This window comes from Motacilla alba, chromosome 25 (genome assembly GCF_015832195.1).
Source record: "Motacilla alba alba isolate MOTALB_02 chromosome 25, Motacilla_alba_V1.0_pri, whole genome shotgun sequence".
Lineage (NCBI taxonomy): Eukaryota > Metazoa > Chordata > Aves > Passeriformes > Motacillidae > Motacilla > Motacilla alba.
This window is the reverse complement of record NC_052040.1, coordinates 1,295,612-1,364,965: the sequence shown is the minus strand read 5'-3', so window position 1 is coordinate 1,364,965 and position 69,354 is coordinate 1,295,612. Positions and strand designations below refer to the sequence as shown.

Sequence of the window (69,354 nt, the reverse complement as noted above, 5' to 3'; positions counted from 1 at the left end):
TAGGAAGCGTTGCAGAAAAGCAGAGTGCTCCTGGGTGAGGTGGAGCAGCAGCTCAACCTGCAGCTCAGGGCAGCTCCAGCTGCTCCCCTGAAGGAGAATTGGGGTGAGCTTCTCCTTGAAGGAGGACGCCACGAGGTGTTGGAGCTCTGGGGTGAAGTCGTGCCCAGATGGGCGATCAGGAGCCGAGCTCAGGCTGCTGCATCCCCGGGGGCAGAGCCGGGGCTCCCTTCCACCAGAGTGCCACTGTCACCGCCTCCCCAGACAGTGGGGACAAGGAGGATGCTTGCTCCTTCCTCCTGACCACGCACTCAGCACCAGGACGAGCCACGCAACCGGAGAGACATCCCACCAGCACCAACCCTTCCATCCGATCCTGTTTTGGGACAACACTTCCAGCCACAGGGAGTAAAACAGGACAGAGCTGGAGGGATGGCCGAGGCCTGGCAGACACCCTGCTCCTCCTCTCAGCACCTGCCTCCCGCTTCCCCGGCAGATTTGTCACCACACAATGGCCCAGGCGCGGTGGCGGGGCGATGCCAGGCCCATCCCGGGCTGGAGCTGCCACCCCCTTTGTGCGGGGACGTGAAAGAGCCCAGCGAGGCCCGGGCCACCGGGGCCACCGGGGGCTGTCAGCGCGTGATGAGCCCGTCTGGCAGCGGTGCCCCTCGCCGCCGATGCCGTTGGCACGGCTCTGCACAAACAGCTTTTCAGGGCTGGCCTGGCTCTCCCGGCTGCCATAGAAACCCCCGTTCAGCTGGAAGTGCATTAAAGGGTGGCGCTGGCCCTCGCGCTGAATTCATCACATTGTGTTCCACCAGGGGAAAAAGAGAAGCGAGCCCAAGCCCTTTGTGCCTCTGCCTGCGCTCGCTCTGTCCCAGGGAGAGGGTCCCTCTGGGGTTCATTTGGCGTTCGCGGCGGCATCCCCTCACCCCCAGGCATGGCACAGCCCTGGGAAGCCCCACTTCACCCCAGCAGGCCTCCTCGCGCTGCATCTCCCCAAAAAACAGCGCCAAGGAAGCACCCAAAGGTTCTTCAGAATGATTTTAAAAAAAGCTGAGGAATGAGAAAATGTGGGAGTAAGTCCCTCCAGCCTGCTCTTCTCCGTCCTTCCTCCCCAGTGCTGCAGACAGCCCCAGCACAGAGAGGGACTGGCAGCCAGTGGGTCCCAACAGGGGTTTTTTGGGAAGCAGACACATATTTGGGCACACACATCCCTGTCCTTACAGAAGCAGGCCGAACGGGAAGTTTTCCAGCAGCAAAAACGCCACGGAGCTCACCTCGAACAGAGACGAAATCACACCATTTGTGATCACACCAATGGTGAGGCACCGTTTGAAGAGGAATAAACCGCGTTTCCCCCAGCTGCTGAGCCAGCTCACCCCCTCCACACGCACCAGGCCCTGGCTCCACAGCCCCTCCGAGCCGTGCAGAGCAGCTCTGCCCACCCTCTGCAGCCCAGGGCAGCCGTGGGGCAGCTCCGAGGTAATTCAGTCGTTTCAGGCACACACGGGCCGGGCGCGAGCTGGGAGGCACCGATTCAAGCAGATTTCATGCCCTGCCACTGCCCGTATCTCTCTATCAGGGAGGCCGGCAGAGATCCTGCGGTCCATGGGAGACCTCCAGCCTGCCCTGCACTTGTCAGAACCCAGGAGATTCCTCTGACTGCCCCGGATGGCTCCAGACCCTGGCAGGGGGATCAGAGACCTTGGCACGGAGTCAAAGACACCTGTGCCTTGGATTTTAACCCCTGGAAAAAAATCAGCAGCTTTGTGTGAGGATTTACAAGCCGCAAGAGTTTGAGTAGAATGACAGTTAACTTGTCACAGGGTGAAAAAGTAGAATTTGGGGGTTTTAGAACGGGGGAAGATGGAGGGATCTGGGCCTGTCCTGTCTTTCTTCTTCTTCTTTCTTGTCCTCGCTCTTCTGCTGTGATGGTGACACTTCTGGACTGGCTTAGAGCAGAGGCAGAGTGTCTAACATAGGTGATAGGTGTTGGAAAATTATTGCAAATGAAGCACACGAGGTTCTTAGTATAAAAAATGAACGCCACCTCAGGGGTGGTCAGTGTGCCACGGACCGAGCTGCCAGCCAGAGCTCAGCGGGTCAGAGAGAGGATGTATTAGATAAGAGAAAATAAACAACCTTGAGAACCAGAACAGAAGAGTCTCGGCTCCTTTTTCAGGTTCAGGGCCGGGAGATAAAAGGACTTTCTGGCATCTCGGGAGTCATCCCAGGCAAAATGTCCTGACACTGCAGCACCAAGCCCTCGTTCCACCACAGCCAAGAGCTGCTGAGCCCCGGGACGTTCCACGTTCACACCGCCTCAGAAGAGTCCAACTGTGCCAGCCCAGGCCCAGCGCTTTGGGGTTACAGCCTGAGCTTTCACTTCCAGAAAGGGAAAGCCTCCCTGTTTCTTGCAGAGTTTGCTCGTGTGTTTTAACAAATTCTCCTCCAGCGCCGTGGCGTCCCATTCCACCCCCACCCTCCCCACCACCCCGAGGATTTCATTTTGTTGGATAATTCCTCCCAAGGCTTTCCATTCCGGCAAAAAGGAATCAGTTTGGCTCAAATTGATTGGCCTTTGTTTTTAGCCAGAGCAGTCCTCAACCCTCAACTGACCTCGCTCCTCGTTGCTTACGCCAGCGCCCGCAGAGGTGCCTGAGCACAGTCCCTGCCTCAAATCTGCCGTGAAAGCGTTGCTTAAATTTAAAAAAAAAAAACCCCTCGCACCAATTTAATTTTTAAACCATTTATTTTACCTCCACTGACAATAAAAGCAGAAAGGATCAAAGCCAAGCCCCTTTGTGGCTCGGGGTGCCCCTTCCATCAGCGCGCTTTGTTCGAAACCCCCTCAAAGAAACTCTCATTTTGGTCAAGAGCCAATTATAAAAATTGGGTTGGGGGTTTGCTTAGCTTTAGAGGTGCAAAATTGTCATCACATCTGTAAAGCTATCAAATGGGCCTGCACAGGCGGAGCAGGAGGCAGAGGGAGGGGAGCCTGCGGATGGAGGGGATGCTCAAAGGCCGCTGCAGGAAGGCAGCTTCTCCTCTGTCCCCATCCCTCCTGCACGGCAGCACCTCCCCTTCCAGGGCCGTCTTTCTGGCCTCTGACAGCTCAGTTGATCCCCACAGACACCCCTGAGGGTCTCAAGGTGGAAAGAGGGCCCACGTCACCCCACGCAGCCCTGCAGATCCCAGCAGGAACCGCCTGGACCCAGCTGACACCCAAACCCTCCGAGCCCCGCGTGGGCAGGGGGTGCTGGGGGGCTGCCCAAGGGCCCATCCTCTGTCCAGACTGGCTGCCAGGACTCTCGTGCCCCAAATGTTTGTTAACTCACCCCCTCTTGTTGCCCACACCTGCAACCCCCACCCCACGAACCCGCGGAGGGCAGAGCCCCGGTGTCCCCCCCGTGTGCCAGGGGGGCACAGGAGCCCCACTCGGGGCCATGCCGGCACATCGCCCGGCTCCACGTCACCGTGGGGGGACCCTGCCACGCTCGTCTGGCCGCTCTCTGCCGATCTGCATCACAAAAGGCCCATTCTTGTGAACTTGGGCGACCTCCCGACCTCGCCAGCTCGGGGAGTGAATGGCTTTAGTCTGCCACGACCATCATGTCACTTTGATTAGTGCGTGAATAAACTCTCAATCCCGGCCTGGGGGAGGCAGGGCTGGCAGCAGCCGCTCTGCTCTCGGCACCCGCACCCCGGGGTGGCCCCAGGGTCCCCCACCCGCAGCCCCTTCGTCCCTCTGCCAGCCAGACCCCACCGCCCTGCCCTGCCTGCACCCATCCCCAACCCAGCCTCTGCCTCCCCTGCCACCTCCCCACGGCACCCTCACGGTGGGCAGAGTGGGCAGAACGAAATGTTTAAGGATGTTGAAATGTTTGAGGATGTTTATTTTAATCATTTCTTTAAAATAGCCCTGCCCTGCCCGCACCCATCCCCAACCCAGCCCAGCCTCTGCCTCCCCTGCCACCTGCCCACGGCACCCTCACGGTGGGCAGAGGGAAATGTTTAAGGATGTTGAAATGTTCAAGGATGTTTATTTTCATCATTTCTTTAAAATAGCCCTGCCCTGCCCTCACCCATCCCCAGCTCATCCCAACCTCTGCCCCCGCTGCCACCTGCCCACAGCACCCTCATGTTGGGCAGAGCGGGCAGAGTGAAATGTTTCAGGATGTTTATTTTAATCATTTCATTAAAACCTATTTATTTATTAAAAAATCGATTTATTTGCGAAAATCATTTATTTAATCAACTTGTTTTAAAATGCCAAATTTTAAGGGAAATGCTGTTGAGTCTTCCTCGTTGGCTCAGCGCTCGAAACTCGGGCAGCAGCTCCAAAAGCATGGAGGGGAGCTCCCTGGAGCAGACTGGGCTGGAGCCACCCAAATGTCCCATGAGGACCTGGAGGGGCTCGCAGAGGAGCCTCTGAAACATCCACCTCTTCCCAAATTGCACGGGGAGAGGGCAGCGAGGGCGTCACCTCTGCCCGTGCCAGGGCAGGATGAGGCCGGGTGAGGCTCAGGCACATTTCTGTGCCAGCAGGCAGCCAGTGGCACTCAGCCAGAGCAGGGATGGGTGCCGTGGGGACAGCTGGGCGCCCCAAGGACGCTTTCAGCTCCTCCACATCTAGCAGCCACGGGCATGGCCACACGATCCCACTCCAGCAGCTCCAAGCATCGTCCGGGGTGGGGTCAAAAATTCCCCAAGAGCTGCTAGCAAGCTTCTGGGCAGACAGACGTGCGTGCTTCTGGGGGAAAACCTGGGGAATCTCATCTGCCAGAAGTGCACCTCAGCTGAGAAGGCAAGCTGCAGGGTGTGAGCAGCCTGCTTTTGAGGAAAAGCCGAGCTGCCGCCCGTCCCTCCCACACGGGGCACGCACCGCGGCGTCCAATAAACCCCGACTTGCTCAACACCCGTCAAACCTGCCAAAATATCACCAGTTTCAGGCCTAAAAATGCGAGATGTGTGGAAAAGGGTGAGGAAGGCAGTAAATTAGGCCCTGCACGAAGGGCTCTACATGGGAAGCTAATGACCTTTTGTCTCTCCTGTCTGCAGACGGGCCTCATTTGCATGTATGCACTTGGAATAATCTCGTCCATATTTCAAGCGTGTGGCTGCATCCCTGCGTCCTCCTCCAGAGAGGTTCCCTCCCGCTGTGCGTGCCATTATCTGAGTGCAGCCACTTCAGGCTGCCTCTAAAGCCACCTAGACACCAGGCAGCCTCCTGCAGCCCCGCAGGAGCCTCTCCCTGTGCTGGAGAAAGAGAGGTTTGAGGCCCCATGATGGGGTGTGGCTGGGGGGGGACACCCCGAGCTGTGAGACCCAACAGCAGCGCCCACACTTCAGCCCTGGGGAGCATCCCTGGGCTTTGGGGGAGCTGCTGCAGCCACCAGCCACCCCTCTCCTGCTCTGGGGAACCGAGGCTTTGGGCTGAGCTCAGGTTTATGGACACCAAACACTTTACCAGCCCCCTCTGTTGCAAGCTGAAGTCCTGGCATGCCCTTTGTTTGGTGCTTTGAGGAGCATTTTGATGCATTCCCAAAAAAAACAGAAAATCCGGGTGTCACCTGAGGTCTCTCCTCACCCTTCCCTCCTCACATTGCTCCTCCTCACAGCCTGGAGGCCTCTCAGAGCTGGTTTAGCAGCCCAGGGGGAAGCTGTGACCCTGGCTGGGGGCACCTGCTGTTCACTGGGGCCAAAGCAGCTCCTTGCAGTGCCCACAAATCCAAGGTGAAGGGCGGCCAGGTGACTTTGGCAGGGCACACCTTGCCCAGCAAAGCCAGAGGCAGTTTTTGGCCTCCCCCACCTGGCACACCGTGCCCAGCAGAGCCAGAGGCAGTTTTTGGCCTCATCCACCTGGCACACCGTGCCCAGCAGAGCCAGAGGCAGTTTTTGCCCTCTCTCACCTGGCACACCTTGCCCAGCACAGCCAGAGGCAGTTTTTGGCCTGTCCCACCTGGCACACCTTGCCCAGCAGAGCCAGAGGCAGTTTTTGGCCTCTCTCACCTGGCACACCGTGCCCAGCAGAGCCAGAGGCAGTTTTTGCCCTCTCTCACCTGGCACACCATGCTCAGCAGAGCCAGAGGCAGTTTTTGCCCTCTCTCACCTGGCACACCTTGCCCAGCAGAGCCAGAGGCAGTTTTTGGCCTCTCTCACCTGGCACACCGTGCCCAGCACAGCCAGAGGCAGTTTTTGGCCTGTCCCACCTGGCACACCTTGCCCAGCAGAGCCAGAGGCAGTTTTTGGCCTCTCTCACCTGGCACACCTTGCCCAGCAGAGCCAGAGGCAGTTTTTGCCCTCTCTCACCTGGCACACCATGCCCAGCAGAGCCAGAGGCAGTTTTTGCCCTCTCTCACCTGGCACACCTTGCCCAGCACAGCCAGAGGCAGTTTTTGGCCTCATCCACCTGGCACACTGTGCCCAGCACAGCCAGAGGCAGTTTTTGGCCTCTCTCACCTGGCACACCGTGCCCAGCAGAGCCAGAGGCAGTTTTTGCCCTCTCTCACCTGGCACACCTTGCCCAGCAGAGCCAGAGGCAGTTTTTGGCCTCATCCACCTGGCACACCATGCCCAGCAGAGCTAGTGGCAGTTTTTGGCCTCCCCCACCTGGCACAAATTGCCCAGCACAGCCAGTGGCAGTTTTTGGCTTCCCCCACCTGGCACACCTTGCCCAGCAGAGCCAGAGGCAGTTTTTGCCCTCTCTCACCTGGCACACCTTGCCCAGCAGAGCCAGAGGCAGTTTTTGGCTTCCCCCACCTGGCACACCTTGCCCAGCACAGCCAGAGGCAGTTTTTGCCCTCTCTCACCTGGCACACCTTGCCCAGCAGAGCCAGAGGCAGTTTTTGGCCTCTCCAGCCTCACCCAGAGAAGGATCAGCCCCAGCTCAGAGCACCCTGGGCTGCAAGAGCCGGAGAAGTGCCACCGTCTGTGCCAGCACCCCAGACTGAGCCCTGGTGTCTGCCCAGTTCCTCCCCAGCCCTTTCTGAGGCTTGCAGCCACAAAGATAAAATCGCTGCCCTTTTGGGGGGCTCCAGGGAGCCCCGGGAGCCGGGCTGAGCCCGGGTACAGAGCACCCTCTAACAATGATCCTCCCGTGGCAAACACAAACCCTCGGACGGGCAGAGCTGTCAATCCGGCCCCCATCTCTCAAAAGATTGATTAAGGGGGAAAAAAAAATCACCAAAAAAAAAAAATCACACGCACAAAAAAAAACAAACAAAAGAGAAAAGAGAACTTATGGACATGAGCTGAGAGGCGGGGAAAGAGGGGAGGGGAAATGAGCCGGGCCAAGTTAAAATTCCGACAGAGAAGTTGCAGCTGAACTATAGAGTCTAGACAAGCATTCACAGCCCCGGCCCCGATTGTTATAGAGCCTCTATTGTCTTAATTAACCATTTTAGCTGCAATGGAAGCAGACAAACCTTTTCTTCTCCATCCCACCCCTCCTCTGCTGCACACTCATGCAGACAAACAGCACCAAGTCAAGTGCTTTGATTTAAAAACCCCTCGGCATCTCCACACACACCTTCTTTCGGGGCAGAGCTTTGCAGGGTTCGTTGAGAAAATCGCTCCGCAAACAAGCGAGGGGAGAGGGGCGAGCTGGAGGTGGGGGAAAAAAAAAAAAGAAATGCAAATCCTGACGCAACATGAATGGGAACAAATGGGTTGATTCTTTTAATCTCCTAATGTGCTTAATAAAGCATTATTGCAATGCAAATTTTATTTTAATGCTGTACATATTTTATTTGACATGCTGGTAATTTTAGTTGGCCGAACAATCCGTTGCTTTGTTTTACTGAGTTATTTCTGTTTGGGAGGGATATTTTTGAGGGTATCATGGGACCTCTGCCAGCCAATACCCCCTGGGAATCTCTGCAGCACTCTCTTCGGAGGCTTAAGCTAAAAATAAATAAATAAATAAATAAGAGGGCCAAATTCTCCTCTCGTGACCCTGATAGAAACACGGGAGCAATGCAGGAGCACATCTCGCCCCCCTCTGAACCCTCAGGAGCTTCTCACCCACTTCTCACTCATCCCATCTTGCCCTCCTGCCATCCCATCCCCATCCCATCCCATCCCACCCCATCCCATCCATTTGCCCTCACTGAATGGGTTTACTGGGAAAAGCCTGGCCAGCAGGAGGTTCCTCTTGCCAAGGGCACTAGCGTGAGGGTCTGCTCAAGGAAGAAACATCTCCACAGAGCCCTGCTGGTCCTGGGATGCTCCAGCCCAAACCAAAGGCAGGGAAGAGCCTTCCATTCCCAAATCCAGCCTTCTCTGGGCTGGGTTTGGGATTTGTCTGCTCATGGGGGTGACGGCCCCTGCAGAAGGGGTTTGCATGAGGCACTCCCAGTCCCTGCCCATGGTTTTATTAATATTTATTAATATTAATATCCCTCTCCCACCATCAGCCAAGACTTGCCATCAGCAGTGGCTTCCCTGAAGGAAATCGGGGGGCTGCAAACATCTCGGGAGCCAACCTGGCCTGGAATGGGGGGAATCCACCTCGTTTTACGCCGCAGCGTCAAGGTGCAAACCTGATTGCTAAAGAAAGAAATTAGTGACAATTATAATCACGGCGCTGGGCCGCACTCTCCAGTAGAAAGCCGTCACTTTGGAGGATAAATACAGCTCCGGAGCTCCGCGCGTGTGTGTGTGCAAGCCCGGGAGCACTCCTGAGTCCACTCGGAACGGGGCTTTTGTTCAGGATAGCTGAGCACGAAACAGCCTCCCACACGTCAGAGGAACTTTGTGTGCGAGATAAGGAAGGAGGTTTTTACAATGAGGGTGGTGAGGCCCTGGCACAGGTTGCCCAGGGAAGGCTGTCGCACCTCTGGAAGTGCCCAAGGCTTGGTTGGATGGGGCTTGGAGCAGCTTGGGACAGTGGAAGAATGAGATGGGTTTTAGGGCACCTTCCAGCCCACGCCATTCCGTGATTCCATGCAGTCAACCCCGGGATTGCTCTTCTCCCTGTGAGATGAGCTGAAGGCCAGAGAAAAACCACATGAAGCACTTTAGGAGACACAAGGTGGAGGAGCACAGAAAAGGGAGGCAAAACACTCATGGTGTCCCCATGGCAGAGTCTGCGAGCCCTCCCCGTGTCACTGAGCTCCTCCTGCCATCTCCTCAGGGCAGGGGGAAGCACAGCTCTGATGGTGGCAGCTGGGGAGAGAAGGGAGCCAAATCTTTTGCTAAGGGCTTGAGTGCAGAGGGAGAATTCCTTGCTGCAAGCCTGGAAATCCACACCCCAAATGTGTGAGACAGATTTGGGAGCAGTCAGGAAGCTCTCCCTGTCCTGCACTCAGGCCTGCAACTGGCCAAGCCTTTGCAGCAGAAGGTGTGGAAAGCAGAGGCACAAAGGGAGGAGGTGCTGGTCCCCTGACTCTGAGGAGCTGGGATCCCTCTTGAGCCAGCTGCAGCCCTTTGGAGATGTGTCAGGAGCTGGGATCCCTCTTGAGCCAGCTGCAGCCCTCTGGAGATGTGTCAGGAGCTGGGATCCCTCTTGAGCCAGCTGCAGCCCTTTGGAGATGTGTCAGGAGCTGGGATCCCTCTTCAGCCAGCTGCAGCCCTTTGGAGATGTGTCAGGAGCTGGGATCCTCTTGAGCCAGCTGCAGCCCTCTAGAGATGTGTCAGGAGCTGGGATCCCTCCTCAGCCAGCTGCAGCCCTTTAGAGATGTGTCAGGAGCTGGGATCCTTCTTGAGCCAGCTGCAGCCCTCTAGAGATGTGTCAGGAGCTGGGATCCCTCTTCAGCCAGCTGCAGCCCTCTAGAGATGTGTCAGGAGCTGGGATCCCTCTTGAGCCAGCTGCAGCCCTCTAGAGATGTGTCAGGAGCTGGGATCCCTCTTGAGCCAGCTGCAGCCCTCTAGAGATGTGTCAGGAGCTGGGATCCCTCTTCAGCCAGCTGCAGCCCTTTAGAGATGTGTCAGGAGCTGGGATCCCTCTTGAGCCAGCTGCAGCCCTCTAGAGATGTGTCAGGAGCTGGGATCCCTCTTGAGCAGCCAGCTGAGATGTGTCAGCTGGGATCCCTCTTCAGAGAGCCCTCTTGTCAGGAGCTGGGATCCCTCTTGAGCCAGCTGCAGCCCTCTGGAGATGTGTCAGGAGCTGGGATCCCTTCAGCCAGCTGCAGCCCTTTGGAGAGTGCCTGAGCACCAGCAGGGAAGGGCTGCAGGAAGGATTAAGGGGATTAACGTGGTCTGGGAGCTACTTCCAAGAGATTTGCCACGTTGGAGAAACGTGGGCTGCAGTGCAGGAGGGCCGAGCAGGGACCCTCGCCCTTGCTGAGGGAGCAGGGAGTTTGAGAATCAAAGGAGGTCCAAAATACATCCTGCCCTGTACTGGCCCTTCCTCAAGACCTGCCACAGCTGTTCCAGCCCACTGAGCTGCCACTGGTGAGCCCAGGATGCACAGCAGCGTTTCTGGGGAGGAAAAGCCGGTTCTGTCCAGCCACGTCCACAGCCAGCTCTGCAAACTTCTGAATTCCCACACACTTCATTCCTGCAGGAACAAGGACCACAGGGACCCCTCACTTTGTGCTGGGGAGACCTGGGGGGCACGAGCCCAAAGGTGAGAGCTTGGCCTTGGCCTCCAGCCAGCCACCAAAGGGCAGCCAGCAAGCCCAGCTGGCACATCCTTGTCTAGGTGGTGGCCACTCCAACCACAGCAAAAGAACTTTACTGATGGTCTTCCAGAAGTGGAAATCCTACAGGAACGATTGGGGTCACCAGCACCCTCAGTAAAACCTTTGACACCATCCTCAACGCCAGCCAGAGCCTTTAGGTCATACAAATAGCAGGGGCAGAGCTGCAGCGCAGGACAGGCGATGGCATGGACACAAACCACGGCATGGACACCAAACACGGCATGGACACAAACCATGGCATGGACACAAACCACGGCATGGACACCAAACACGGCATGGACACAAACCATGGCATGGACACAAACCATGGCCTGGACATCCACATCAGCATGGACACCCACCAGGGCCTGGATACCCTCCACGGCATGAACACCCACTGCAACATGCAGCATGGCCAAAAAGCCACCATGCCTTTCTGGCCATCAGGCTGGCCCCTGCCCTGATGGCTCATGGGTCCTTGGTGGCATCTCCTCAGGCGCATGGGTGGGATCGTGGCGTTTTTCTGCCACCCAGCTGCTGGGTCTCTGCTCAGTGACCACCCAGAGGGGTGCAGGAGGGGCCTGGAGCAGCAGGTGGACCAGCTGTCACATGCCAGGTCCACCGTGTGCATGCTCCAACCATCACCTGTGTTCCACCTGTGTTTTACCTGCATCCTGTGTGTCCTCCAGCCATCACGTGTGTGCTCCATCCACCACGTGCATTCTTGGTCACGTTCATGCTCCATCCATTACGAGTTCTCCAGTCACCACAAGTGTTCTCCAGCCACTACACACATTCCAACCCTCACGTGCATCATCTGCATTCCCCATCAACCACAACCATCCTGCAACCATCGTGTGCATCCTGCAACCACCGTGTGGATCCTGCAACCATCACATGCATCCTGCAACCATCACATCCATCCTGCAACCATCACAACCATCCTGCAACCATCATATCCATCCTGCAACCATCACAACCATCCTGCAACCATCACATCCATCCTGCAACCATCACATCCATGCTCCAACCATCACATCCATCCTGCAACCATCACATCCATGCTCTAACCATCACAGGCATCCTCCAACCATCACATCCATCCTGCAACCATCACATCCATGCTCCAACCATCACATCCATCCTGCAACCATCACATCCATGCTCTAACCATCACGGGCATCCTCCAACCATCACATCCATCCTGCAACCATCACATCCATCCTGCAACCATCACGGGCATCCTCCAACCATCACGTCCATCCTGCAACCATCACATCCATCCTCCAACCATCACGTGCATCCTCCAACCATCATATCCAACAGCAGCCTTGCCATCCTCCAACCACCACATCCATCCTGCAACCATCACGTCCATCCTCCAACCACCACATCCATCCTCCAACCATCACATCCATCCTCCAACCATCATGAGCATCCTGCAACCATCACATCCATCCTGCAACCACCGTGTGCATCCTCCAACCATCACATCCATGCTCTAATCATGACAGGCATCCTCCAACCATCACATCCATCCTCCAACCATCACATCCATCCTGCAACCATCACATCCATGCTCTAACCATCACGGGCATCCTCCAACCATCACATCCATCCTGCAACCATCACATCCATCCTCCAACCATCACGGGCATCCTCCAACCATCACATCCATCCTCCAACCATCACATCCGTCCTGCAACGATCACATCCATCCTTTAACCATCACGTCCATCCTGCAACCATCACGTCCATCCTGCAACCATCACGGGCATCCTCCAACCATCACATCCATCCTCCAACCATCACATCCGTCCTGCAACGATCACATCCATCCTTTAACCATCACGTCCATCCTGCAACCATCACGTCCATCCTGCAACCATCACGGGCATCCTCCAACCATCACGTCCTGCATCACTGTCCATCCTGCAACCATCACGTCCATCCTGCAACCATCACGGGCATCCTCCAACCATCACGTCCATCCTGCAACCATCACATCCATCCTGCAACCATCACATCCATCCTCCAACCATCACATCCATCCTCCAACCATCACATCCATCCTGCAACGATCACATCCATCCTGCAACCATCACATCCATCCTGCAACCATCACATCCATCCTCCAACCATCACGTCCATCCTCCAACCATCACGTGCATCCTCCAGCCATCCAGCCTGGCCTAGGGAGAGCACAGACAAGTCCTGTGCCCTGGAAAGGGGCTGGAGGGACCCAGAGGACAGCAGGGCTGTTGTTGGCCCTGCACGGTGCACGAGTCGCTTCATCTTTGTTGAAGCCTCCAGGCATGCTCCTAATGTTACCCCTCTAATAATAATATTTCATCTGCCTTATCTGATTAGGTTAGGCTCATTTGATTTTTGCAAAACACCTTTAATCACCTTGCAAATTCCCCATCATTACAAACAGAACCACCACAAACATTATCGGCAATCCGAGTTTTATTTTCAGCAATCTTTTTTTTTTTTTTTTTTTTCACGTGCAGGAAAGACAGTTGTAAAAAATAATTTTAAAAATATGAACAAGACAGAGGCTGAGAAAACATTAACAAGGCCCTATGCTTTCTGCTAAAGTGCCTTCATTTCATTATCATTAAATTTGCCTAGTAATTAGATTTCGGTGCATGAATATTTTAAAAAAATGTAACAGACAGGCTGTCAAAAAAAAGCACGACAACATCAATTCGATAATTTTTTAGACAGAGACATTCATAAGCAATTAACACAGATTTCCTGGGGTTGGAGACTCTTTTTCTTTCTTTTCTTCTTTTATTTTTTTTTTCTTAATTTTTCCTGTTCTTCCAGCCTTACGTTCTTCACCTGAAATTAAAAGAAAAATAAAATTACTGTAAGCATCAGCTCTTGCTGCCCTTTTTCCCTGTTTGCTAACATGATTCCAGTGCCATTTCCCTCTCGCTTAGCATGCTCCAGCACTCCTCCCCCCGCCTCCCACCCCAGCCTAGCTAAACACGGGCAGGCACAAGGTTGGGTCATCCATCAGACCTCCCCACTCCTGCAGGACCAGATTAAATTAAGGTTGCATGAAGCTTCTGTCTTGATCTTCAGGCATTTCTGCTGAAAACAGTGATTTTGATCACTATTTGCATAATGGACAGTTACGTATTCACCGGGTCCCTAATTATACGATCTGTGTTCGACACCGCTCCCGAGGCGGGGAGGCTTGTGCAGGGCATACCAACCGCTGCTCGCAGCGTTCCTGCTCCTGCTCCGGCTCCAGGTGAGCCCAGCAGGATCCCTCGCCTCCCCTCGGCGGTGCTGGTGCCCCCGGCCAGGGCTGGCACAGCCCCGTTTGCCCTTCCCGGTGCCAGTCCCTGCCCTGCAGCTGCCAGGACAGAGCCATTGTCCTCTCATTCTCGTCCTCTGGGATGCACGCGAGGCCCACCAGCCTCTCTTGCTCACCCCGTACACTTCCAACAGCATCAAGAGGTGGATGGAAAGCAGCCTAGTCCTAATTTTGCCCCCTTTTTATCTCCTCAGCAGTCCCAGAAGAACCTCCCGTGCCAGAAGAAAACCCAGGCGGGAGCTGTTTGCTGAGATCGTTCAAGGTCTGAGCTGCTCTGGAGGCGGGAGAAGCACATGGGAGGTTCAGTCCGTGCCTGGAACCAGCACAGACCCCAGCCCACATTTCCCACGTGACTGATGCAGCACCACTGACCCATGGAGGTGCCCAGGAGGGAGGTGATTGCTCACCAGCAGCTTCCTGCACTTGCAGGAGGCAAGCTCGCCCTTCCCTCCTGAACTCTTCATTTGGAAACCAGCAACATTTGCAGGGATTTTCATGGAACTGCGGCACGGTTTGGATTGGAAGGGACCTTAAAGCTCATCTCCTTCTACCCCCTGCCATGAGCCCTGTCCAAGCTGGCCTTGGGCGCTCCCAGAGATGGGGCAGCCACAATCTGAATGTCACACAGAGCTTCCCAAGTTCCTGTGCTTAGTGCTAAATCAGGCCCAAACCCTGGAATGGGGCAGTCAGTCTTAATTTCACACAGAGCTTCCCAAGTTCCTGTGCTTAGTGCTAAATCAGGCCCAACCCCTGGAATGGGACAGTCACAATCTGAATGTCACACAGAGCTTCCCAAGTTCCTGTGCTTAGTGCTAAATCAGGCCCAACCCCTGGAATGGGGCAGTCAGTCTTAATTTCACACAGAGCTTCCCAAGTTCCTGTGCTTAGTGCTAAATCAGGCCCAACCCCTGGAATGGGGCAGTCAGTCTTAATTTCACACAGAGCTTCCCAAGTCCCTGTGCTTAGTTCTAAATCAGGCCCAACCCCTGGAATATCCAAAGACATTCTGCACAGGTCCAGCCCTAATTTCAGTGGAGCCCTTGGGATGCCAACAGACCCGGTGTTAGGTGTGCACTCTTACAAGGGCAGCACTATGCAGTGAGCCCAGCTTGGGCCAGCTCACCCGCAGACAGGAAGCCAAAATTACATTTTCAGGTATTAAAAAGCACGAGCCAGAACTACGAGGTGTGCTGAGAAGACAATAAACAAAACCCCAAACCACAATTATTTGACCCAAACATAGGTGGGTGTTTAAAACACATGTCTGTGTTGTTTTTTATTCTTGTTATCATCACGATCATCATCTCTGGCAAATTGGGAATTCACAAAACAGCCACACACAAAGAAAATCCTGGACCTCAACTCAGGTCATGCTTTCCTAAAATCTCCTTTGCAAGGTTTTATCGGCAAGAGCAGGGAGTAGAAGCAGTTGGTACAAGCAGCTGAAAGACCAAATCAAAAGCATGTGAGCAGATTAAAGAATCAATCTCTCCGTTTGATGCAGAGGAAATCCCACTAATTATAAAGAAGGGGCTTATTTCCTGGAGTCACTCTGTTTGAAGTCATCAAAACTAGTAATACTTAATTACTCTACTTTATGGAATATATAACATCGAGGCCCTTCGCCACTCGCCAGCCCACTGCTGCCATGGCTGGCGCTGGGTTTCCAGGGGCTGTGGTGATGTTCCTCCTCTACCTGTGCCCTTATTTATTCAAATGAAGCCCTTAACAGCCCTCGCATGAGCCTGCAGGGAAGCATTTAGATGTGCTTTAAAAGGAGGTTATGATGAAAAAAAAAGCCAGAGTGATTTAGCCCTGCGAGTTACCTGGCTATTACTGAGACGTGTGTGCGCTACGTGTGCGCCAGCAGACTCCCGCAGAATCAGGTATTGAGGATTAAACCAGACTGGAGGTATTTGCCTCATCCTAATCCTTGAAAAGGAGAGGGAGCTGACAGGGGTGTGACTGAAACACGGCCCTTCTGGACCTTGCTGAGCCAGCTTTGAAGGTCTGAGAGCGAGCTGCCAGCTCCTGGCTCCTGGACACGTCCTGGTGACATCCGTGGAGGGGTGGAAAAGCACAGTCAGGTGTCCTGAGGAAGTGAAAGGAGGGACCTTCTCAGAACTGCTATGAAGAGATCTAAAATGGAGCACTCCCTGATCGTCCTCATCTCCCCGGGGCAAATCTGGCTTTGCTCAGGGGCCAACAACCCCCAGCCTCCTCAAACACCACGGTAGAGCTTGAGTTACTGGCACTGGGTGATTCACATCGAGGGAAATCACAGATTCCATTAAAAAGTAGTGATAATCCTATTTTTACAGGTTGAGAGAAACCTTGGAAAATGTGACCCAAGAGGTTCAGGCAGGGAAAGGTAAGTAAGTAAGTTCCTTTTTGCCATTCCTGGCGTGGTCTCAAGCGGATCTGAGCATTCCCAACTGCAGCCCTGGCCCCAGTGCTGCTCCCAGCACCTGAGTCTGCAAGCAAAGACTTCCCTGGTAGGAAACAAAACCCCAAAGCTCTCTCCCAGGTTACCACGAGGTTCCCTAAACCCAAAACTCTTCCGAAGGCAAACTCCAGGGAGCAGGAATGGTGAAGAGCTGCCCATTTCCATGGCTGGGGAGCACCAGGACAAGCCAGGCATGGGTTGGCTTGCTCAGGTCTGGCTGGTTATGAGACCTTTTTCAAATTGCTCTTTCTCCAGCTAAGCTGGTAAATGTTGCAGAGGACGGACAGGAGCACAGCCCTTCCTTCATCAGCACCTGCACACACCCACGCGGGGCTGCAGGAGCTGCACAGATGCCACCATGGGCCATGGCAATGCCAACCATTACCCGTGGCAAGCGTGAATCTCCTGCTCCATCCTGCAGCTTCTCCCAAAAAACAGAGTCCAGCAGGGAGAGCACACGGAGACGCGGAGCTGTGAGCCTCTGCTTGAAATTCTGCACATACCATGGCATCAGGAATGCCCCAGGAATGCTGCTTCGGAGTCATGAGGCCTCACAGCCAGGAATTGTGGGTGAAAAGGGTTTCTTTCCCCTAAGACAGAAGGGAAAGAAATCTGCTAAGCCTTTGACCCGACTGGGAAATGCAACTGGGCTCCAGACTAGCTCGGCTGGCCTGAAAAATCCCTTTTAAGATGTCTGAGCCTGGTAGAAGCATAACGTGTCTCTAAAAACCCTCTGCCTGCATGAGACCCCTTGCAATTCTGCTGCTGCTGGGAGAACAGGCGGGTTCCCGGCTGAACAGCACCCACAGGGCAGGGATCATCAGCATCTGCTGCTCCCCCTGCTCTTGGCTGTGCCCTTCCTGGGTGGAGATCAGGCTCCAGAGAGGCCCCAGCACTGCTGGGGGAAGATGGGAGTGCACTGAGGCATCCGCACAGATCTGGGGGATGAGGGCTCAGAGTCCAGCCTGGTCTGCTCTGGGTCCCAAGGACTGCACGGCCCTGCCAGGACCTTCCCTCCTCAGTGCTCTGCTTTGGAGAGCAAGAATCCACCTGGAGGGACGCAGCTCAGAGCTGTCTTTTCTCTTTTACAGGCTTGGGGGGCATGAAATATTTCCCTGAGCAACACAGAGAATTCCAGCATTCCACCCATTGCGGGGGGTGGGAATAGATCGAGCAGGACCTGAAATAAAACTCTCACATTTCAGTCCCTCTGGAGCTGAGAAACACCCACAACAAGCCTATAGCTGATTTTTAAAAATTTTTTTGCCTCATTTCTTCAGCTCTAAGATATCAAAGGAGAAAAAGGATCTGCTGCAAGGCAAATATCCCTATCTTTGCTGGCTGGCAAGAGACCAGCCAGGAGGGAACTGTGGTTTATCCAAAGAGGCTTTCTAGGGCTGGACGCGTCCTCTCCTGTGATCTACCATGGCACGGGCAGCAGCCAGGAGCAGAACCAGACTGCTCCCACCTGGGACTCAGCCCTGCATCTCCATCTCAGCCATGGCAGTGATGACCTGCTGCAGGTGGGGAGGAGCCTGGGCTGCATCCCTCAGGGCTCCGGGCAGAAGGATGGGTTTAACCCCCCCCCCGGTCCTAGCGCTGTCCTAGGTCAGAGCTCTGTTCTAACAGCAGAACACAAACTAAACTTTGGGGGCTGCTGCTCTGAGACCCCAGGCAATGCACCTTTTTCCCTTCAACCTCAAAACGTGGGCTCAGGCCAAGGTGGGTTCTGTGCCTGAAAAATAAACACACCCACAAGAGCTAAACCCTCCTGTAAGAGAAGGATAACAGCTGAAATGCTCTGCTCAGAGGGGTGTGTGAGGGGGTCCAGCTCTTCTGCTGGCTGTCCCCGGAGGAAGGGGTGAGTTGGTCCCCACTGCCACCACAGAGCGAAGACCTCACCACAGCCTGGCTGAGGTCTGTTTGTCACTTTTCCTTCATTATTTGCAGTTTGTACACAGGCGTCATTAGGGATTCATTCGGTTTCCCTAGCAGCAGGCATTAGTCTGGCTTCCCTTTCCCCCTTCTCTCGCCAGCGCCCTTTATTTTTAGTGTCTTATTTACAGTTTGACAGAGTAACTGTAACCCTTGCAAGCTACTCCAGCGGCTTTAATCGGGGGAATAATGAGTCCTGTCTGGCGATGAATAGAATTTAGGGGACAGATTGTTCCACACTCGCCCGGTGGGGTAATTTATTTATGTGCGCACTTGTCAGGAGGAGAAAGGGACGGGGGATCTGTATGCACCGAGGACATTGCCGGCGCTGAAAGGGAAGGGAGAATGGAGCCAAACGCCCCAGATCCCGCTGCCCCCCCACCCCCCCCCGCCCCTCCGGCAGCTGAATGCCTCCGGTGGCCGTGAACTTGGATGGGCCCAAAGCCCCATTCCCAGGCCCTCGGCACGTCAGCGGGGCCGCCGGGCGGCTGGGCTGCGGAGCGGGCTCGGGGCTCCAGATGGGTCGGGCCGGGCGGGCAGCCCTCCCCGGCTCTGGCCCGCATAGCCGCGGCACGGGGAGCAGCCCCATAGCAACCGTACAGTAGCGGGAGCACAGCGGGGGTCTGGGAAGAGAGGCAAAGCCCTCGGAAAAATACAGGATGGGTCCAGACAATGGCTCTCTCTCTCATATCATAAATTACACGGCAGCGACAAAAAAAAAAAAAAAAAGAAGCAGCGGATCCTGCCCTCTTCCCCGCTCCCACAGCCCGGGCGCTCGCTGGACGCCGCTGGGCATCCCCGGGCATGGGGACGGCGGCGGCACGGGGGCTTGCCGAAGGGGAGGTGGAGGAGTTGCGCCTCCCAGCCCGCAGCATCCCCTTCACCCTTTCCCTTGTCCCCTCAAAGCACGTTTTTGCTTTGCTCCGCAGCTTTTCTGCTCTCTGAGCGCCGCCGCCTCAGCGCCGGAGTCGCCTGTTGCACCACGACTCTGCTCCTTCAGCCAGAGCTGGCCGTGCCCAGGATCGGGGACAGAAGCAGGACAGCTTCTCCTTTTCCTGCTCTCGAGGGAAAAGGCCCTTTCACTCCCTTTCTCTTCGCCCTGTCTCTAGGCTGGGAGTGTTTCGCACCTAGAGCTGTCAGCAGCGAGGTCTCGGCTCAGCGACTCGCAGGAGGTGGCTGGAGCTGGAGCAGGCTGCACCGCATGCAAAGCTGGGCACAGGGATCCACCAAACTCCAAGGCCACCCCAGCCAGGAGATGGTCCCCGTCAGCAGAAAGGATCCACCGTGCAGACACTGAGAAGAGGCAGCACAGGAGTGCAGGGGTCTCTTTGCACCCCCACCTGCCAGGGTAAAAGAGGGGGGCTCAGGCTGCTCACCCCCGCTCAGACGTGGAGGTGCTCAAGCTCCACCTGAGTTTGCTGCCGATGTCACTTAAACCTCTCCCTGCTTGGCCCAGCTCCCACCTACACTTGGCAACTTTCCTTTACAAAGCAGCCTCAAAGTTAGTCTAGAATTACATTTTCTGCCTAAGAGGACACATTTTAAGTAGCCAGTGTGGCATCAGGACACTCCAGCTCTGGCTACACCCTTTTCACACCGCGGTAGCCGTTCTGGCTGCAGGGGATTTGCCTTCCCTGCCCTGTCAGCAGAGTCAAGAACGAGACTGGATTCCCTTTACCACGATGGTGCAGAGCATGTTCCTGGAGTTTTACCAGTTTACCAGCGTACTGGGAGACAACTGGCTGAGCCACATGGCTCTGAGTCCAAGCAATCACCCAGACACACCTCACCCAGCCTGGGTTCCTCTCACAGGTGAGGGGGCTACAAGGACCACAGGTTCTGGCTACCTTACGCTTCAAACCATGGAGGCAGCAGTTAGTGGGCAGTGCAGAGGACTAAACCAGGCAGAAAGCACTGACATCACATCTCCGAGCCATGGAACAGAGAACCAGTCTTCTCTGCATGTCCACTGGAGTAGAACTCGTGTGATGGTCCTGGCAGTTGTCACCTTGGCCTGGGCCCAAGGGTGATGTGCTGGCTGCGTGGGAGCAAAGGTCTGACCAAGGGTCCTACAGCTGGAGGAGCCCTCAGCCAGCACGAGCACCTGAGATGCACCTGGGGGTCTGGCAAGATGGGGACGGTGTCTGCTCAGACCCCCAGGCAGGACCTCACCCCAGGGACCATGCACCAGCCCCTGGCCAAAGGATGCTCCATCCCAAGAGATGATTTCAGGGCAGGCCTTTCCCTTGGCAGAGAGGCTGAAACCTCTCCTTGCTCAGCCGAACTCAAGGAGGGACAAGGGTCCTTAAAAATATGAGGAAAGGCCTGTGCAGCAGGAACCTGTCTGTGCCCTGCCGAGAGCCTTGCTGGGTGCCCAGCCCCGGCTCAGGGGCAGCCCCTGCCCTGCTCCGTCCTGCCGAGGGAGCAGAGCGGTGCCGATCCCAGCCAAACCTGCCGCGTCGGGCCTGGGGAGGGGGAACCTCCTCCCGGGTACAATGACTGTCTATTCTGCTGATCACAAGCCTAATCCTCTTTGGTTTTTAATTGGCATTTGGGCTAAGCTGATTTAAACCTCTTCACCTTGTTGGGTCCCCCCCTCCCCACTTCTTTCTTTTCTTTTTTTTTTTTATTTTCTTTTTTTTTTTTTTTCTTTTTTTTTTCTTTTTTTCTGACCAAATAACAACGCTGCCATCACCAAGTCCCCGGCACAATGACAGCTTTGTGCAAGGGCGAGAGGAGAGGAAAGGGAAAGGGAGGGGGAGAAGGGAAATGTGCTGAACACACTCGGAAACAATGCAGAGTTTGTGATTCAGACTTGACCACTGGCAAAGGACCCGCTTCAGCTGCGCCTCCATAATAAACACACTGTCCCTTCCCAGCACCTCTCCCCTGCCCACCAGCTCCTCCTCGGGCCAGCTGCCCGCCGGTGTGGGCTCTACCTGCCTTCCCCATCCCTCGAGGGATGCAGCTTCCCCACGCCCCAGTGGGACCCACCGGGGTGGCTCCACACCCCCAGGCTCACCGGCGAGTGGCCCACAGCGCAGTGGGCAGGATGGGCATGTCCCGGCGTCCTCTGCACCCTGTCTGTCCCCACGCCGAGGCCCGGTGCTGGTCAGCAGCTCTGGTAGGCAGCCCTGGTCAGCCTGGACAGGCACTGGTGCAAATCAGGATCCACGTCATGCTGCGGGCCAAGGTCTGCCAGCAGAGCAGCGGGAGGAGGACGAGGATGAGGTGGGATCAGCTGTGGTGAGGGGCTTCTGCTGAGGGTCCCTCTGGGCAAGGTCCTGCTGGCAGCTCCTCGTGGCTTTTGGAGGGTGGGGTTTTCCAAATAACCCCCACTCCTGATTCATGGAATAATGAGCCAACCTGAGCTAAAACCAAGCACAACAGAAGCACCTTTATTATCTCCTTTCCGTTTAACAGGAAACCCCCCCTTCCCTGTTTTTATTTGCTCCTGAGGATGAGAAAGACACGTCCCTCAGGACTTGGGCATTACGAGTTAACAAACCCACAAAAAACAGATGTTAAACACAGAAAAAACCCAGATGTTTGACACTTCGTGCCAAGTGGTCAGCAAGGAAGGTGCTGGTGACCACAGAGATTTTGGCTCCTCTTTTCCTCACCATGTGGCCACCATGAGCTCTCACCAGTCCCCAAGCACTTGCCTTGGAGACACTCAGCCCATCCCAGCAGCCTGCTGGTGCCAGACCCAGTGTAAATTTAGGGAAACACTTCTTAAAAAAACCCAAAATTTAAAAAAAAATCCCCTTACCAGGATGTGCCCATGAACTCTCACCAGGGCCAGAGACAATTTGTCAGCCAGAAAATGAGCAGCAGGTAGGGTGAACCCACGTCCAGCCTGGCAAGAGAGAGAAAAGAGGATGTTAAATGTCAGACCCGTGTTCTCTGGCTGGATTACATCAGGACAGGGAGATTACAGCCACGCTTCTGACACGGAAGGGGAACGAGGAAGAGAGAATTCGTCTGGAAAACTCTCAGCATCTCTGAAACTGGGCTGGTTTCCTAATTTGACATGCCTCTGTGGGGCCTTAGCCTTGTAGGGAGCAAGAGAAGCTGGGGTCTGCTCTGGGGCAATTTGAAATGGTTGTTTGAAATACAACGAAATTTGAAATGAAATGAAATTTGAAATTTCTCATTGCGCCATTCCCTATCCCCGCCAGCTGCGGTGCCAGCCAGCACCTCACTGCAGTTGTGTAGCAAAACCAATTCCAGATACTCAAAAAGCTACAAACAGTACAAAAAAACTCTAAATGCAATTCAAAAAACCCCACCTTCTTTATTGTTTCTTTGTCTTCTGGGGAGCTGTGCTCTCCTCCCTGCCCAGGGCAGGGACTGCTGCACCAAGGCCCAAAGCCAAAGCCCAGCCCAGAGCCCCCTGAGGCTGGGAGGATTTATCCTGGCTGTCCCGAGCACTTTGGTTCCCACTGAGGGAAGAGTCCTGGACCAAAGGAGGAGCCTCTCGGGATGCACGCTGTGACTGCCACCCTCGGTGCAGCAGGAACCAAGTGAAAAAGCTCCAGCGCTGCTCATCCCTGCTTGAAAATACCAAAAGTGAGCTTCCCTTTGGAAGCTTTGGAATATCCTTACAGAATTGGTTTCTATTTTAATAATATATTAACATTCATTTTATGTACTTTCCATGTGTACGTAGTGGTTTTGGTTTGCTAGTTTAAGATTTCTCTGCCTCCAGCCACGGCTGCTCACAGGCTGCACGTGGATTTGGACAGCCAGTGCAGAGCTGACAGGGTTTGACTCAGGAAGGGCCAGAGAAAGACCTTGTTCTGCTGGCCGTTAATCCCATAAATCATCTCTAACACTGCAGAAATCAGAGGCAATCTGACCCTGTGAAAATTCAATGGTGCCAAGCCAGTGAGTGAGGAGACCCATCCTCTGCTTCCAACACGTTCCCGTGCCCCATCCCAGGGAAAGAACCAGAAAAAAAGGAAGGGGAAAAAAAAAATCCCCCCAGCACAGCCTGAAGTTTATAAATAAAAGCAGTGAGAAATGGACTAAGCAGCTGCAGCTTAGCCCGAGAGCTAAGAGCCTTAGTGCATTTTTGCAAGTTTTAGGGAAGTATTTCCCATTCCTGACTAAGCACGTTTGGCAGGCAGAGTGGAGCGCGTGGCCCTCCCCAGCTAAAGGGCTGCAGCAGTGACAGTCCCCCCTTCCCCTGTCCCTTCCCACCCCACAGACCCCACCAGGGACCAGGCTGGAGCCCAGCCCAGCCACGTTCCCCACGGGGCTTGCCCCAGCCAGGTGTGTCTGCGACTGCGGCGTCAGCCCGCAAGCAAAAAAAAAAAGTGGTTTATTTTTCTTCCAGGGATAAATTTTGAGTTGGTTTTAATCTGCTTTCAAAATTCCCGTCACACCAGGGTTAAACTCACTTAGCATATTTAGGCTTTTAAGTTTCCAGGTCTCATGGCAACAGAGGGATGGGGAGAAATTAAAAAGAACAACAAACGCGGCCTCGTGGAACACCAAGATTTTCACCTAAACCGCAAACCTCTTGCAACGAGTCTTCAGATAAAACACCCCAATATATTTCAGGTGCTGTAGTAAAATTAATCACTTCCCACCAGTTGTGGGAAGAGATTTTTTTTTTCCCCTCCCTCAGATTAACCCTGAGCACAATAACTTTGTGCCCACAGATCACTTGGGCCAGGTGAAGCCCATGGCACACAGAAGGGGTTGAAGGCCCTCTTGTTCCACGTTGATTCTTCTCCCCTTCCTCAAACAGCCATGAAATGGTTTCAGCAACAGGAAAAAAAAAATGAGGCTATTGAATTTTTCTAGTCCAAAAGAAGGAGGAGGGGTAAAAAAAATAAAATTATTAAACAGCTGTTTCACTAATGTTATCACAGTACACAAAGAATGAAATGTCATCTAGTGCATCTAGGAAAAAAATTCTGCGGCCAAGCCTCAAGCCCCACAGCGGGCACGGAGGGTATTTTGTACAATAATTTTTTAAAAATGCGGCAAAAAAATATCATAGGCCTGCCTTTGGTGGTGCAAAACCTGGAGACGGGGTGAAAAGAGGCTGATTTGGGGGTGTGGGCTGGCTGGGGGGTTTTGTGGCTGCGACACCCCAGTTACGGTGGGAAGAGGGAAATCCCAAATCGCGGTGAGGCTGGGGTGAGCCCCTCGAGGCCGAAGGCCGGGATGAGCCCCTCGAGGTTGGGATGAGCCCCTTGAGGCTGAAGGCGCCGGGGTGAGGCCGGTATGAGACCCTCAAGGCCGAAGGCCCCATGGTGAGGCCAGGATGAGCCCCTCGAGGCCAGGATGAGCCCCTCAAGGCCAGGATGAGCCTCTTGAGGCCAAAGACCCCACGGCAAGGCCGGGATGAGCCCCTCGAGGACGGGATGAGCACCTCGAGGCTGAAGGCCAGGATGAGCCCCTCAAGGCCAGAATGAGCCCCTTAAGGCCAAAGACCCCACAGCAAGGCCGGGATGAGCCCCTCGTGGCCAGAGGCCCCATGGCGAGGCCAGGATGAGCCCCCCGAGGCTGAAGCCCAGGATGAGCCCCTCAAGGCCGGGATGAGCCCCTTGAGGCCAAAGACCCCGCGGCAAGGCCGGGATGAGCCCCTCGAGGATGGGATGAGCCCCTCGAGGCTGAAGGCCCCATGGTGAGGCCAGGATGAGCCCCTCAAGGCCAGGATGAGCCCCTCGAGGCCGGGATGAGCCCCTCGAGGCCGAAGGCTCCGTAGCGAGGCCCCAGCACCCGAAGCAGCACAAGCAGCTCCGTCCCATCCCATGGAAGCCGCCGGAACGTGATGGAAGCCGCCGGAACGCTCCCGCCCGCGCGGCTGGGCCCGGCCGAGGGGAATCGGCCATTTTACACAGCAGCTGCCTAAAATGGTGGCTCCCACCTTGCCTTCCCCTCAGCACGCATGCACCCACGGGGAGGGGAGGGCCGGGGCCGCAGCCCCCCGCTCGCGAGGGCGCCGGGAACGGGAGCCAAGATGGAATTAGAGGCAGAAATTAAAGGAGGGGAAGGGGGGCAAGCGGGAGAGGATGCGCCTGGCCTCGCCACGGCCTAGCCAGCGATGGCTGCCTTTGTGTCCTGCGGAAGGGAGAAGGCAGGAAGGCCTCGAGGGGGGAAAATGGGGGGAAAGAGGGGAAGGAAAAGAGCGTTTGGGTGAGGATGGCGAGGGGCAGGGATGCGCGGGGGTGCGGGGAAAAAATCTTCCCTTCTTTCTTCGCCGACCCCCCTTCACCCTCCCCGCAATCCCGCTTTGACTTTTCCCACAGAAGTAGCCAACCTCCAAGAATGCAAATGACATTCATTATGCAAATGCATGCAAATCAGGTTTAACTATCGGAAGAAGGGCTCGGAATTTCTAATGGGTTAACTCTTTCCTGCACAGCCCGGATAACAAGAGCCCTCGTGTCTTCCTTGGGGCTTTGTGCTTCCCCATCCATGGTGGGCACCCCGACCCGCACCCCTCGATGGGCGCCGAGGTGGGGAGGGTGGAACAAAGCATCAGGAAAATACCAACAACAACAATAAAAAAAACCCTACTGGCGTGGGAGCGGCTGGCCCTTCGTTAAACGTTCCAGCAGGAGACAAGACAAAGCAGGCTTAAGCGCGAAATTCGGGGGGAAAAAATGGAAATTAAAACGGGAAGAGAAAACAAAGGAAAAAATACAGGAAAACAACGGCAACAACAACAAGAAGGAAAAATAAAACGAAAGGGAAATGAAACATTAAAAGGGAAAATGAACGGAAAATAAAAGGGAAAATTAAAAGGAAAATAAAGAAAAAGGAAAATTAAAAATTAAATGGAAAAATTAAATAAAACAAATATCTGGTAAGAAAATAAAGGAAAGGCTGGAAAAGAAAAGGAAGGGAAGGGAAAGAAGAGGAGCAGGCCGCTCTTGGCAGCAGGTGAAACCCTCCGGTGGTGCAGCAGAGAAGGGTCCTGGCAGCCACAAGGGTTTGGCTGCTCACATCGAACCCGCTCACTGGGCTGGCCTTGGCTCTTCTTCTGCTGGGAACAAAGTCACAAAACGCACCAAGATTCCATTCTTCCTCCTTTTTCTTTTTCTTTTTTTTTTGCCCCCAGTGTTTCAATGGAGGAAAAAAAATTAAATTCCGATTTCCCCCAGTGCTGGGTGAGCCCGTGGTCCTCCGGGGAGAGAGGGAGGGAGGAGCAGAGGGTGGCAGGGGCAGCACTGGGGTCCCAATCCACATCCCTGTAACCTGTCCAGCATCCTGGCATGCCCACAGTGCATTCAAAATTCTGTGAGTGGTATCAGTGCCCCACTCCTCCAGACCTTTGTAAAAATCCTGATTCCTGAACCCTGCGCCAAGGACGAGAAGGCCCCAGGGCTGGGGACTGAAACAAGGAAATTCCAGGTAGTGACCTCATGCTCACTGAATGTTGGGATTGCAGGAATTATGAATATTACAGAGAAATAGATGCAGGGCAGAATTCCAAATATTTTATAGCAACATCGTATTGATTCACAATAATAAAGCACTTTGGGATTATTGCTGTGTTTTGTCCGAGAATCATTCCTTGTCTGTTCCAAAACCTCCTGATTTTTCTGGTTTTTTTCTATACCTCCTTTTACATTTGATCTTTTTTCCCAATCTGCTCAAAATCTCTTGTTGTTTGAGCTGTAAGGTGTTAATTGCAGCAGCAATAATCTGTGCAAGGACAAGAATTTCTGAATTTTTAGGGGTTTGGTTTGAGACACCACAAAAATTACTGGTTTAAAGTCACTTTGCTGTGCTCTGAAACGCATGAGCCCAGAACTACTGGTCAATTATAAAAGAAATAAACCCTTTTATTTCATTAAGCTGGTTCCAGCATAATAAAGCTTTTGAAGAGGGTAAAATATACTTGAGGTGTGCACTTTGGCAAACCCCTTTCCCGACGAAAAATAAAATTTAAAAAAATTAAAAATATAAAAATAGCAATATTTTTAAAAAGGCACCTGTATTTTGGGTTTCTTTTCATCTTCTGGCCTCCAACCCATTGGAGCAGGAACCTTGCTCTGCTTGCCTCATCTTGTTTTGACTCCAAGCCCCAATTTCCAAGTTCACACATCATTCCAAAAAGTGGAATTGGGTGATTTTTTTTCTCTTTTTTTAATTAGTTATTGGAAAGCATATATCAAAAACCAACTAACAAACATACAGACACACTATATATATGTATAAAATATATATTAAAAAGGGCTGGAGGGTGCTGGGGGCACAACAATGCCCAGCGTGGCTGGGAACTGCTCATCACTAATAATCAATACTGCCTTATCCTGGCGTGGGGCTGACAGGACAAACTCCTCAGATGCTGCCTCATGAGCACCCAAACACCCAGAAATTGTCATTCCCCGGCCCAGGAAGGGGTCAGGATGCATTAACAAATACCTGGTGTCCTGGGCGTCCCCGGAGCTGCGGCAGGACGGGCCTCGGGCTGCAGGACACAAAACCAAGGTTGAGTTTAGCACAAGGTTGGCAGAAAGCAGTGCAGAAATTGCTGGATTTAAAAACTCCAGGTGGAATCACATGCAAAGGGGCTTGGCCCCATCTCCTAAAGTGATTTTTAGATTTTTGATTTATTTTTTTTTTTAAGAAGGCCTCCTGTTCATTCAGCTCTCTTTGCCTTCCCCTTCCCTCTCTACCAAATTTCACCACTCGTTTCCACATCTGTTTCAAACCCGTTCGTTCTGGTTTTCCCCCACCCTTGTTGCACCTCTTTGGCCCTGGAAAAACCCCTGAAGACACCCAACTGCATCCTCAGGGCACAGGGTGGGACAAGAGGTGCCCTGGGCATTTGCAGCCTCTACATGACCCACTTAAAAATACAATTTTCAATACATTTTAACCCTTTGTCATTAAAAATCAATAACACTCCCTGTGAGGGTTTATCCACACGGGGATGGAAGGAACCCTGGCAGCTTCCACAGCAATTCCTCGTACGGAGAGACCTGCAAGATCTCTGGAATAAAGGAAGAAGGGCAGGGGGGGAGGTGTTGAGAAATTACAGTGGAAATATAGTCATTGAAAATATATTATAGACAATCATTCCAAGCGGCTTCTCAACGAGGAGGGGCTGCACCTTCCATGGGAAATGAGCAACAGGAGCAAAGTGACCCCATACAGCCACTTTCTTCCCCATTTCTCCCACAAGCCGCTTCAAAAGCCTTCTTTGCCAGATGCCAAGAAGTCCTGTGCCTCAAAAGCCCCATTTTCCCCTCAAACCCCACGTGCCCTCCTTGCCAGAGGACGTTTTCCAGGAGAGACACTTAGCAGTAGGCTTTGCACAGCCACACCATGGGGAAAAGACAGGCTGGAGAAGGTCCTTGAAGGAATTCAGGGTCATGAAAAATTAGCAAAGACAACAAGAAAATATCCTTGGACACGTGGAAACACCAAATTCTCATGATGGGAATGAAAGTGCAGCGGGAGATACCAACAGGGATGACACTCCAGGTGTCCCAAACCAAACTTCCCAGTGGAAAAGAGCCTCTAAATCCCCAAATCCCTGTGGCAAAACCTCCTGGTTTTCCTACCACGCAAGGTGTTGGCTGCTTTAAGGAAGATTTGGGGTTGGGGCTGTCACAGGTAGAGGAGAGATTCCTTCCTGCATGCCCACACTGCCACCGGTGCTGCCAGGAGCCACCTGGGCATCACCTGGCACCAACCAAAGCACTTTAAGGCAGAAACCAAACTTTTCAGCACTCCTGCTAAGGCCAAGAGGAAAAGAGGAATTTTGCAGCAGCCACTTAAAGTGCCTTGTGATGGCTGGTGCTCATCTCCTCTTCAGGGTGACACGGGATGTGAAAGCATCCTTGGACCACAAAGGAATTTCCCATGGAATCCTAGAGAAGATTTGGGGTTGGATTATCCAGCGTTGAAAACTGTAGGAGGCCCAGGCTCTCGATACTGTTATTTTTGGAGGCGAGGGCTCTCGATACTGTTATTTTTGGAGGGCTTCTGATACTGTTATTTTTAGCCAGTTTTAACTCATCTCACCCAGCCGTTTTTTTCACAGCCAGCTCAACCTTCCCGGGGCCAGGGTGGTTTGTATTTTTTTTTTTTTTTTTTTTTTTTTTTTGGGCCAGACTCAATTCTCCAGCGCCCGGGGCTGCCAATAGTGCTCCAAAAAAAAAAAAAAAAGAAAAAATCACCCCCAAAAAACCCCACACACAACACAAAAAAAAAAAAAAAATCCAATCCCACCACATTTTTTTTTTCTTATTTTCCCAAAGAACTGGGAGGCGTGAGCACTCGAGAGTCAAATTTGCCCAGGACCCGCGTTCCCTAAGAAAGCAGGGCTCATTCGCCTTCCACAAACTCCGCAGCAGCAACAAAAGTCCCTTTCAAGCCCTTCCAGACGCAAGTCCTTCAGCTCAATTAGTCAGGCACACAGAGACACAAAAAAGCCTCCCATTCAGGCTAGTGGCTGGCTGTGGAGGACAAGGGCGAAGAAAGGATCTTTCTCCCACGCTTTCACTGGGTGTCATAACAAGCAGAAAGCCCTCTTACGGGGGGATTATTGGAGATAAGAGTCCGATGGAGGGGCTGGGGCAGCAGCAGCAGGGGAGGAGGGGATGGGGCTGGGGTTGGAGGTTGAAGCTCCCAAGGTCGGGCGAGCACGGCCGCTGACGGCATCGTACTCCAGCAGAAATGGGGGTTTTTTTTTTAATAAAAAAAAATAAAATATTACGATATTCCCCCCCAGCCTGTACACACACACACGCAGAATAATCCCCGTTCTCCATGGCAACCTGCTCCGTGGCCATCCCTCGCACCAGAGGAGGGAGGCAGCTTGCTTTCACTCCGGAATCTCTGCCAGCTTGTCCCGATCCTGGGATCCGAGCTGGTCAGAGGGGCCGGACAGGCTTCCTCCCGCTCCAAAAATCAGGGATTTTCTGCAGCAAAGAGCAGCCAGGGGATGCACAGCTCCGTGGGAAAGCTCTGCCTCCAGAAAGAGCCAGCCCTGCTCCTGCACACGGGTGGGTTGAACGTTGGAAAGACCTTTTTTCATTCAAAAGAAGAAAAATACGTACGTGTGTTTGTTAGCAGGGTTTGGGTTTTGGTTTTTTTTAAGGCAAAACAGAGGGAAAGAAGAGAGAAAAATCTCCCAGGGCTGGAGTTTGCCTGCAAAATCGTGGTCCCTCTCCAGTCCCCAGCCCTCAAACCTGCCCCCAGCCAGAGGGGACAATTGCTGCACCTCCTGGCCAGGCCCCAGCTGGAAGGAAACTCCTCTGGATCCTGCCAGTGCCCTGCAGGATTAACCAACGTTCCTGAGTGAATTCCGTGCCTGATTCCCTTGAACAACCCAAGTTCTATTGTTAACTCCCCGTCGCTTTTCCATACTGGGGCTGTGGGACCCGGGGTCCCCCCAGATCTTTTCAAAGATAAGATATCCTCCGCCACGAGCAGAGTCACAGAATTCAAAGCAAATGCCAGAAAATGTGGCTTTTTTTTCCCCTCCTGCCCAGCCCCAAGCCCTGCCAGTTGCTGCTGCGGGATCGTCCCCGCTCCCGGCACCGTGGAGGAGCAGGTGACGAGAACATCCAAGTTCAGCAACGTTTTACAAGGACCAGGGAGGGAATACAAACTCTCCAGGCCAGGAAGGGAAAGCCAAGAAACTCTCTTGGAATACATTATCCCATAATTGTAGGGTTTCAAGCACTTTCCTCCCAAGCAGCTGGTGCCTGCCGGTGCCAGAGGAAGGTTGTTTGGCTCCGACACATTCCTGCCTGCTTCAGCCCAGGAATCCCTAAAACAATCCCCTCCTATGGAATACTGTAAAAGCAGAACATTTCACGCAACCAAAACAGCAGGAATTTACTAAAGACGGAGGGGAATAGATCGATGAAACAAAGCAGATTCCTTAGGGACAACCCTTCCTCCTTCCCAAAGAGCATTCTGTGCCTCCAAAAGGGTGAAGAGGATCTGAAGGACTCCCTTTCCCTTTCCCAGAGCTCACACACTGATCCAGAAAAGCTTTTGTGGTTTGGTTGGTTTTTGGGGGGCTTTTTTTGTTTGCTTGTTTGGTTTTTTGGTCGGGTTTGTTTGTTTGTTTGTTTTTTGGTTTTGTTTTGGTTTCTGTTTGGTTTTGTTGGGTTTTTTGGGTTTTTTTTCCAATAAAATATGAGCTTCCAGCAGGCAGGAACTTGCTGAAGGTCAAATTAAACCTGATTTACCCGCCTTGACCTAAACAATGCAAGGCCACAAGATGAGCCAACAGCCCCCTGGAGCCACACAGGGCTCGAAACCAGGCCAGTCCACCACCAATGAGTATCCTGTCTTTTTCATTCCCAACACTTATTAATCAGCACTTTTTCCCCCCTTCCGAGAGCTGCGTTTTCTCCCTATCCCAGAGCAAGCTCCACCTCATGTCCTTTGCCTGTAAAAATGCATCACACGAGACCAAGCAGCTAAAGCCAGCAGATGCACCCAACATGGATGCTCCCTCCTCCTGCACCAGCATCCTGGCCCTGCTCCTTTTGTCCCTGCTGCAGCAAAATTCAAACCCCTGGAAGTGGAATTACGATTATTTTTACACCTAGCCTGGGCTGTCAAAGTCCGAGCTCGAGCCCTGGCCGTGGATGCTGGGTGAGGATTACACAGCTTCAGCCGTGCAGTCACAGATGCCAGGTCCCAGGCTGCTCCCAGCTGCAGCAGGATAAATCCTGGGGTTACACGGTGAGCAGGAGCCTGTGATCCACTGATAACCAGATTCAGCGGGACTGGCTGTCCAGGATCACCCCACACAGACACCCCCAGCCATAATCCCAGGATTCGGGCATCCCTCTCCTCAGCCGGCACCCTAAAACAAAGTTTCCCATCTCTTTTCGGGCAGAACCGCCCAGGGCCATGCCAGCCTTGCCCGCAGCCCATCCTGCCCGCGGCCGCCGCCCCTTCCCCGGCCCGGCCGGCGAGAGGCTGCAGGACTCACACGCACACGTCCCTTTCTATATCTGTCCCCGAAAATCCCTCCGGGCAATCCGGAACGCGGCTCCAGGACTGTATTTATCCCTCCCCACCCCGGCATGGCGGCAGCACGAGCCGGGGCCAGCAAAACCTGCGGCGGCCGCGGCGATGGGAGAGCGGAGCTGGCAGAGCGAGCGGCGAGAGCCGAGCTCCGCTTTCACATCCAATCACCCCGGCTGCGTCTGAGCGACCTGCCCGCCGGCTCCCGGCTCCTCAGCAGCCCCAGGAGCACGCAGCTCATCGTTTTCCTTCTAGCTGGACCCCCCTCGGGGCGCTGCCGCCCGCTTTCCCCCGGGCAGGGTGCGGGGGAGCGCCCGGCCCGGTGCGCTGGGCAGCACCGCGTTCGGGTGATGCAAGAAATCTCCTCTCCTGCCACACAAAAATGGGCACCGACCAGCCCAAAATCACCCCAAATCTTGGCAGAGCGCCCCGCCAAGCGCCAGACCCGATGGGCAAAGCCACGCTGGGGACGAGGAGGAGATGGGAATGCCCACGCTGCCGCAGGCTGAGCCCCGAGCCGGGGGCAGCGGGGCCCAGAGCCCGGCCGGTTCATCCCGAGCATCACCCCGGCCTCGGTTCCCACACACCGCCGAAATTAAAGCAGGGCCTGATCTGGTTCCTATGGCGGCTTAGCGCGCCCACTCAGCCGCTTGATCATAATCCCGACATAAAAATCGCTCCCTTGAAAACGCTCAGGGGTTTGAAGCCCTGATTGTTTGAAGAGGGAAGACTCTGTTCTCAGCACAAAGATGTGCTCCCCTCTCAGCCCCGGACGGGCAGCTGGAGGCTTCCATCAGCATTCTGACCCTGTAGGTTCCCCTGGCAGAGCCCTCGGGCTTTTCTAGGCACAGAGGTGCCCCCAAACCCAGCTCGACCAGCTGGGCCAGGCAGCACCCCAAAAAGAGCGGAGCTTTGAGGATTGGTGCTGGGACTGTCACCACCACAGGGCTGCCAGCCCTGCTGGGAGAGCGTCCCTAAAAACCATCTCCTCTCCCTCCAAATCCAGCTGCCGCTGCTTGTGGGAAGGAATTAAAACAGTGCGTTTCGAAACGAAACGGATCCATGCAAATTCCTGTTGTGTTGGTGGGATTCCTTTGTGGTGGCCCTGCAGTGCTGCTCCACACCTGCCCAAGCCAGGGTGCATGGGACTGTGCTGGGAGGACAAGGGACACTTCATGGACCAAAGGGCTTGAGCCATCAGGGCCTCCTTTTGTTTCCAATTTAAAACTGTAAAAGGCTAGCAAAAAAATTCCCTCCGTGGGGAAATGTCTATTTTCCTCAGACGCTATAAAATCATGATTTTTTTTTTTAAAAAAAGCAGCATTTTTTTAAGCTACTTTTCATCATTCCGGGCTGAGAATTTTCAAACACGAAATGTAAAAAATATACACATTTTATCCGTCACGAAGCAAAAGTTCATATCCACTGGCAGTACCAACCAGCACAAGAATTTCTGCCCTTTTGCCAGTCCCTGACCCGCAGCGCTTCCACGAGAGGGTTTTGGCCTCAGCAACAAACTGCTCTGCACTGCCAACACTAGCATTAAAGACAGAAGCTAAAGGGGATCCACTGAGGGAAATTAATAATTTTCAACAATTATATTTGCATGGGCTCGCTCCCCTCAACGGCTCACCGAATCACAGAAAAATCGGGATTGCATTTTCTCCCTTTTCCCCCCCAATTCCAAAGTGCTGCTACGCAAGAGAACGATGTGGAGAGCTGATACCTCGCTCCCAAACGAGTGTGTCTCCTATTAATGTCTCCAGCAGTTATGTGGCCAGAAGGGAGAGCGGAGTAGACAGTGCTGAGTGTTAACCAGTCAAATCACAGTGTCCAAGCAAGCTTAAACGGCCACATGTAAACTGCAATTTGGATCAATGTCACGCAAACACACGGGGCTTACTGCTGGAGCACTCCAGGAGTAAATCAGGGAGAAAAAAAAAGGGAAAAAAAAATTAAAAATCAGCTATTTGCAAGGCTATTCCAAAGCCCTTGGAGAGAGACCAGCTCACAGTCGCGCAGACACTCCCGCCACTGGAAATGGTTACCCCCACGCAACAAAAACTCAAATTCAAAAGAAATTCCACCCAGACAAAGAGTGACGTGCTCCAACAGCACCCAGAGACCGCAGCGAAGCTTGTGGCACCAGGAACCTCCAAGGGCTGAGGGGCAATGAGGGAGCTGGAACCGATTCCCATCTCCCTCCAGGCTGGGAACACAAAGGGATGGGTGATGAGCACGGATTTAGCCCCACAGTGTCACCACGTCCCTGAATGGCAGCGGGGGTCACAAGCATTTTAAAGGGAGCTTCTTGCAGCTGGGAATGAGGTGCAAGAGCTCCACAGAGTCAACTTGGGCCTGGTGGGCTCTAAACCCACCCTCTCCATCGCCAACCAACACAGGCACCTCCTGCCCCTGGCTCCAGGCCCTCCACACATGGTTTGCTAAATTCTTGGAGGACTTTCATCCTCGTCCCAGTTTACATCCCCCCACTCCTGCTCATGCCTTTGTTACAGCCAAGAAGTGACACCATCCGGACCAGCCTATGGCAGCGCCGCGCAGCCCGGGATTGGTCACCCCGGAGCACCAAAAGCTGCTCCCACAGCACCGCTCCCAGCCCCTGATTGGAGAAAAGGCACTTTTCCCCTCCTCGAGGGAAGCCACGGGCCAATGGGGGATGGCACATGGCAGCTGCCCAGGGCTCACCCCCAATAAGAGGCCCTCGTCCCCCTTGGAGGCGCCGCGCCCCTTCACACCCGCGCCTTGGGCCGCCGCTCGGCGCCGACGCCTGCCCACGGACACATCCTGGACCACCAGCCCGGCTGGGTGGTGGCCACCCAGGATGTTCTCCTGGCTCAGTCTGCCTGGGAAGGATGAGTGAGGAGAGCTCGGTGCGGGGAGCTTCGTCACCGCTTTGTCACCGAAGCCAAGGGTGTCCAACTCCACCCTGAGGTGCTCGGCGTGTGAGCATCCACGGAGGAGGTCTCTCCTTCCTTGGAGGCTGCTCTCCCTGCCCACGGAGCAAAGCTCCTGGAGCAGGTTCCCTGTTGCCCTGTCCTCTGCAATGTCCCTCTCTGGCTGGGGACAGACAGCCTGGCCAGGAGAGCAGCACCTCACTGCCCCCGGGGAGCAGCAGCAGGGAATCCAACAAGAGCCTGTAAAAAACTTCCCCAAAATCCCTGCCACTGGCAGCACCAGGAACAATGGCAGAACCTCAACGGGAAGAGGGAAAGAAGGTTCTCCCTAAGCTTTCCCCGAGCAGATCGTTCCGGAACTCCACTCAACACGTGTGCTAAATTATTCCGAATTACGGGGCCGCGGGTGAGGGGGAATAAGACCTTGTTTATTAATTCCAAGCATTCATATGAGCAGGATAAATCTTTTCATGTCACACCCAGCACTACAGCCCTTCCCCGAAGGAAGCGCCAGGGACAGCTCCTTCTGCCCTTTCGGGTTTTTTAAAGACCTCAATGAGCACGTGAGCGAAACGAGCGGGTCCAGCACAGGTCAAAAGTCAGCTCCTTGCTACATCTCTCACAAGAGGGTTTCCATAAAGTCACCAAGCTCTAATTGCTCCTTTCCAAAATTAGTTCAGGTGCCATCACCCACACTAGCTCTTTATTATTATAAAGTCTTTTTTGGTTTTGGTTTTTGGGTTTTTTTTTTTTTCCTCCTTAGAATCACCATTCTGAAATTATTTCCTCTTAATCCACCATGAGATCTTTGTGTTCTTCTAAGCAAGATCAAGACACCTTTTCAAACCGGTCGCTGTGATTTGTAGGTGGCATCTGAGGCACCCAGTCTGATTACTAAAAGCAAGTGGGGAGCACCCAGTTTCACCTCTGTGACTCAAAATTCCCTTCCACGGTAGAGCAGATTAAAAATCCCAGTTTCCATAAGGAAGAGGCTGACGCATAATCCGTTAAAGAGGGAGAAGAACCAGCACCAATTTGCAGAGAAGATAAATTAGGCAAAATCAAGTTCCCCAATTAGTGTCATGCGGTTCCACACACAAGTTTTATATATATATACACATATATATATAAATATATATATATATATATATAAAATTTCCCTTGTAAATCCCCAAATTAGAACCTTGAGTCCGTTCAAAGAAACATTCATAAACAAAAGGGTTAAAAGAAGAAAGGAAACATTTGGATAGAGACACGAGGGAAGAAAAACAAAGAAAACTGCGAGAAACCATTTTACAAATCACCATATCCTTCTTGCTAATACTGATATCAAGTTAGAGCTGTCAGGGAGGAAAATTTATGGATCTGTATAACAGATAGGGAAGAGGGGGGAGGGAAGGCAGGAAAAAAAAAAAAAGGAAAAAGAATCCAGCACTCGTATTTGCAAAACAACCATTAATAAACATTGCTCTGTTGCTGCTTTATTAAACAGATAATCCAACACAGTAATCTGTATTGATTTATGGATTCTCTGATGCTCTATGACTGGTTATGCAATGAAAGTTCATCCTTGATCTGTAGTCTGGGTCCTGGGCTTAACTAATTCATAATCTGATTGGAAGTTTTACTTTGTTAATTCAATTACAGTTAACGGCCGAGGAGAGAGCGGGGCAACATCTTTGTCTTTCTCAACACAGACGGTTTCTTCGCATGCCCAGAATCAGTAAAAACTCTTAAAAATCACAGGAGGCAAATAGGTTCTTTAAAAAAAAAAAAAAAAAAAAAAAAAAAAAAAATCCTACCTCGGGTTTTAATTCCAGTCTCTGAAAGTTGTCTTTTTCCCCATTTTTTCCGCCTCTCATTTCCTTTCTCTTCTTTTTTTTTTTTTTTGTTTCTTTTCTTTCTTTTTTTTTTTTTTAAATATATTTTTCTTTTCCTCCTCTTCCTTTTTGATGAATTTCCTTTCTTCTCCACATCCTCCTCAGGCGTGTAATGGGGTTATTTTTACTTTCGGTTATCTAGCTTTATGAAGAATCGACAGCACTCATACAGCTAGATAACCAAAGATAACAACCAACCCCTGGAGTCTACAGCATCAGCAGGAAAAAGCCAACCTCCTCTTCTCCAGGGGCTCGGGGGGCACGTGGCTTTTAAGGAAGGAACGAGGGAGGAAAACGAATAAAAAGAGATGCAAATATTAGCAGCCAGATCCACCAAATCTTCGCGCGGCTACAGCCCTGGAGCCCGAGCAGCCCAGGGCACAGAGTCCTGAGCATCGCTGGGACAGGCAGGATCAGGCCCCTAGGAAACGCAATTTGGAGCAGAATTGCAGGATAACCACGCAAAGGGCTGCCTATTTTCTGCCGAGTTTCAATTTGTTTCATTTGCAAACCAAATGATATTCTGCAGGTGCCGAGAATTGAGCCCGCATTATTTTTAATAACTATCAAATTAATGCATTCGAAGTAGTAATAATCAAAGCAAATATAATTTGCGCCCACAACTTAAAATATGCATAAAAGACCAAAAGGACATTTCCCCACCCACAAATGCGTTTAACGCTCTCCAAACAAAATGACTGCGAGAAAAACCTGCCGGTTAATATAAATAGTAACTTGTGATGCTTTGGATTCAGCCAAGATCTGGGGGAATAGCGATGAACAAACACAGAAAACACAGAGGAAATGATGAAAGGGATGCAAGGGAGGAAAGAAGGAAGGGAGCGACTCCTGCTCGCGGCTCAGGACCCCGGCCCTGAGCAAGGACCGCGCATCTCGGGCAGGGACCGGACCCGTATCCCTCCGTTCGCTCAGGGGGAGAGCGCAGCTTTCCCCCGCCAGGGAACCGCATCCCTCGCTTTCCTCTCTCCGTATCCCTCCGTCCTTTCTTCTTTCGCGGGGAACACGCATCCCTCCGTCCTCGCTTCGGGGGCTCTGCTTCCCTCCATCCTCCCTTTCTCCGGGGGCGGGGGGGGAACCCTCATTCTCCTTCTCCAGAGTGACCCGCGTCCCTCCACCCTTCCTTCCTCCGGGGAGGAACGCGCATCCCCCGCGCCGTTCCTCCTCTCCAGGGCAGCCCGCATCCCTCCATTCCTCGGGGAAGGAACCCGCATCCCTCTCCTTCCCCGTGGCACCCCGCATCCCTCCCGCCCGCCTCCGCCCCCGCGTCCCTCCCCTCGCCGAGCGCCCTGCTCCGCTCCATCCCCGCTTCACCTGCATCCCTCTTTCACCCGCGGCGCTGCGGGGAGGCGCGGAGCCCTCGCTCCGCCGAGACCCCGCGGCTCCTCCGCCCTCGCCCGCGCCTCTCCCACGGAGCGGAGCGGAGCGGAGCGGAGCGCTGCCAGCGCGGGGGCCGGGGCCCTGCCGGCGGCTCGGCTCGGCTCGGCTCGGCTCGGCTCGGCTCAGCCCGGCCTGGCCCGGCTCGGCTCGGCTCGGCTCGGCTCGGCTCGGCTCGGCTCGGCTCGGCTCGGCTCGGCTCGGCTCGGCTCGGCTCGTACCTGCTGCCCGCAGCCGCTGCCCGCAGCCTCTGCGCCGGGGGGAGCGGCGCGCGGCACTTTTCATTCATGCTTTCACACTCCCGGCCCTCGCCGCCGCCGCTGATTGGCCAGGGGCCGCCTGACGTCACCCGGGCCGTTCCCACCCCTCTGCAGCGCTCCCGCTTCATCAATGGGCTGGGGAGGGGCCGCGCGCACACGCGCGCACACGCGCGCCGCCGCCCGCGCCCCCGAGCTGGCACCGCGACCTGGCACCCCGAGCTGGCACCCCGAGCTGGCACCCCGACTTGACACCCACAACCTGGCACCCCCGGCCTGGCACCCCGACCTTGCACCCACAACCTGGCACCCCCGACCTTCCACGCCCGGCCTCGCACCCCCGGCCTGGCACCCCATCTGGGCACCCCCGATCTGGCACCACGACCTGGCATCCCCGGCCCCGCCACCGCCCCCCGGCCCCGCCGCCGTCCGGCACCCCCGCCTGCCCCATCGCTGCCACGGCCTCCGCCGTTCCGGCCTCTCCCGCCCGGTGCCACCGCCATCGGCACCTCCAACGTCACCCTCAATCGCCACCATCGCCAACATCACCCTCATCATCATCATCATCATCATCATCATCATCACCGTCTTCATGGCCACTCTCATCGCCTGGACTTCGCCAGGCTCAGCACGGCGCTCCTCACTGCCATGGCCATCGCCACCGCCCCCAGCGCCACCGGGCACCGCTCGTGGCCACCACCCCCGGGCAGCGCCGAGTGTCTCCTGCCCCAGCCGTGACCGCAGGCCCAGCCACCCTGCCGGCACCGATGTCTCCAGCTCGCCACCTCTGTGCCCCCCAGGCTCAGCCGCCCTGGCTTCCCCTTCCCGGGGAGGCGAACATCCCCCAGCGCCGGCGCCGGGGCCTGGCTGCGGTGTGCGGATCCCCGACGGAATCAAATGCTGCTTTACTTCTCCAATTTTAACCCCGCCGTTAATTACCCTTTGATTTCCCTGCTATAATACAGACCCCATTAAAACAAAAACAACCCCAAAAAAACCAAAAAAAAACCCCCAAAAAATCCGCCATGATTTTTCCTCGAACAAGAACAGAATATTGGGGCTGGGTTGTTTTTTTTCTTACATTTTCTCTTAAACTAATAACTCCTTTACCTTGGAGTTATTATTTCCCAGCTGGTTTTGGGTCTGTGAGTTTGGCCTGGGAAGTTACTCCGGGCTTTTGTCTCTTTCTGGAGCCGGATTCTCCCGCTGCCACCACCGGAGCAGCGAGCCCGAGCTGCCAGGGCCCCCTCTCCCAGTTTCCCCCACTGGGAAAATAGGAACCCACCGGTCCGGCCCCCACCAGGCCCAGCACTGGAGTGGGGGAAGGGGTTTGGGGGTGTGAAAATAGCCCCAAAATATCCCCGGGGCTCTGCTCCTCAGGCTGTTCCACCGGCAGCCCCTCCCCGTGGCCTCCTGCCCGGTTCTCTGCGAGCCCCCGCAGCACAAAAGGGTCTGGGGGTGCTGCTCTTCCCCTTTCCCCTTTCCCCTTTCCCCTTTCCCCTTTCCCCTTTCCCCTTTCCCCTTTCCCCTTTCCCCTTCCAGGCTCAGCCGGGGACAAAACGCAGATTTCGGGGAGACTCTGTGGGTGCTCACGGGGGCAGGGAGAGGCTGCAGCACCCATGGGAGTCACCCAGGGGTCCTCGCACCCGCACCCCCACCCAAATTACAGCCCCCAAGTCCTTTTAGGGCAGGGACCCCTCCCGGGGCCGCTCGCTCCCCCGGGTGCTCGCGGTTTCTTCGCTCCCTCCGTGGTTCCCCGTCACCCACCTGGGCCGGCGGCTTCTCCTCGGTGGGCAGAGGGGCCGGAACCGGGGGTCTCCTGGAAGAGAAGGCCGAGATGGGGGGGTTAAAGAGGCGGCGGTGCCCGCGGTGCCCACGCAGCCCCCGTGGCCGCGGAGAACCCTGGGGGGTCCCGGCTTTGACCGTTCCGCTGCCCCACCGCCACTGAGATGGGATTTTAGGGACACAACCGCTCGCCTGCCCCTCTTTGAATTGTCCTCTTTATGAAATTCGCGTTTTAAAATTCTTCGTTTCTATTTCAGTCCCCTCCGGAAATTATCATTGTTATTTTTTTTTCAACGCCAAAAGAAGAAACGCGGCGAATTTTGCGATTTATCCCGAAAAAAAAGGCTGCAGAGACAGGGAATTTGCTTTCGAATTGGGATTCACCCTGGGATTACCCCGATGACAGTGCATTTTCATTTCTAATTTTATTTAACATCGCGTTAGAACCAGATCTGGGAGGATTTAGGGAAGGGCACGAGCGATTCGCAGGAAATGCTCGGGTGTGTTTTGAGCGTCTTGACAAATAAAAACCCTCTCCGCGCTTTGCTGTCTTTCTTGGGGGGGGGGGGGGAAAAATAAAAATCAATCCAAACCGCGAGGAAGCAGAACCGCGACCGCGGGATCTCCCTTTGAACGGCAGGTTTGAGGATTTCCAGCCTTAAAACTTCCACGCACACCAGCGCATAAATAAAAACTTAATTTCAAAGGGCTGAAAACGGAGCCGAGCTGGGCAGGACCTGAACCGGTGGGTACCATGGGGGTTTTTTTTGCCGAACCGGGAGTCCACGTACGACCCGAAAAATAGCCCAAAATAAGCCCGGGTTGATTTTTTTTCCCCGTGCACCCTTTGAGCGCAGCTTCTTCCCCTCGCTGAGGAAAAAATCAAGGACAGACTGCAGGGATGAGGCTTTTTAAGACCAAAACCAAAACAGCAACAACAACCACCAAAAAAAGGACAATAAGAACTAAAATATAAGTTAAAATTAAAATTAAAATTAAAATGAAGATTAAAGCTTCCTTGGCAGGAAAGAAAAAAAAAAAAAAAGAAACTAAACAAAAAGAAACCCGAAAAAAACCACCGAAAAAAAACGGGATTTTCCATCGGCGGCGGGATTGGAACACCCGGGCCCGCTGCAACCGAGAGGCGGATTTCGGCTTCAATAACTTCTAAAAAACCCCTAAAACCATTTAATGTGGGAGCCCTGCGCGGCCTGAGGAGGGGGAGCCTTAGCGGGGCCACTCCAGCGCAGGAATTCGGAGGGTCCGGGGGTATTAACGGAGCGGCTCCCACCTTGTTGCGGTGGTGGGGGGAGAAATTTAAGAAATGCCGCTCGGGAGAAGTTCCCGAGGCACGGAAGGAATCGTTCTCCCTTCGTTCTGCCTCCTTGGAGGAGGATGTGCGGAGCCTTTGCTCTGGGGCTCTTTCCCCGCGCGTTTCACCCGCTGCCATTCGCTGATTCCGAATTTGGGACCCAGCTCTGCGCATCCCACCCCTCCCAACCCCCGCCCGGCGATGGGGGCACCGGGACACTTCGCTCCCCTCTCCCCCACGGTGGCCGTGTCCCCTCTGCCCTCGGTGTCCGTGTCCCGGCGGCTCGGCCCGACCCCCGCAGCACCCCCGGCCACCCCCGCTGGGTTTGGGGGCGCCTCCGCTTCCCCCGCTGCCGGGAGGCACCGAGAGCATCCCCCGGAGCAAAGCACAAAGCCCCGGAGCAGGGACGAGACCCTGGAACGGCCAGGCCGCTCCCAGCCCCTGCCCGAGGCACGGCGGGGTGCTGCAGGGGGGGCCCCGCACCCCAAAATCCGGATTCTCCAGGCGGCACAAGGTGAAGGGAGTGAATCCCTGGCCCAAAGGGGCTCTGGGTCACCCGCGGGCCGAGGGAACAGCGCGGGGGCGTGGGATGGACGCGCTCGGCCGTCCCCAAACTTTCCCAGCCTCGGATGCCGGAATGCCGCGGGACGGGAGGAAAGGGAAAAGGGAAAAGGGAAAAGGGAAAAGGGAAAGAGGGAAAGGGAAAGGGTGAAAGGGAAAGGGAAAAGGGAAAGGGAAAGGGAAAGGGAAAAGGAAAGAGGGAAAGGGAAAAGGAAAGGGAAAGAGGGAAAGGGAAAGGGAAGGGGAAAGGGAAAGAGGGAAAGGGAAAGGGAAAGGGAAGGGGAAAGGGAAAGAGGGAAAGGGAAAGGGAAAGGGAAAGGGAAAGGGAAAGAGGGAAAGAGGGAAAGGGAAAGGGAAAGGGAAAGGGAAAGGGAAAGGGAAAGGGAAAGGGAAAGGGAAAGGGAAAAGGGAAAGGGAAAGGGAAAGGGAAAGGGAAAGAGGGAAAGAGGGAAAGGGAAAGGGAAAGGGAAAGGGAAAGGGAAAGGGAAAGGGAAAGGGAAAAGGGAAAGGGAAAGGGAAAGGGAAAGGGAAAGGGAAAGGGAAAGGGAAAGGGAAAGGGAAAGGGAAAGGGAAAGGGAAAGGGAAAGGGAAAGGGAAAGGGAAAGGGAAAGGAGCTCCCCCTGCCCCAGGGCTTCGAGAGCAACTCCGACCCCGCAGCCCCGGCCGCAGGCAGGAGCTGGACCCGCTCCCGGGGCATCTTCCCCCGGCCCCGTAGCGCTGCGGCCCCCAGCCCATAATAAGGACGCTTTGAGAGCCCTCTCCCCCCTCCACCCCGTACCCCCCCTTACTTTTTTTTTTTCTTTTTTTTTTTTTTTTTTATTATGGTTTTCTCACCGAGTCCAATAAATCGCGCGGCTCGTCTGGCCTCAGACGTGTTCAGCAACCCAAGCCCCGCCGCTTTTGTTCCGCCAAGTCTCACATTGTTTGTCCGGCTGTGCGGGGCCGGCCCCGCGGGCGCGGGAGGCTGCGGGGGCTCCGCGGGGGCTCCGCGCCCCGGCCGGGGGTGCCTGGGGAGAGCATTGCCCAGCTTCCCTTCTTTCTCCCGGGTCACCCCCGACTTCTTCACCCACCTGGGGGATGCTCCCGGCGGGTTCTCCCTGCGCTGCCCTCCCTTCAGGGCCGCCGGTGGGCTCTGCCTGCCCTGCCCGAGCTGCCCTGGCTCACCTGCCCGCTGTGCCCTGCTGTCACCTGCCCTGCTGTCACCTGCCCTGCCCTCCCCTGCCCTGCCCTCACCTGCCCTGCCCTCACCTGCCCGCCTCGCCCGCGGCTCCCGGCGGCCGCCCCGAGCCCGGAGCCGCCGGCGGAGCGGAGGAGCGGGGGCCGTGCCCGGCGTAAGGATATATAGGAGCGGCCGAGGAGCCTCCACGTAGCCGATACGTAAAGTGTACGTGGGAGAGTTAAAAAAAGTTGGGATGCAAATGCGGGGCCGGCTCCGTGGCGCGGGGGGGCTGCCGGGGGGGCTCGGCGGCTGCGGGGAGCCGAGAGCCGCGCTGTTTCCAAGCTTCCTTAACCTCTGGATTGCTCGAAATCGATCGGCGGAGCGCAGCGAGCCTGGCAATTAGGAGCTCATTACCATATATGCAAATATGGCAACCTCTCTCTCTCTCTCCGGAGGCGCGGGGAGAGAGAACCGCAGCGGCCTTTGGGGGTGGGGAAGGGGGTGAGGCGTGCGGGGGAACGGGGACAAGGGGGAAAAAGGGTTATTTGAGGGTATCCGGGTGGTTTTGGGGGAAAGCGGCCGAGCCGAGGGGGCGCGAAGGGCTCAGACACGACCGGCCGGGCCCCGTGCTCCTGCTCCCGATTTGCTCCCTAATCCCGAGAAATGTTCTCTCCCTTTGCCACCGCCCGGCCCCGGTGCCGGGGGCTCCTCCGGGAGCCGCTCCCCGAAGGGCGAGGTGCCCTGAGCCCCACCGGGCATCCCCCGGGAGCTCGGGGACGCGCCGAGGGCCCGCGGCCGGCTCGGAGCGCTCCAGCCCCGGCCCCAGGGAGCGCTCCGAAGGTAACCACCGGCTTCTTGCGTTTTCTCACCCACCAAACCCCACCGTGCAGCCGAGCTCCGCCCGCCCGGGAGCCGCTCCCCGAAGGGCGCGGTGCCCTCAGCCCCACCGGGCATCCCCCGGGAGCTCGGAGCGCTCCAGCCCCGGCCCCGGGGAGTGTTCCGAAGGTAACCACCGGCTTCTTGCGTTTTATCACCCACCAAACCCCACCGTGCAGCCGGCACCCGCGCTGCACCGCGAGTTCCCCGTCACCTGCGGTTTTACAAGCATCGCGGGGCTTTTTTTCTTTCTTTTTTTTTTTTTTTTTTTTTGCCCGATAAGCAGAGATTAGGGGCAAAGTCTCCCTGGCATTTCCTGAGTGTCGATTAAAGCTGGCGGGTCAGGGCAGCAGCGGTGCGGCTTTTTCCGCTGGAGCGTTTTCTCGCCCGTGGCATCTCGTAAAGTTTCCCCCGGCGCTGGGCTTCCCCCTCGATTTGGGGATTGACTTCGTCCCCTTCCTTCACAAACTGTAATCCCGGCGTATTAAAAAATAACAATCGGTCGGGCTCCGATTTTCCTCCCTGCTCAGGGTTATTTTCTTTTTCCCCCCTAATAAATAACATTTTCTCCCTTTTGCCCGCCCAAAGAACGAGAATGAGCTCAAAATCGGGAATCGGTTCCCTATTTTCTGGTTTAGTTGAAAGGATTAAAAATATAGATAAAAACACCCCAAGTGAACAAAATCTCCTCGGGGGATGGGGGCGGTGGGGGTGTCAGCAGCCCAGCCCCGGGGCACCGCCAGCCCGCCGGAGCCCCGCTTGTTCAAAGCAACAGCCGTGGAAACAGAGGGAATTGCGGGTGCCTCTTCCCTTCTTTCTTTCCATTTTTTAAGATAAAATTTAATTTTAATTTTTTTGATATTTGGGAAAAGCCTTTTCCCTGCAGTTTCCTTTCCACCGCGGCAGCTGAGCCGCTTTTCCCAGCCCCGTCCGGCTCGCCGCTCTCTGCATTCCTCTACCCCATTCCTCTTTCATTCCCGAGCCGCCAGGATTTTTTAATTCTTTTTTTTTTTAATTATTACCATTCATATTCTATTTAAAAAATCCGTTTATTTACTGCAAATGGCCAGAACCGACGAACACCCTGCGCGGCCGCGGGCGGAGGAGCCGCGTGTGTTACCCCAACCATTTCTGCCCGTCCCGGTTTATTATTATTATTATTATTATTATTATTAATATTATTATTATTATTATTATTATTCGGGATTTCAGCCGAACGTTCCCGCAAACCTCCCGTGAGTTTGGAAACGTGGACGACGCTGTAGGGAAAGGGAATTTAAAAATCTGAAATTCCCTTTCCGTTCCCCCTCTCCTGGCGAACCCGCAGCTCCCGGCGCCCAAGGAGCTGAGCAGTTTTCCCCGCAGAAATCCTCGCCACGGACCCCAAACCCTCTGGCATCGCCAGCGAGGACGGCGGCTTCGCCCACCAGATTTAAAAAAAAAAAAAAGTAAAAAAAAAGCGGATTATTATTTTTTCCCCTCCTTATCCCAAAGTAGCAATTCAAGAAAGTGAAGTGGGAACCTCTGGGGTCTCTTTATTTGCTCTGAGAGTGAACTTTAAAGAGGACGGGTCGGTAGAGCAATTTCTCCCCTTTTTTTTCCCGGAATTCTGCCGGCAATGCTGGCTCCTCCAGCGGAAGGCACGCAGCCTCCAGCTCGGGAGCTTTGTGCCCATCTCATTTCGCGTTTATTTATTTTTTTTTCCGGTGCCAGGCGCTGCCACCGGGCACGAAACGGGGCGTCCGCGCCGCAAAACGGGCGCTTTGAACTTATTTTTGAGGAGAGTTTCTGCTGGAAGGCGAATCCCGGGCTGGAACGGCGGGGGGAGGTCGCTCTCGGATGATCCAGGGGGATTTTCACCGGGATTTTCCGGGGGGCAGGGACCAGCGGGACCCCCGCTGCCGCCCCCAGCCCCGCACGGAGCCGCGCAGCCCCTGCGCCCATTAAAAATGGAAAAAAAACCCTCCGGAAAACCCAAAAAACCCCGTGATTCCCCCCAGAAGGGTCCGGGGGAGAGGGGAGGGACGCCCACTGCCCGGTTTATCCCGCGGGGCTCCGGGGGCAGCTCTGTGCCCCCCCAGCCCCTGCCCCAGGCGCGGGTGAGACTCGGGGAGAGGCCTCGCACATCCGAGGGGGAGCTGGGGGGGTAAATCCAGCAGCAGCACCCCCAAAAAGCGCCCAGGTTGTGCCTAAAGCTGGGCGTGCCCGTGCCAGGGGCACCCGGAGTGTGCCCCACCTGTGGGTGCCACGGGTGTGGGGCACACGGAGGGCACAGGGGCACGGAGGCATTTCCACCCAAACGCCGACTCCATCCCTACCCCAGCAGCTCCCTGCACCAAGGGGCACCTTCTGGGCACGCCGAGGGGCACAGCGCCCTGAAAACGCCCTCCTGCAGCCCTCCCCTCCCGGGCAGAGCAGCAGGCGCTGCCCAGCGAGAGCAGCACCGAGGCCGTGGGGTTTTGGGGAGCCTGCAGGGCCCCAGAGGGGAGCAGCTGCAGCTCGCTGCTGGGGTGTTTTTTTTAAGGCAATTCCCTCCTTTTCTGCCTGCCAGCTCAGACCCAGCTCAGGGCCGCGTTTGGGTCAAAGAGGGTTTTCGGCCTTTTTGCACCGAGGTGTGGCCACAGACAGGGGCTTCAGACAAGCTGTGGGTCATTTTCTGTGACAACGCCCACGCAAATGTGTGTGGCTGCCGCCCTGGGACATTCAAACACAGGATTCTGTTTGAGATCCTCCCCAGGCACCCCAAAACCTGAGCAGATTGCGCTGCTCTCTGCCAGAACACTGCCTGGTAGGTTTGGGGCAAGGGGAAAGGCTCTGGGGCTGGGTGGTCTCTAAATAAACGTCTTCCCCTTGGTGCCAGCCCCCACTCCACGGATGGCATTTTTCTGCCTTCCCCGGGCACTTTTGCCGCCACGCCGTGCCCCCGCCTGGCGTCCTCCAGACAAAGAAAATGCCAACAAAAGCCGCGTTTGGAAGCAGGTGGGTGCCAGCTGAAGGAAGACCCAAAGCCATGCCCAGGCAGCTCCTGCTCTGTCCTGGCTGTGAGAAGGCTTTGCTCCATCCTTGACCCCACAGCCAGACAAACTCCTCCTGCCTCAGGGCTGCAAAGCCTCGTGGCTTCCTCCTGGCTCTGCCCAGCTTCCTACCTGGGGTGGAGGGTTTAGCAATTCAGGAGATGTTAATGGTTCACCCCAAAGGCTGAGCAGAAGCTCAGCGCCTTCAAAGGCGCCCGTGTAAGCCAGCAGCTTCGGGGGGAAAGGGATTGAAGCCTGAAAACAAGCAAATTTTACACCAGATGCTTCAGCTCACCTCCAAAGCAACGTGAAAAAAAAAAAAACCAAACAACCAAAACCAGGAAAAAATCCCACAAACCCCAAACCTAAACTGAACACCAAAATTCCTTCTTTCTGTACGGGCAGGGAGCTGTGTTTTGTGTTGGTAAAACGGGGTGAAGTGTTCCCCCAGCACCTACCCCAGCTCAGCTGCCTGGAGTCCTCCTTCCAGCAGGTGCCTTTTCTTCTGCCTCAAAGGGCTTCGGTCTGGGCAGCTCTTTTGGAGAGCAGCTCTTGTAAGGGATGCCTGGCACGAACACGGCCTGATTACAGCCCAGCTCGTTAAAAAAATGTTCCCTAGGTATTGAAGGGGATAACAAGGATATTTAAACATTCCCAGCGTGCACCTTTAAGCGGCAGAAAATAAGGGAAATTGCCATCGTTTAATTCACTATTGCTCCTTTTGAACTCCCACTGGCTCTGCCTGCAATTGTTCCCTTCTCCGAGCTGGGAGCTGGATTACAGCAGCACCAGGGCCGCAGGTCCAGAGGGCTGGGAGGGCTGAGCACAGCAGGACCGGCTTCCCCGCACGGCAAAAGGCTGATGGGGCTGCTTTCCATTTGGGTTTTGAAAGATTTCCCTCAATAGCCCAGAGCAGGGTCTGGGGTTTGAGGCCCAGAGCCCCGGTTTGTAATTACTCCTCTCATATTTTGTGCGTGCCAGGGAGAGGGTGGAGCAGCGTTTCTTTTTTGTCTGTATCTCTGAGGAAGCTTTTTCCAAAGCGAGAGCAAAAAAAAAAAAAAAAAAGAAGAAAAAAAATCCACAGCTGGTGTTGGTGGATGAGACACTCAGCCGTGTTCTGGTAGGGGGGAAAAAAAGACAAAGTCTAATTTTAGATGTTCTGAAATGCTTACAACATGCATCCCTCCAACGGCCCGGCACGGGTGCCAGTGGTTATTTCCACGCTGGCAGGAGAGAGCAGGGCCCTGGGATCTGCTGGGCTTTGCACCAGGCTCTCCCCAGGTGACCCCAGGGGATGTCCCCTGTGGGGACCCTCCTGCCCTGGGCACCGCCAGGCATCAATATTTACAGAGGGCAGACAGGGCTCCTCTCGTTTGGGGCAATTTTGTCACATTTTGGCTTCACCTGAACCCCTTGGGGAATGTCTCCATCCCCCCAAAAAGCAGCTTTGGGAGCCCCACTGGTGAAAACCCAAGCCGGGATCTGACGGGCCATGGTTTGACCAGCAGCTCGTTGTTCCCGAGGTGTTCTCCCCCCCAGCCCTGTGCCACCCCCTCCCCACCTCCCCCAAGGTCCCTGTCCCTCTGCCAGCCCCAACCCCCTTCCCCCCTCCCAGGCTTTTCCCGCCAGCCCTGAGGATCCAGACCCAGACCCAAACAGCTCCTCCTTTTCCCATCTCACCCCAGAAGAGCTGAAACATCCCCGGAACAGGGCAGGAGCTGCAGGGAGGGCAAAGCCCCCACGTTCCCAGCCCAAAACGTGTCCTGGGGTGGCACACAGGGCAGGAGCTCCGGGGAGAGCAAAGCCCCCACGTTCCCAACCCAGGAGCTCCAGGGAGGGCAAAGCCCCCACGTTCCCAGCCCAGGAGCTCCAGGGAGAGCAAAGCCCCCACGTTCCCAGCCCAGGAGCTCCAGGGAGAGCAAAGCCCCCACGTTCCCAGCCCAGGAGCTCCAGGGAGAGCAAAGCCCCCACGTTCCCAGCCCAGGAGCTCCAGGGAGAGCAAAGCCCCCACGTTCCCAGCCCAGGAGCTCCAGGGAGAGCAAAGCCCCCACGTTCCCAGCCCAGGAGCTGCAGGGAGAGCAAAGCCCCCACGTTCCCAGCCCAAAACGTGTCCTGGGGGTGGCACACAGGGCAGGAGCTCCAGGGAGGGCAAAGCCCCCATGTTCCCAGCCCAAAACATGTCCCGGGGGTGGCAGGAGCTCCAGGGAGGGCAAAGCCCCCACGTTCCCAGCCCAAAACGTGTCCTGGGGGTGGCACACAGGGCAGGAGCTCCAGGGAGGGCAAAGCCCCCACGTTCCCAGCCCAAAACACGGCCCAGGGGTGGCACACAGGGCAGGAGCTCCAGGGAGGGCAAAGCCCCCACGTTCCCAGCCCAGGAGCTCCAGGGAGAGCAAAGCCCCCACGTTCCCAGCCCAAAACACGGCCCGGGGGTGGCACACAGGGCAGGAGCTCCAGGGAGGGCAAAGCCCCCACGTTCCCAGCCCAAAACGTGTCCCGGGGGTTGCAGGAGCTCCAGGGAGGGCAAAGCCCCCACGTTCCCAGCCCAAAACGTGTCCCGGGGGCGGCACAAAGCGGCTCGGAGGGCTCGGGGGGTGCAGCCCCTGCCCGAGCCCAGCCTCAGGGGAGGGTGAGGGTCTCAGCTTCCCCGGCCTCTCATAAAAGTCTCCTCCATTCTAGCAAATAACCTTTATGTCCAGGGACTTGCAAAGTTTGCTTTCTCCCTCCAGGGTTAGGCACAGCAGGAGCGACAGAGAAAGCCAGCGCTTGTAGGAGGTTCCTGGGCACAATAACCTCAGAGGAGTTTAGGTCTAAAGACTAAAAGGCTCTATTTACTTTCACTGACAAGGAACAATCTAAGCAGATGTCCTTTGATGGGATTAGTTATTAATCCTTGAATCATGGGTAAATGGGAAAATGATCCATTATTTTCTGCAAAATCCTTCACTACTTTAGATTTCAAGGATGGGGTCTGGGGTTGTTAGCAGAAGGGTCTCGACCCGTCTGTTTTGGGCATTTGGAAAATGTATTTTTACAGTTTGTGCCGTGGAGCGTGACTCTGAAACAAAATTTAAATTTAAAAAATCGAGGAAAAGGGGTTTGAGTCCGCTAAGAGCTGAGAGCAGTGCACTGTGTCAGACACACAGCAGGGATGGGCCCGGGCATTCCTTGGGCAAATACTGTGAGATTTATAAAAATAATTTTTAAAATCCAATCAATTTAATAATAATATTGACAATAATATTAATAATAACAATAATAAAATCAATTTAATAATGATATTGACAATAATGATAATGATAATGATAATAATAATTTAATAATGATACTATACTAATAAATCAATCTAATAATATCGATAATAACGATAATAATATTATCAATTTAATAATAATATTATAATTAATCGATTTAATAATATTGATATTATAATAAATCGATTTAATAATAATATTGATAATAATGATAATGATGATGATGATGATAATAATAATAATAATAATAATAATAATAATAATAATAATAATAATAACGATGATGATGATGCCACCTCCAAAAGCCCATTCTCCAAACAGCTTTGGTAACTCTCCTGGATGTTTAGATCCTCCCAACTCCTCTGTGTCCTTGGCCAGGTGGGCAGGTGGGGTTCAGTGTCTGCTGGGCCCTCCCTGCGCAGCCCCTGGGGGTGCAGGCGTGAGGGAGGGAAGGGAAGGACTGGCCAGGCTGGGTTGGCTCAGGAGACTCCTTTCCCCAAATCCCTGCAGACCCTTTTTTGGGTTGAGGGGAGGTGCAGCCACACGAGTGTCATGCCAAGGGCTGGGCGGCACAACCAGCCCTGCAGGGAGGGCCGGGGGTGCCCAGAGGGAAGCAGGAGCTGGGGGTGCCCCAGAGGGAGGGCCGGGGGTGCCCAGAGGGAAGCAGGAGCTGGGGGTGCCCTGCAGGAAATCTGGGGGTGCCCAGAGGGAAGCAGGAGCTGGGGGTGTCCTGCAGGGAGGGCCGGGGGTGCCCAGAGGGAAGCAGGAGCTGGGGGTGCCCTGCAGGGAGGGCCGGGGGTGCCCCGAGGGAAGCAGGAGCTGGGGGTGCCCTGCAGAGAGAGCTGGGGGTCCCTCAGAGGGAAGCAGGAGCTGGGGGTGCCCTGCAGGAAATCTGGGGGTGCCCAGAGGGAAGCAGGAGCTGGGGGTGCCCTGCAGGAAGTCTGGGGGTCCCTCAGAGGGAAGCAGGAGCTGGGGGTGCCCTGCAGGGAGGACTGGGGGTGCCCCAGAGGGAAGCAGGAGCTGGGGGTGCCCTGCAGGGAAGTCTGGGGGTCCCTCAGAGGGAAGCAGGAGCTGGGGGTGCCCTGCAGGGAGGACTGGGGGTGTCCCAGAGGGAAGCAGGAGCTGGGGGTGCCCTGTAGGGAAGTCTGGGGGTGCCCAGAGGGAAGCAGGAGCTGGGGGTGCCCTGTAGGGAAGTCTGGGGGTGCCCAGAGGGAAGCAGGAGCTGGGGGTGCCCTGTAGGGAAGTCTGGGGGTGCCCAGAGGGAAGCAGGAGCTGGGGGTGCCCTGCAGGGAGGGCTGGGGGTGCCCAGAAGAGCTCCCACCCTGGCTACCCCCATGGCCCAACCCCAGAGTGAAGCAGGAGCTGGGGGTGCCCCAGAGGGAAGCAGGAGCTGGGGGTGCCCTGCAGGGAAGGCTGGGGGTGCCCCAGAGGGAAGCAGGAGCTGGGGGTGCCCTGCAGGGAGGACTGGGGGTGCCCCAGAGGGAAGCAGGAGCTGGGGGTGCCCCAGAGGGAGGACTGGGGGTGCCCCAGAGGGAAGCAGGAGCTGGGGGTGCCCTGCAGAGAGAGCTGGGGGTGCCCCAGAGGGAAGCAGGAGCTGGGGGTGCCCTGCAGGGAGGACTGGGGGTGCCCCGGGGGAAGCAGGAGCTGGGGGTGCCCTGCAGGGAGGGCTGGGGGTGCCCAGAAGAGCTCCCACCCTGGTTTACCCCATGATCCAACCCCAGAGGGAAGCAGGAGCTGGGGGTCCCTCAGAGGGAAGCAGGAGCTGGGGGTGCCCTGCAGGAAGTCTGGGGGTGCCCCAGAAGGAAGCAGGAGCTGGGGGTGTCCTGCAGGAAATCTGGGGGTGCCCAGAGGGAAGCAGGAGCTGGGGGTGCCCTGCAGGAAATCTGGGGGTGCCCAGAGGGAAGCAGGAGCTGGGGGTGCCCTGCAGGGAGGACTGGGGGTGCCCCAGAGGGAAGCAGGAACTGGGGGTGCCCTGCAGAGAGAGCTGGGGGTCCCTCAGAGGGAAGCAGGAGCTGGGGGTGCCCTGCAGGGAAGGCTGGGGGTGCCCCAGAGGGAAGCAGGAGCTGGGGGTGCCCTGCAGGGAGGGCTGGGGGTGCCCAGAGGGAAGCAGGAGCTGGGGGTGCCCTGCAGGGAGGGCTGGGGGTGCCCCAGAGGGAAGCAGGAGCTGGGAGTGCCCTGCAGGAAATCTGGGGGTGCCCAGAGGGAAGCAGGAGCTGGGAGTGCCCTGCAGGAAATCTGGGGGTGCCCAGAGGGAAGCAGGAGCTGGGGGTGCCCTGCAGGAAATCTGGGGGTGCCCCAGAAGGAAGCAGGAGCTGGGGGTGCCCTGCAGGGAAGTCTGGGGGTGCCCCAGAGGGAAGCAGGAGCTGGGGGTGCCCTGCAGGGAGGGTTGGGGGTGCTCCAGAAGGAAGCAGGAGCTGGGGGTGCCCTGCAGGGAGGACTGGGGGTGCCCTGGGGGAAGCAGGAGCTGGGGGTGCCCCAGAGGGAGGACTGGGGGTGCCCCAGAGGGAAGCAGGAGCTGGGGGTGCCCTGCAGGGAGGGCTGGGGGTGCCCAGAAGAGCTCCCACCCTGGCTTACCCCATGATCCAACCCCAGAGTGAAGCAGGAGCTGGGGGTCCCTCAGAGGGAAGCAGGAGCTGGGGGTGCCCTGCAGGGAGGGCTGGGGGTGCCCAGAGGGAAGCAGGAGCTGGGGGTGCCCATCCCGTGGCTCTCAGCTCTCTGGGGTGAGCACCAGCAGTCCCAGACAGGCTCACACCCCAGCCCTGCCTCCATGCAGGGAAAGCAGGGACAGACTCCCGATGAATAATTTACTCCTCTTTCTTTTGATTTGTCCTGATTGTGCACAGCAGTGCAGGCTCGGAGGGGGAAGCGTGTTCTGATTAAAGATTTATACGGGGCCTATAATTTTGTTGTTGTTGCTTAAATCCACTTCAAAGTGTGAGCGGGGTGGGTGTAAAATAAACAGCGTGCAGCAGCTGGGAGCTTTTGGAGCACCTCGGGGTGTGAGCGCACGCACCAGGGCAAAGCTGGTGGCTCCACAGATGGAAACTTTGTGCTCCCAGAGGTGCTCCCCGGGCTCCTCACACCAAACGCAGCCAAAAAAAGAGATTGAAACGACCTCTGTTCCCTCGAACTGCTGACTCCAGGCTCCTTCTCCTGAGCTGAGAGATCGCACCTCAAAAATTAGAAAATACAGATTGGGTTTTATTCTTTTACTACTCTTCACCATTCTTTTACCACTCTTTTTCTATTCTTCTACTGTTCTTTGTAGTTTGTGGCTGCTGCAGGGAGTGGTTAGACCTGGAGCTGGAAGAGGCTCTGGCCAAGGGTCATCCCGTACCCAAATTTCAGCTTCCGTCCTCCTCTGTTACCGAAACTTGGAAATGCAGGGCGAGGAAAACTCCAGCTCCTTCCCAGGCTGCCAGCTGGGTGAGCAGGGCAAAGGATTTTCTCTTTTTTTTCCCCTCCCTTTTCCCCTGGCTGCCACATCCCTGGCGAGCAGAGAGCACCTCTGGCACAAAGGGAGCGTGAGACAAACGGAATCACTCCCATTCCCAAAAATGCCTTTTGATAAACCCTCGGGGTTGCCATTCCCAGCTCCAGCTGGCCAGGGAAGAGCCAGAGCTTTGTCCAAGGGGCCAGGCTCCCACAGCTCCCAGCCTGCTCCTTGGAAAAAAGCAGATTGCATCAAATTCAGCAAAAAAAAAAGGGTATTTTTGGGCTGGCTGGCAGAGTTCAGCCAGCAGAACGTGCTGAGACAAAGCCCTGCAAGGAGAAGCCCCTCAGAGCTGGATGGCTTCGATGCCACTTTTCAAACTGTCTTTTCCCAGGAGTGGGAAGCCAACTTCAGGGAGCGGGGGGTTCTCCAAAGCAGGGCAGGGCTGACCCAGGGCCTGCGTCACTCACCCAGGAAATCCTGCAGGCTGCTGTCATTGTCCCGGCCAGCCAAGAGCCAGGGCTGTGAGGGAACAAAAACTCACCCTGTCCCACCCCCTGCCATGGGCAGGGACACCTTCCACCAGCCCGGGTTGCTCCAAGCCCTGTCCAGCCTGGTCGTGAGCACTCCCAGGGATGGGGCAGCCACAGCTTCCCTGGGCACCCACCCTCACAGCCAAGAATTCCCTCCCAAAATCCCACCTCACCCTGCCCTCTGGCAGTGGGAAGCCGTTCCCCCTTGTCCTGTCCCTTCTGTCCCCCTTTTCCAAAGTCCAGAGCTCCTTTAGGCCCTGGAAGGGGCTCCAAGGTCTCCTCAGAGCCTTCTCAAAGCTGGAGACCCCCGGCTCTCCCAGCTGTCTCCAGAGCAGAGGGGCAGGATCCCCCTCACACGCTGCCCACGCTGCTGGGGGTGAGCCCAGGACAGTGTTGGATTTCTGGGCTCCCAGGGCACGAGCTCAGCTCCAGTCAAACACATCTCGCTGGTTTTACTCCTTCCCAAGGAGCTGATTCCAGGCTGAGGAGCTGATTCCATGCCGAGGAGCTCAGGGCAGGCCGAGGAGCTGATTCCAGGCTGAGGGGCTGACTCCAGGCTGAGGAGCTGATTCCAGGCCAAGGAGCTGATTCCAGGCTGAGGGGCTGATTCCAGGCCGAGGAGCTGACTCCAGGCTGAGGGGCTCATGGCAGGCTGAGGAGCTGACTCCAGGCTGAGGAGCTGATTCCAGGCTGAGGAGCACATTCCAGGCTGAGGAGCTGATTCCAGGCTGAGGAGCTGACTCCAGGCTGAGGAGCTCAGGACAATCTGAGCAGCTGATTCCAGGCTGAGGAGCTGACTCCAGGATGAGGAGCTGATTCCAGACTGAGGAGCTCATTCCAGGCTGAGGGGCTGATTCCAGGCTGAGGAGCTCAGGGCAGGCTGAGGAGCTGACTCCAGGCTGAGAAGCTGATTCCAGGCTGAGGGGCTGACTCCAGGCTGAGGAGCTGACTCCATGCTGAGGGGCTGATTCCAGGCTGAGGAGCTCAGGGCAGGCTGAGGGGCTGATTCCAGGCTGAGGAGCTCAGGCTGAGAGGGCTGAGGACCTCAGGGCAGGCTGAGGAGCTGACTCCAGGCTGAGAAGCTGATTCCAGGCTGAGGAGCTGACTCCAGGCCGAGGATCTGATTCCAGGCCGAGGAGCACATTCCAGGCTGATGAACACATTCCAGGCTGAGGGGCTCCCCAGGCACGCAGCAGGTGACACCATGAGCAATGGGGACAGCCCAGGGAGCCCCACGCTGCGGCCCCGGGGCGCCCCAAAGCCTCGCAGCCCCATTTCCAGCCCCCGAGGCCGCGGTGATTGACAGCTGTCAATCAGCGCCGCGCCCGCTGCGCTCTGCTGCCACCTGGCGGCCGCTGCGGCGAAACGCACCCAGCGCCCCCGAAGCCCGAGGGCACCGGGATAGACCCGGCCTAGGACTGGTACAGGAGATAAACCCGGCCTAGGACTGGTACAGGGGATAGACCCGGCCTAGGACTGGTTACAGGGGATAAACCCGGCCTAGGGCTGTTACAGGGGATAAACCCGGCCTAGGACTGGTTACAGAGGATAGACCCGGCCTAGGGCTGGTTACAGGAGATAAACCCGGCCTAGGACTGGTTACAGGGGATAGACCCGGCCTAGGACTGGTACAGGGGATAGACCCGGCCTAGGACTGGTTACAGGGGATAAACCCGGCCTAGGACTGGTACAGGAGATAAACCCGGCCTAGGACTGGTACAGGGGATAAACCCGGCCTAGGACTGGTACAGGGCATAAACCCGGCCTAGGACTGGTACAGGAGATAAACCCGGCCTAGGGCTGGTACAGGAGATAAACCCGGCCCAGGACTGGTCCCCCCTGAGCCTCCTCTTCTCCAGGCCGAGTCCCCCCAGCTCTTCCAGGCACTCCTGGTGCTCCAGCCCCTTCCCCAGCTCCGTTCCCTCCTCCGGACCCTTTCCAGCCCCTCAAGGTCTTTCTGGCCACGGGGGGCCCAAAACTGAATCCAGGATTTGGGGGGAGGGTCCCAGGGGGTCCCTGCTGCAGGTACCAGCCTCACAGCATTCCCAGGAATCTCCTGAATCCAGAGGTCCCCACCACAGGGACCCCACCCCAAAGCCACGGCCTCGGGTCACGCTCACTCGGCATCCTCACAGAAATCCACCTCCGGCTGAGGTCCCAAGCTCAGCCCCCGCGGTTCTCACCGGGCACCAGGGGATGGTCCAACCCCTCCAGGAAAAGCTTTGGGATGGAAAGGCAGTGCCAGGCCTGTGGGGAGGCTGAGGGGGGCTGTGGCAGCCTCAGCCTGGGGTGCCCCGGGGTGTCCGTGCCTGCCCAAGGGACTGAAACCAGAAACTGCGTGGGTGGGAATCACCGTCTGCACCAGGAGCATCCCAGGGGAGCCAGGAGCATCCCAGGGGAGCCAGGAGCATCCCAGGGCATCCAAAATCATCCCAGGGCATCCAGGAGCATCCCAGGGGAGCCAGGAATATCCCAGGCGAGCTGAGAACATCCCAGGGGGAGCCAGGAGCATCCCAGGGGAGGCAAGAGCATCCCCAGGCAGGATGTGCCCAGGACCTGGAGCTGGAGGAGCCCAGGATATCTCCAGGACCTGAGCAGGATGTGCCCAGGACCTGGAGCTGGAGGAGCCCAGGATATCTCCAGGACCTGGAGCTGGGGCCCAGGATATCTCCAGGATCTGGAGCTGGGGCCCAGGATGTCCCCAGTACCTGGAGCCCAGGATGTCCCCAAGGTCCTGGAGCTGGGGCCCAGGATGTCCCCAGTACCTGGAGCCCAGGATGTCCCCAGTACCTGGAGCCCAGGATGTCCCCAAGGTCCTGGAGCTGGGTCCCAGTGCCACCCTGCTGCCCCCTGCCACGCAGAGAGCAATAAAGAACGAGCCAGAGGCGTGGAAAATTATCAGAAACGTGTATTTTTTTTTTCTTTTTAATAGTAAACCTCTTTACAACAAATATAGTGAAAGAGTTTCCAAACAAAACTCATAAGAATTTCTCATGGTAATTATTATTATTATCATCATCATCATTTTTTTTTAATATATTTTTTTTTCCTTATGGTGGAATATACAATAACGCATCACCATACAGCACAAAAAAAGGAATATTGAAAAAACGAAACCGACGTCTCAACCACGTGCTGCAGTCCCTGGGAAGGAGCCACTGATTGTCAAGGGAGCAAGGCAGGGAGGGGACAGGGGACAGGGAGCGGGGATGGCGTCCCCAGGGCGCGGGAGGATCCCAGTCAGGCCAGACCCCCGGGGGTGCAAACGCTTCAGAGAAAGGTGGAACTAGCCGAAGATCCCGGTTCAAACATCCCAGACGCTCGCCATCAACCGTCCCTGCCCTCCCCCTGCCGCTCCCGGGCAGGGACGCCCCGGTCCCGCTGCTGCTGCGGCCGCGGCTGCCCCACAAGAGCCGCCCAAAAGGGGCGCCCCGGTCCCTTGACTCGCACACACACACACACACCCACACACACGGCTGGAGGAGCATCAGGAAAAAAAAAAAAAAAGAGGTTAAAAATATATATATATGTATATATATATATATTATAGATACAGTTTCTCTTTTTTTGTTGGTTTTGTTTTTTTTTTTTCTTTTTTGTTTGGTTTTTTTTTTTTTTTTCCCTTTTAAATTGCTTCTCAAAACAATAAATAAAACTCCTCGGGGGGGAGGGAAGTGCACGTCCTGGTTTGTTTCTACCTGTGCAGCACCCTGGGGGGAGGATGCAGAGCTGCCTGTGCCGGTACAGCCGGGCTGAGCGGGGACATCCAAGGAACCATCACACAGAAGAAGCCGACAGAGGGGGGGCATTTAGGATTTTTACTTTTAGTGCATCGTTTCAAGGGTCTATTCTATTTGACAAAAGTTTTCGCAGACACCCCGGAGTTTTGCTAACACCTACCTGCTTAACTGAGCTACGGGGAGCCAGGGGAGCAAAGGGACGGGGGAAAATGAGGACCTGACCCTGTCGTGAGGGACAGGAGGAGGGAGCAGCAGCCGGGCCACCATGGTCCCCACCTCTCCAGCAGCTGATGTGCCTGCAAATGCTTGGAAAGAGCCGTGGGGATGAGGGGAGTCATGGCCCGAGGTGGGCTGCTTCACCCCTGGGCCTTGGGGACATCCCAGCAGGGTCTCAGGAGAGCGCCTGGGGATGTTCCTGCAGCTCTGAGGTGGGCTCAGGCCTGGAGAGGGAGGAGCTGGGCCCGTCTCAGTGGCACCGGCATGAAAATCCCACTCTGAAAACCCACCCGAAGTGAGGAAACCCTGCTCTGTCCCCCAGACAATGCTGGGGGTGCCCGTGGCCCGGGGTGGATGTGGGGGGCTGGGGGAGACACAGCCACTCATCCCACCCAGGGGCGACAGGCTGGGGATATTGCCAGTCCCTCAATCCCAAAACCTTCCCAGCCTGGGGGATATTGCCAATCCCTCAATCCCAAAAACCTTCCCAGCCTGGGGGATATTGCCAATCCCTCAATCCCAAAAACCTTCCCAGCCTGGGGGATATTGTCAATCCCTCAGTTCCTGAAACTTTCCCAGCCTGGGGGATCTTGTCAATCCCTCAATCCCAAAAACCTTCCCAGCCTGGGGATCTTGTCAACCCCTCGGTCCCAAAAACCTTCCCAGCCTGGGGGATATTGCCAATCCCTCAATTCCCAAAAACTTTCCCAGCCTGGGGGACCTTGCCAACCCCTCGGTCCCTAAAACCTTCCCAGCCTGGGGGATACTGCCAATCCCTCAGTCCTGAAAACCTTCCCAGCCTGGGGGACATTTCCAATCCCTCAATCCCAAAACCTTCCCATCCAGGGGGATATTTCCAATCCCTCAATCCTGAAAACCTTCCCAGCCTGGGGGACATTTCCAATCCCTCAATCCCAAAACCTTCCCATCCAGGGGGATATTGCCAATCCCTCAATCCTGAAAACCTTCCCAGCCCGTTTGGAGCCGCTCCTGGCGCAGCCTGAGCCACACCACCCTCTTCTGGCTCAAGTCAAGCACGTTCCAAGCAGGATCGCTCCAGGGATCGGAGCTCGGGAGGAAGAATCTGGGAAGTACCCGGGATTTCCCCTGGCTGGGAGAAGAGGGGAGCTGGAAGGACCCTGACTGCTGCCCGGAGCATCCCTGCACACCCCATTCCCAAGGGTCACCGGAGTCACCCCCGGGTGCTGCGGAGCTCCCCGGGGGCACGGGGGGACACGCCAGCGTGTTGGGAACCCTGTGGAAAAGCAGCCCTGGAACGGAGCCATCGCCCCAGGACCTGGGACATGGGAACGGCTGCTCCTGCCCCAGGACCTGGGACACGGGAATTTGGGGAGCAGGGAGCCCGGGGAGGGGTGCACGGGAAGAGCCAAGAGGGATAAACAAGAAATCGCTGTACAACTCGGCCATGTCCAAAGTCAGTATTATTACAATATACTCTGACAAAAATATAATCTCATTTCATATCAATACAACGGAAAAAAAAAAAACAAAAAAAAAAAAAAAAAAAAACCAAAAAAAACCCCAAAACCAGTTTTCTGTACTGTTACCATTGCTAACAGATTGAAACTCGCTATTTACAGTTACAGTAGCCAGGTAAAATACTACAGGTGAGACCAGAGAGAGGAGAGGCAGAAGGACAGAGGGGAGAGAAAATCACCAGGGCAAAGGGAAAAACAAAGGGGGAGAGGCCCTCTTACATCCCGAGTGTGGCTTCCTGCACTGGACAAGGAAGGGTGATGGATGGAGGTAGTGAAAACATAATACTTGGTTTATGGGTGTGGTTGGGGTTTTTTTTTTTTGTGGGAAGGAAAAGAGAAAAAGAAAAAAAAAAGAGAGAAAAGTGAAGTGAGAAGGTCGAATAAAAGGATGGACATGGGAAAGGGAAACCAGAGCAAACCATCAGCTGAACGAAGCCCACTGTTTGACACTCTCCCACAGCCCAGGAGAGGTGGATGGGGCTGAATTTTCACCACTTTGGGCGGTGAAAATCCCCAAAACATCCCCAAATTGTGCCCCCAGCTGGAGAGATGGGAGGCAGGATGTGGCAGCCAAGGAGTGGCTGGCAAGATGCTCCTTGCCCACCTGATGGATGCTCTCCCTGGGAGGGCAGAGGGGACCCCCAGAGCACCAAGGGCCCCTCAGCCCAGCCAAGCTCTGGGCTGGCAGCAGCAGCTCACAGCTTTGTCCCCAGAAGCGGTGAAAAAACATCCCAAAATCCCAATTCACACCCAAAGTGATGGGGGGAAATCCCCCAACCAAGCAACACAAGGGGAGAAAAAAGTGTAGGAGGTGAAATTTTCAGGGAAAAGGTGGAGTTTTTTTTGTGTAAATTTGCTTTTTCCTTGGTTTGCTGAAATTATTCTGGGGAGGAAGAGGGAAGTGAAAAAGGGGGAAGGAAAAGGAAACACGTTCTTTCTCTTTGCCCCACTTTCCCCCAGGCCCACGCACGGCCCATCGCCACCAGCTCTGGATTTAACACCTGCACTGCCCTCAGCCCCCAGCCCTGGCAGTGGCCTCGACACAGCACAGCAACAAAACCCCCAAAAGGGACCCCCAGAGCCTCCCTGCCACGGCCACAACCCCCGTGGGGCACCACAACCACTGCCAGCCTGCCCCCAGCACCCCTCATCCCAACATCCTGCACAGCCAGGCTCTCTGCTGCCCCCCAAAACAACCCCGAGCAGGGGTCACCCTGTCCCTGTGCTGACCACCCGATCCCAGCTGACCATCTGAGCAGAGCTGAGCACCTGCACAGCCCCCAGAGCGGGCAGGACCATCCCCACTGATCCATCCTCATCCTCACTGCACCCTGGCAGGATTTCAGGCCCCTTTCGGTGCCCTTCCCACTGTTTTAGATTCCATCCATCATTTAGGGGGGGTCCTGCTCCATCCCCGAATCTCCTCCAGGGCTGGGCAGGTGACTTCCCACCCCATCCTTGCTCCCACAGCTGCCAGCAGCAGCATCACCTGAGCCACACCCTGTGACCTTCTTCCTCCCTTCCTCCTCCTCCTCCTCCTCTCTGAGCACACCTCGGCCATCCCAGCACACGGCGGGCAGAGCTCCGTGCCCCCCAGGGATGAACCCCCCCCCCCCCTGCTCTGCCCCTGTGCCCACCACGCTGCTCCTGGCACCGGCCCAGCCCCACAGCCACCCCAAAACCGGGCACGGGCACCCCAAAACCGGGCACTGCCACCCCAAAACCCGGCACTGCCACCCCAAAACCCGGCACACACGCCCCAAAAACCAGCTTTGCCAAGCCCCGGGAAAGACCAGCCTTCCCAGGCCGGGGGTCACAGCCCCCACGTGTGCCAGCCCCCCCCTGGCTCAGCCCCCTGGCACCCCTGGCACCCCGCGGGGAGGGGGGGCCGTGCCAGTGCCCCCCACCCCGCCTTACCTGGGCTCAGGTGCGGGCTGGGAGGATCCACAGAGAGTTTAGAAGGTAAAGATCAGAAACAGACTTTGGTAAGTAACCACACGTTTAGAAAGGAATATATCAGTTTGGAAACATCTCAGTGCATACTTCTTATATGAAAATATACACAAATGTATTTCATTCTCCAAAAAAAGGAACAATTAAAAACAAAAGCAAACTAGCCCAAACACAATATATTAGCTGTTTTTTTGTTGGTTTTTTTTTCTTTTTTTTCCTTGTTGTTGTCATCCTTTAAAATCTTTAACGCTACACTTTGTTCAGGTTACACTTTTTTTGTCTTTTTTTTTTTTTTTTTGTAAATGCTTTTTTTTTTTTTTCTTCATGCATTTTACACCTTTATAGCCTTTGAGAATAAATAAGCTCCATTTTGCTTCCACATCTCTAAAAACTGCAGCATTTTAACTATTGTCATTTAAATCGTGCAATTTTTTTTTTTTGCAACACCCCTTTTTAAAAAATGGAAAATATATATATATTTTAAAACTAAACCCTATACAACGCAAAAATTCCAAATAAAAAAAAAAAATTATACACAATTGTAACTGTCAACAGTACAGATGAGCACGAGAAATAAAATTAGATCAGAAACATATTTATAGAAGCACAAAGGAGGGTGTTGGTTTCTTAGATTGTCATTCTTCTCGTTGTCTTTTGAAAATTAGGAGGAGTTTACCAGATACTACAGTCTGGGGGGGGAATAAAGGATAATGACCCGGACAAAAAAAAATAGAATATAATAATAAAATAACCCCAAGCCCCCAACAAAGTAAAGACCCCGACAAACAGCCCCCAAACCCCTTTCACTGCGACGTGAAGCCAACGCCGTGTCTGACCCGGGCATCCCTGCCTCCCCACGAGCTGTGCCCGCCTGTGGCACCAGCCCAGAGCTGTGCCTGACCATGGCACCAGCTCAGAGCTGTTCCTGACACCAGCTCAGAGCTGTGCCCGCCCGTGGCACCAGCCCAGAGCTGTGCCTGCCCATGGCACCAGCTCAGAGCTCTGCTTGCTCCTGACACCAGCCCAGAGCTGTGCCCGCCCGTGGCACCAGCTCAGAGCTGTGCCCGACCATGCCACCAGCCCAGAGCTGTGCCCACCCGTGGCACCAGCCCAGAGCTGTGCCTGACACCAGCCCTGAGCTGTGCCTGACACCAGCCCAGAGTTGTGCCTGGCACCAGCTCAGAGCTGTACCTGCCCATGGCACCAGCCCAGAGCTGTTCCTGACACCAGCCCAGAGCTGTGCCTGCCCATGGCACCAGCCCAGAGTTGTGCCCGCTCCTGACACCAGCCCAGAGCTGTGCCTGACACCAGCCCGGAGTTGTGCCCACCTGTGGCACCAGCTCAGAGCTGTGCCTGCCCATGCCACCAGCCCAGAGCTGTGCCTGCCCATGGCACCAGCCCAGAGCTGTGCCTGACACCAGCCCAGAGCTGTGCCTGACACCAGCTCAGAGCTGTGCCCACCCGTGGCACCAGCCCGGAGTTGTGCCCGACACCAGCCCGGAGCTGTGCCTGCCCATGGCACCAGCCCAGAGCTGTGCCCACTCATGCCACCAGACCAGAGCTGTGCCTGACACCAGCCCGGAGCTGTGCCTGCCCATGGCACCAGCCCAGAGCTGCGCCCACCCATGGCTCCAGCCCAGGGAGCGCCGAGTGCCGCGGCCGCAGCTGCCGATCCGCTCGGGCGCCTTCCCCGCCGGGCAGGTCTGAGCCTGCATCTGCCCAACCCGGCGTTTGTCTCTTGGCGTTTCGTGGTTTCCAGCCTCTCAGCTTCCAGGCAGAAGTGTGAACTTGGGAGTCAGGGCATGAAGTTCATGAGCAAAAATGGGGTTTGGTGGTTTTTTTCCCCCCCTCCTGACGGTTGCTGCGTCGAGTGCCGGGGGGTCTCCGCTGCCGCCTCCTCGCCGGGGTCTCTGGAGCCAGCTGCTCCTCTGGGCCCTCCTGCCACGCTGCTCCTGGCGGGGCAGACCCCGGTTCGTTGGGTTAAGTTCATTTTTTTCCGTGAAGAAAAAAAAAAAAAAAAATTAAAAATACAAAACCGAGAGCGATGAGACGTCGTTGTCCCGCCTAATTTCCAAAGCAAGGCCGTGCAAAGAGCTCAGGTGCGCGTCCAGGTACATCCGGCGTGGCCAGGTCAGGGCGTCGGCGTGGGCGAGGAAGACCACGGTCCACAGCATCTCTCTCCTGCTTCCTCGAGGGCTGACAGGCACGAGGGAGGGAGGAAGAGCTGAGATCTGCTTCTGGCAGCTGGCGTTCCGGAGGGGAGAGCCGAGCGTGTCCCTGGAGCCCGCTGGGTTTGGCTTGGGAAGGGGACACGGGGTGGGGGGGGTTCAACTGCACAAAACCTGCCGGGGGTCCTTTCCTCCTCTTGCCCACCCAAGGCCTTTTCAGAGCGTGAGAACAGGAGAGGGAATTCCAGATTTACGGCAGGGAAATAACAACGCCGTCGTTTGGGAAAGCTTTTGTGGCAGGAATTTGGTCTTTCGAGGCCTGGAGGGGGGGATTCGACCTGGCACGTGTCTCCACGCCTCGAGCCACGAGCAGGGATGCTGGTGAGGTACCCAGAACGCCGGCACTGCTGAGCACCCACCACCCCGACCCCTCCACCAGGTGTCCACACACAACCAGCTCCTCATTTTCACCCAGCTTCTGCAGGATTTCCTCTCCTCCTCCAACCACTCCCTTCAGGGCACCCTCTTCATTCCACAATAATCATCAGGGTTTGGTTTTTGGTTTTTTTTGGTCCTGTTTTTCCAATTAGAAACTTTGTGACAAATGCTTGGGTGCGAGCAGTTTGTAAAACCCCATAAATTTGCTTCTGGTTTGCCCTCATCCTGGGAGGTTTTCCTGCCACCTGCCTCATTCCAAGGCTGAGCTGGCTGCTGACACCTGGCAGAGGGATCCAGGACGGGGATAAACCCCACCCTGACTCGGCTCCTCTCCCTTTGCTCTGCCTCAGGGTGGAGCTGAACCCCAGGCAGCTCCCAGCTCCTCCGCAGCCCCCCAAGGCTGGCCAAGCTCCAGCTGGCAAAGGTGGCATCCGGGCAGGTTTTGTGCCAGTTTGGGACTGCGAGCCCAGGGGGGAGTGGGGCTGGGGTGGCCCTGCTCAGGGTGATGGGGCAGCAGGCTGGGAGGGGCATGGGGGACCAGCACGAGCACCTGCAGGGAGAAAGCCCATCCCTAATGGCTCTGCCAGCCAGGAACGGTCCCTTCTCCTCCAAACCCTCCAACCGTGAGCAGGTTGATGCATTTTGGGATCAGGGGCTGACACCCATCCCTGGGAAACTGCCAGAGCAAGCGGCAACATGAGGAAATTCCTCCGTTTTTCCTTTTTCCTTCCACTAAATCACTGCTCAAGGCTCAAGGAGATTTTCTGCACAGCTCACTGTTGCCTTTTGAGGCCTAGAAACCTTCAGGCAAAATCTCGCTAGGATCATTACTTCACTTGCATCTTTCAGTAAAAAAAAAAACATTTCTTCCCATGTTCCTGATTTAAAGCTTTGGCCCATGTGCAATGGGAACGCATTTCTAACGTGCTTTTAGGGACGTTGTTTGCTAAAATCCACAATTTTCTCTCCAAACCAGCACTAACACACCCCTCTCTGCACACACCTGCTGTGCCCAGGTGGAGGTGAGGGAAACAGGAACTCCAGGGTTCCAGTGACCCTGGGCAGGAACAGTGGAGCTCCCTGCTCAGCTAGGAAGGTCAGGACTAAGCCTTAAAAACCTGCCTCTCACCCCTGATGCAGCTTCCCAGCATCCAGGAGCCTGGAGCAGGCTGTGGATGGGGCCGCATCCCCGAGCTGCTCCCCACCTCCCTTCCCAGCTGCTTCAGGAAAAACCCTTCTGGAGGAAAACCTGCGCCCACCAAAGCCCTTCAAGCTTCCAGAGAGCTGGCTGGCTCTGAACTGCCCCTCCCTGCACAGGGAATGGCCAGGGAGGTGCATTTTGGGGCGCTCCGTGCCCCGGCTCCCCCCCTGGAGCCCATCCCGCCGCAGGCTCTCTGCCTTAGGGCTACGGCCCCACCTCCCAGGGGGTCTTGCTGGCCCACCTGCCCGCAGGGGAGCACCCCTAGGGTCTGCTGGGTTTGGTGGGGACACGGTTATCCCCCTCCATCCCGCCCGGTCCCCCCAGCCCCGGCCGTTCCGTACGTACTGCACGCGTCGCCTGCTGCTGTGCTAGAACGAATGCCTACAAAATCCTAAAGCTATTTCTCAGGCAGTTTATGATACTTTCCCCCAACCCCGCCCCACCCCAGCCCATCCCCATCACCCGTTTTGCTCCCCCCCCACCACCCCAACCCCTCCCGGAGCTCCCAGGGATGCCGGGGACCCGTTATGTGACCCAGGTATCCAACCGCATGCGCTTTACGGAGGGGCTCTCCCCCTCGGGCTCGCTGGTGGCTCGCAGGAGACCCAGGGAGGAGCCGAAATCGGGGCGTGCGGGGTCGTCCCGCTCGCTGCTGCCCTCGTAGGAGCTGGTGTTGCTGCTGAGGCTGTCGACGGGCGAGCGGCCGGTGGGCTCGTGCCGGGGCTGGTGGGGGAAGGTGCTGAGCGGGGTGGCAGTGTTCCTCTCCCGGTTGGGCGAGACGGGCTCTGACTTGATGCTGATGTTGGGGTTGGTGTTGACAGTCAAAGTGGTGGTGTGGGACAAGTGACTCCCTTGTCTGGGGGGGGAAGAGGTTGGGAAGGGAGGAGGAGGAGGAGGAGGAGAGCACAAGGGGAGGAAGGGGGAGAAAAAGATGGAGGAGGAGATAATGGGAAATCTCTCATTATTATCTTTTTGGGTGCCTTCTACCCTCCAGTGCGCAGAATTCAGAACCCGCACACACTACAGCCAAATGAACCCACGACCATGAGCCTGGATTAGATTATTAATCTGGATTCCTAAGCACAATTATGACTTCAGACTCCTGTACCAGGAGGCACCACCACAGAGCTGGGGTCAGACCCTGTGGGCAGCACCCCTCCTTCCCCAGTGGCCCCTGATCCAGCCCCAATCCCACCCACCGTCCCTCAGCCGTGCCCCAAAGGCATGGGTGTCCCTACAGCCCTGCCCCTGCATCCCTGTGAGCTGCACAGAGCCAGCACATGGCTCTGCCAGGAAAAAACTGGGAACCTCCTCAGCCTCGACCACAGCGCAAAATTCTGTCCAGGCTTTCCACATATCCTACGGCCCCACTGGTGCAGGAGGTGCTGGCAGCTACTGAGGAAGCTGCTGCCTGCCCTGCCTGGAAAACACGCACCAGGCAGGGAGGAAACACTAAACCCCTACACAAAACCTGGTCCATCCATCCATCCATCCATATCCATCCATCCATCATCCATCCAGAGGATCTGCCCATTTCTCCCGTGTCACTCACATCAAGTTTCCTAGTGACACCGGGACCAGGTGCTGCTGCTGCGGCTGCTGCTGCGGCTGCTGCTGCTGCTGTTGCTGTTGCTGCTGCTGCTGCTGCTGCTGCTGCTGTTGCTGCTGCTGCTGCTGCTGTTGCTGCTGCTGCTGCTGCTGCCAGGCAGAGATGTTGCCAAGGGACAGCCCTCCAGGTGAGCTGAAGGCCGGCAGCGAGGAGAGCTCAGCGCTCGTCAGCTGATAATCTGCAAGGGAGGGAGCCCCGCAGTCACTTCCATGCCAAACCCGCCCCCACAGCGCCCCGGGCGCTGAGGGAGGATGGAGATGCACAAGAGACACAAACACACGGTGTGTGGGGTGGCAGTGGCACGGGGACGCTGGCCAGAGGACACGGCTCGTGTGTGCGGATGGCTCGCGTTGGAGTCACAGAACCATTTCAGCTGGGAAAGACCTCTGAGATCCAGGGCAATCTATGACCAAGCACGGCATCAACCAAGGGACATTTAAAAACCATCTAGTGCAACGTGCAGGGACACTTTCTGCTGCCCCAGATTGCTCCCTGTTCAACCTGGCCTTGGACACCTCCACCTTCTCTGGGCAACCTGTGCCAGCGCCTCCCCACCCTCAGCGTAAACCATTCCCTCCTTGTATCCGCTTGTCTTGACCCTCAGGGCACGAGCTGCTGGCAGGACCCACACCCTCCACAGCAGCCAGCAGTGCCCCTGTCCCCAGGCTCAGCCGTGGCCAGGGCAGCCGTGTCTGGCTCCCCCCAGGCAGGGCCATGAACATAGGAGACCCCCAGAGTCCCCCCCAGCCAAATGTACAGTGCCAGACACACCTCGTGCCCTGCTGGAGCAGCAAAGCCTGGCAGCTGGCACCCACCAGTGCCCGGGCATCCCCACCTGTGCCTGGGCATCCCCACCTGTGCCTGGGGCATTCCCAGCAGGGCCTGGGCATCCCCAGCTGTGCCTGGGCATCCCCACCTGTGCCTGGGGCATCCCCACCAGTGCCTGGGGCATCCCCACCTGTGCCTGGGCATCCCCACCTGTGCCTGGGGCACCCTCACCTGTGCCTGGGGCATTCTCACCTGTGCCTGGAGCATCCTCACCTGTGCCTGGGCATCCCCACCTGTGCCTGGGGCATCCCCACCAGTGCCTGGGGCATTCTCACCTGTACCTGGAGAATCCCCACCTGTGCCTGGGGCACCCTCACCTGAACCTGGGGCATCCCCACCTGTGCTTTGGGCACCCTCATCTGTACCTGGGGCACCCTCACCCTCACCTGGGGCATTCCCACCTGTGCCTAGGGCACCCTCACCTGTACATGGGCATCCCCACCACTGCCTGGGGCACCCTCACCTGTGCCTGGGCATCCCCACCTGTGCCTGGGGCATTCCCACCAGTGCCTGGGGCACCCTCACCTGTGCCTGGGCATCCCCACCTGTGCCTGGGGCACCCTCACCTGTGCCTGGGCATCCCCACCTGTGCCTGGGGCATTCCCACCTGTGCCTGGGGCACCCTCACCTGTGCCTGGGCATCCCCACCTGTGCCTGGGGCATCCCCACCAGTGCCTGGGGCACCCTCACCTGTGCCTGGGGCACCCTCACCTGTGCCTGGGGCATCCCCACCTGTGCCTGGGGCACCCTCACCTGTGCCTGGGCATCCCCACCTGTGCCTGGGATCCCCACCTGTGCCTGGGGCATTCCCACCTGTGCCTGGGGCACCCTCACCTGTATCTGGGCACCCTCACCTGAACCTGGGGCATCCCCACCTGTGCCTGGGGCACCCTCACCTGTACCTGGGGCACCCTCACCTGAACCTGGGGCATCCTCACCTGTGCCTGGGGCATTCCCACCAGTGCCTGGGCATCCCCACCTATGCCTGGAGCATCCTCACCTGTGCCTGGGCATCTCCACCCG

General features: G+C 55.9%; 2 protein-coding genes and 1 long non-coding RNA gene across 3 annotated transcripts in view; all 3 read right to left on the bottom strand.

The window, feature by feature from the left end:
* Positions 1 to 13,076: 13,076 nt before the first annotated feature.
* On the bottom strand, positions 13,077 to 44,680 carry LOC119711472. The gene is made up of 7 exons (XM_038161719.1): positions 44,611 to 44,680; positions 43,662 to 43,964; positions 40,523 to 40,574; positions 27,731 to 27,776; positions 22,110 to 22,196; positions 21,360 to 21,708; positions 13,077 to 13,472 (listed from the first exon to the last, which is right to left on the bottom strand). The coding sequence occupies exons 1-6, from the start codon at positions 44,678 to 44,680 to the stop codon at positions 21,514 to 21,516; spliced, it is 753 nt and encodes a 250-aa protein (XP_038017647.1). The 3' UTR covers positions 13,077 to 13,472; positions 21,360 to 21,513.
* Positions 44,681 to 57,569: 12,889 nt separating this feature from the next.
* On the bottom strand, positions 57,570 to 63,059 carry LOC119711500. Its single transcript, XR_005259731.1, has 2 exons — positions 59,601 to 63,059; positions 57,570 to 59,513 (listed from the first exon to the last, which is right to left on the bottom strand). It is a non-coding gene; the product is annotated as an uncharacterized LOC119711500 (long non-coding RNA).
* Positions 63,060 to 66,368: 3,309 nt separating this feature from the next.
* MEF2D (myocyte enhancer factor 2D) overlaps positions 66,369 to 69,354 on the bottom strand; it is a 21,728-nt gene continuing 18,742 nt past the window's right edge. Inside the window, exons 10-11 of the mRNA XM_038161718.1 lie at positions 67,447 to 67,681; positions 66,369 to 66,750 (exon numbers count right to left, since the gene is read on the bottom strand). Of these exons, the coding sequence (XP_038017646.1) occupies positions 66,420 to 66,750; positions 67,447 to 67,681 (566 nt within the window). The 3' untranslated portion in view covers positions 66,369 to 66,419. The remainder of the gene's footprint in view (positions 66,751 to 67,446; positions 67,682 to 69,354) is intronic.

Bases quoted from the DNA above. Each gene is read 5' to 3' on its own strand.
- LOC119711472 (XM_038161719.1), bottom strand. From the start codon at position 44,680: ATGCTTGTAAAACCGCAGGTGACGGGGAACTCGCGGTGCAGCGCGGGT. The intron at 43,965-44,610 runs GTGGGTGATAAA...CCTAATTGCCAG, and splicing joins CGGCTGCACGGTGGGGTTTG to GCTCGCTGCGCTCCGCCGAT. The intron at 40,575-43,661 runs GTGAGGGCAGGG...CTTCTCTTCCAG, and splicing joins GCCGCGGGCGAGGCGGGCAG to GAGACCCCCGGTTCCGGCCC.